General features: G+C 50.4%; 1 protein-coding gene across 1 annotated transcript; it reads right to left on the bottom strand.

Annotated features, from left to right (window-relative positions):
• Positions 1-33,943: 33,943 nt before the first annotated feature.
• Positions 33,944-61,906, bottom strand: LOC120388669. The gene is made up of 12 exons (XM_039510670.1): positions 61,872-61,906; positions 60,412-60,499; positions 50,338-50,452; positions 46,512-46,594; positions 44,679-44,717; positions 43,476-43,576; positions 42,277-42,360; positions 41,531-41,600; positions 40,873-40,938; positions 38,158-38,207; positions 35,125-35,156; positions 33,944-34,072 (listed from the first exon to the last, which is right to left on the bottom strand). The coding sequence occupies exons 2-12, from the start codon at positions 60,480-60,482 to the stop codon at positions 34,001-34,003; spliced, it is 783 nt and encodes a 260-aa protein (XP_039366604.1). The 5' UTR covers positions 60,483-60,499; positions 61,872-61,906; the 3' UTR covers positions 33,944-34,000.
• Positions 61,907-71,287: the final 9,381 nt, after the last annotated feature.

Here is a 71,287-nt window from a genome sequence, read left to right as displayed (position 1 = left end):
AAAGTCTCTGGAAAGTGAATGAGCCTCCATCTCTCTGAGATTGTTTAGGTTCCTGACCCCAAGTTTTCAGGGCAAGATGTCCCTGGTGGTGAGAGGTGGTGTTGAAAATTTCATGTCCATGGGAGAGAACATGTGTGTTAAAATCAGGCTGATATTGAGATGCTAACTTCAACTTTAACTCTCAGGACACCAAGTATCCCCCCATGATAGCAGCGCAGAGCTCTTCCCTTTGGGACACTGATTTAAATGTTCAATAAAATAATACATATTAAAAACAATAATAAAAGGACAGAACTTCAGTGACCCAAACTCCTTCCATGCAGCTTTACAGGAGGAGGAATAAAAATCAAGGGTTATTCATTGCTCATTGCCTATATCAGCTGGAGTATTGACAAATAATTACCATAAGGAAGCAGTTTGTGGAAGGAAGCTCTGTGTTAGCAGCTTTCCCTTCCACTAACATGCACCACCACACAGCCACTGCTAGCAGTAGAGGCCCGTGCACCTCCCTCTGAGACCTACATCACATGGAGACCTGTAGCAGGGTGGTTACCCTGCTCCTGGGATAAAAGAAGTGAGAGCAGCTGAGGGAGGTTGGCTTGGGAGCTGGTTGCTGGGGAGCTGGTCATGGGTATGGCCAGTTCAATCAGGGCACAGCTGGCCCTGATAAGAGGGCTGTGAGTAAGGAGCAGGGATGGAGTGAGAAGGACCTAGCTGCCTGGGAGAGACAGGGTACCTTCTATAGGACAGTGCTGGGGAAGGGTCAGGCTGAGCTGGGAACTCAGGCCTGGCAGGAAGGCCTAAGGAGGTACTGGGGCTGTAGGGAGACAGCTGGGGCTAGAAAGACAGCAGGTCCAACTCCCTTGCCAATGATGAGGGTCCATTACACACTGTAGCTTGCCCCAGAGAAAGGGGGCTAGATGATGACTGGCAATAGCCACTGAGGCAAGGTGGGCATAGGGGAAGGGGTTTCCCTGGGAGGGGAGACCCAGAGTGTGGGGGTGTTGCTGTGGGGCAGCACCCCAGGATGAGGGGCAGGGAGGGATGTGGGGCCTGAAGTACAGTGGTGGAGATTGATGAGGAAGCAGGTACCAGGATGGAGATACCAGCCAGCAGGAGGTGCTCTGAGGCTGAGCTGAGCTAATTCCTGGACTGACCAGCAGGAGACGCCATGGCGGTGAGGGCCTGCCATGCTACAAGACCCATTGGGGGAAATCCTGCCCCCACTGAAGTCAATGGGAAACTCCCAGGATTCCACCCCTTGCCTGTCTTCCTTCCCCTTTGGGAGGCCTGTAGCAGGGAGGGTTACCAAGCACGTAATCTGAAGCCTGGGAATACCAAGTAAATCCATGTTCCAAGCCCAGGGGTCACTGCTGAGCTGGAACAGGCAAACCAATCACTCTTTTCTATCACTTCATTTTGTCGTTATTAAAAGCTGCGACTCACCCTGGAGCTTCTCAACCAATCTACCGAGGCATCTGGGGAGAGAATGACAGTTATGTGTTGTCAATTGGGTGTAAATGCCTTTAATGGAAGGAACCTCACTGAGCACAAACTTATAAGCCCACGGCTCCCACCTCTCCCCCAGCCAGGGCAGGGCTCCCCCATGGGCAGCATTGAGCACAATGGAGCCTGATCCTGAGCAGGGTTACTACGCGATACTGTAGCAGAAGAATTTTTAAATACAGCTGTTGAAGATGTTCAGTGGAAACTGTCTCTCTGGGTTTTCGACACAGCTCTTTTGTCACAAACAGAGGCAGCTTTCATTTTCAAAAAACAAATGCCCCAAAATGGAAATATTGTGATTAAAAATACCACCATGGTACCACAGGGGACTTGAAGTTCAGTTGCATCATGTGGATATTCTCCTCTCTGGAATGGGCTGGCTGAGCTTCATCTCTCATGATGCACCTGAACCAAGGAGTCCCACCATGTACTACTTCCCATCACCAAGAGGGGAGAAAGTGGTGCATCATAGGAGAGCCAGAGAGCCTGTCTCAAAGGCAAAAACAACATTTTTTACTCATGAAAGCTTATGCCCAAATAAATTTGTTAGTCTTTAAGGTGCTACCGAACTCCTTGTTGTTTTTGTGGATACAGACTAACACGGTTACACCCAATACTTGTCTCAAAGGAGACCAGGAGCATGAGGCATCTGAGTTACAGCTCCAAGAAGGAACTCTTGCACTATTATAAATCAAAATATTTTCTTTTTCAGCTCAAAGATTTTGATTTTTGATTCTCACTGAAAAGTCAAAATGTCCCACAGAAAAGTTTGGTGAATGCTAAAAAAAATTAATTGTTGTCCAAAAGTTCCACAGGAAAAATTCCTATTTTTCAACCAGAGCTAGGATTTGCTTTTTAATTTTTATAATAAAAATGTAAAATTAGGGAGCCAGACTGTAAGGTGAGCAGAGTCCAGCAGGTTGTGTGTGACTGTGCTTCTCTGGGGGCCAAATCTCCCTCTGGGACTTGACACCCACTCCTCAGGGCTTCCAAACGCCTTATATATTTAGAGGATTTTAAACAAGAGTTTTTTCTATACCTTGAACCTCACATATCCTGAGATAAGAATATCCCCCAAGTACGTATCTCAACCATCAGCCTTGGCCTCACAATACAGCCAACAGGGGGGCACCAATTGCCAGACAAGGCACAGTCTGTTGGGACTTGTTGCTGTGTTGTCACATCCTGGTCTCTGTTTGCACAGGGTGGGAAGGACTCATCAGCACCAGGCAGAGCCAGCTCCCAGTGAAGGCGACAGAACACTTTCAAATGGGAACTTTCCCCAGGATGTGCCCTTTCCATAAAGGAAGGGAAGTGGTAACAGTTTGGTTCAGTCCCCTAAGCCATGGCAATGCAGGATTACAGGCGAAGGGTGGGACAAAGGAACCTCTGAGACTCAAATGCATGAGCCCTGGTAGCCCGAGAACTCTTTATCCTCATTCACTTTGATCACAGGCAGTTTGTTGTTGTAACTCTTGGCCAGACAGTCTGACCTGGGATCTGTCCATCCCCCACCAATTAACACATTTACCCCAACCCCAGCCTTTCTCCCTCATGTGCAGGTGCCCCACTAACCCCAGTACTCTCCAAAAGTTCTTACAGTGAATATCATCTTCACGAGCATTGCTGGTGTCACGCTGGACTCGTTCCCTGTGGGGAGGAATAAGGACAGTGCATATCAGTGACTCAGTGTGTTCAATCTCTGTTTTCAGTGATCCACCTGTGAGCAGATTTCTTTCCATGATGGCTGGATTTCCTGCTAGGACTTATATCTTGATTCAGTTCACACTCAGTGGAAAGGCAGCAAGCCCTACTTCTGGATAATCAGGAAATGTGGTGGCTTTACCATTTATGCAGGGAATGTCTCATACAGATGAGAATTGAACATCCTGTCCTACGTCAGCAAAATAGCCGATAAAACACCCAGCTGAAACTTCACTCGGTCAGGTTGTAGTTAAAATGGGGGGAGGGACCAAAAATCTCTGACATCTCGGGACAGAAGTTACAGAGAACACCATCATATGTGCTCAGTTAGAACTAGATGAACTGGAGACCCTTGGTTCCCAGCCAGACCTGTCCACTTCCAGCCCTGTCCCAGAAGAACGGACCCGGTTCTAGGGAACTGCTGGGTTGGTCGGTGTCATTTTGTGGCCAACCAGCCCCGACACCCGGAGTGTAAAACAGGGTCACTTTCATTCTTTCACACACCCAAGGGTGATATTCAAATGTGCTCACTCTGCTGCCCGTGAATTTGATGGGAACATGCTGCTTTAGCAAACACCTTCCTTAAAGCATCTCTTCCTAACCACCAGATCCTACTGCAACCAGGGATTTCATCCTCCCCTGGTCTTTTCATAAATTCCTCCACAGCAAACAGGCAAACTCCTCCCCCCATACTCCCAGCAGGTGAGCTGAGCTCTGTGAGGCAGAGAGAAGGGACCCTGAATAGAAACGAGATGGGAGAGGGAATAATCTCCTCCTACCTTTGATCCCTTGGCAGAGATGCAACTGGAAGCAGTGAAAAAATGTCATCAGAGATGTGGACACATTTCCTCATGGGCAGAGAAAAAGAGAGATGGAAAATGAGTGACAGCCTCAATTCCTCATTGTATTAACACATAGACCCGTCCCCCTGGCCCAGCCCAGCGCGCTCTTCCACCAGCCCCACTGACTGCCCCAGGGAGCAGTGTGGCCAAGTTTGATGATTTAACTGCCAGTCTCGCAGCATTTGATGTTCTGCATAAAGCCCCAGGTCTGAGAGTCAGGGGATTCAGTGAGTCTTGGCTTTCATTAAAACAAACAAACAAACAAACAAACAAACAAAGATTATAAACATTTTGTTTAGGTAGAAAAACCTGAAAATATGACCCAAAGACCCACAAAGATCAAATTCCCCAGGCAAATACAAAGCACTCACTCTGATGACTTTTTGGAAATTCATAGAATCATAGAATATCAGGGTTGGAAGGGACCTCAGGAGGTCCAACCTCCTGCTCAAAGCAGGACCAATGCCCAACTAAATCATCCCAACCAGGACTTTGTCAAGCCTGACCTTAAAAACCTCTAAGAAAAGAGATTCCACCACCTCCCTAGGTAATCCATTCCAGTGCTTCACCAACCTCCTAGTGAAAAAGTTTTTTCCTAATGTCCAACCTAAAGCTCCCCCACTGCAACTTGAGACCATTACTCCTTGTTCTGTCATCTGGTACCACTGAGAACAGTCTAGATCCATCCTCTTTGGAACCCCTTTCAGGTAGTTGAAAGCAGCTATCAAATCCCCCACTCATTTTTCTCTTCTGCAGACTAAAGAATCCCAGTTCCCTCAGCCTCTCCTCAGAAGTCATGTGCTCCAGCCTCCTAATCATTTTTGTTGCCCTCCGCTAGACTCTTTACAATTTTTCCACACCGTCTTGTATTGTGGGGCCCAAAGCTGGTCACAGTACTCCAGATGAGGCTTCACCAATGTTGAATAGAGGGGAATGATCACGTCCCTCGATCTGCTGGCAATGCCCCTACTTATACAGACCAAAATGCCATTAGCCTTCTTGGCAACAAAGGCACACTGTTGACTCATATCCAGATTCTCGTCCACTGTAACCCCTAGGTCCTTTTCTGCAGAACTGCTGCCTAGCCACTCGGTCCCTAGTCTGTAGCAGTGCACGGGATTCTTCCATCCTAAGTGCAGGACTCTGCACTTGTCCTTGTTGAACCTCATCAGGTTTCTTTTGGCCCAATCCTCTAATTTGTCTAGGTCCCTCTGTATCCTATCCCTACCCTCCAGCATATCTACCACTCCTCCTAGTTTAGTGTCATCTGCAAACTTGCTGAGAGTGCAGTTCACGCCATCCTCCAGATCATTAATGAAGATATTGAACATAACCAGCCCCAGGACCGACCCTTGGGGCACTCCGCTTGTTACCCGCTACACATGGAGCCATTGATCACTACCCATTGAGCCTTACAATCCATGAGTTTTATGCCAATCTCGAGATTGTTGGGGTGACTCGAGTGCTGTGAAATCTTGGGGCTGGGGATGCTGTGTGAGGAAAGGTTGGCAGGGCAGAGCTGTGTCCAGAGCTCTATTTCCAGAGTTCTTAGGCCCTGATTCAGGAAAGTACTTACACATGGGCACAGGTGTAAGCCCTTCCTGACAAGGGAATACCTTCCTGAACTGCAGCCTTAGTTACCTGCAGGTAGATATTCCATCCAGACACACACCCCTGGCTGAGCCCTAGAGTGTGACCATCTCTGGGGCAGAGACTGTCCCCTTTATTACTGATTTGTGCAGCGCCTGGCACAGCGTGGCCCTAACCCCTGACTGGGGCTCCAGGGCACAACAGTGACATACCTAATAAATAATGTACAGCACCTAGCACAGTGCGGCTCTGATCCCTGACTGGGGCTCCAGGGTGCTACTGTAATACAAATAATAAATCACAATGATAATCCCTTTCATCATCTCTTTGATCTTTCTCCCCAGCCAGCCTCCCAGTAATGAATGATCGATTTCACTGTGTCTTTGATCATCTCTCTCCCCCTCACCCACACACACTGGGTACAGGGAATCTAAGGAGGTGTCTCTGCCATGTCCGTCTGTACATTTGGTAACACGGCTTGACTTCACTCTCATACCCACCTTTCTTTCCCAGCAGATAAAGCACCACAGCTAGAACCACGACAGCAGGGATTGTAATTCCCAGCAAGAGCTTCCGATCCAGCCCTAGGAAAGAACCTCAATGTGAATGGTCTCTCCAACCAGCCATCGGCAAGTCCCCACGGTCTGGAGCTGGCTGAGTCCCATGGTAAGTGACTCCTAATGTCCTCATGAACCTACCCAGGGAGCTCACCCCATGGTTATCTGCAGGGCGTCATTATTGGCTGTTCTTTCTGAGTAAAGTTTTCCACAAATTATTTTGACCCAACAGATTTTATTCCACACACAGTTTAATTGAATCAAATGTTTTGCCCCGAATGTGCACATGCAATGATCTTCTTAGTCTTGCCAGAAAAAATAATTTTGAAATGGAAGAAAACATTTTGTTTTGTTTTGAACTGACAGTTTTGTTTAATTTTGGTTTTCCAATTCCAGAAATGGAAGGAAAACGTCCCTTTAAAAGGAAACAAAACAAAGCTCTCTGTGTTTCCAACTGACGTTTTGTCTCATTTTTGTTCTAAAAACCCAAAACAAAGGAAAATGTCTAGTCAAAATGAGATCAAAGGAAAAATTTTGAGTTTCATGTGTATTTTTTTCATCGAAACATTGACATTTCCCATCACAAATTTTGAATGAAATAGTTTTGTTCATAATTTTTTGTGTCAATAAATCTGGATTCCCCCCCAGATCTCAGGGCGAGCTCCTCAAGGCAGGAAACATCCCTGTGGGAACTGCCCTGCTTCAGGACAGCACCAGGTACAAACTTTACTTCAAACAACCACTTTAGTTCCATCAATGGGACTTTAGCAGGTGCTTAAAGATAAGCACATACATAGAAGGTGTTGTCCTTTGATAGGGTTGGACTTGAACACATGTTCAGAGGTTTCCTGGGTTGGGGCCAGAGATGTGTAGGGCATGTAGCGATATGTGTGGAGCTGGTCAACAAATCTCCAGTGGAACAGTTTTCCACCAGTAAATGCTGTTTCTGGAAAATAAAAACATCTTGACAAGGAGCTTCGATGGTGCTGAATCAAAATGTTGCTGAATTTCTGTTCCATGAAATATATTAAATTTCAACTTTTTGTCTTGATTCCATATGAAAATACAATTTGAAATGTCAGAATTTCCTGCAGGAGAAAAATGCTTTTTTCCTCCCCATTTCCCCCCGTTACTGGCCAGGCCTGAGCTGGGATGCGGTCTCTCTCTGTCTCTCACACACACACGCATCTGACTCACAGGTCATGTTGAGGTGTTTAGCAGAGCTGAGCTGGGATTTGGTCACCCGTTTGTCACTGTCCTTGATCTCGTAGCCACAGGCATAATTCCCGGAGCTGCCACTGGACACCGTATGGTTATAGCTGTAGATGACCTTGTTTTCTGAACCCTTCTGGAATGAAATCTCCTCCCTGTCCTTACAGAAGATGATGCGGGTGGCCGGATCCTGGGAGATCACAGAGCACTGGAGTTGCACAGAGCTCCCCGGTTGGGCAGATGTCTGGCTCAGGTAGAGGTCGGGGGCAGGGAGAGCACCTGGGAAGGGGAATGGGTCAGAGCTGTCAGTGGGACTGTTGGTGGCTCCCATTTTAGGGGGAGCCCAGGGAGCATTTTACTAAAGAAAGTTGGTTGCCATGGAAGCAGCCTGCAGCTTCTAAGGGTCTGTCTACCCTGCAATCAAAAACCTGGAGGCGCAGCTGACCCATGTGAGCTCATTTGGGCTCGTGGGGTTTGAGCTCAGGGCTGTGTACATGGAACGGACCAGTGTCAAACTGCAGAGCAGGAGAAACTCTGCCTGCGGAAGGGCTGGGGGTCTATGCACTGTATCTGGAGCAGGCTCTTATTTCAGCACAGCTGGGTAATGGGGGGATAATGTCAGATCTGAGGCTGGAGGCCAGTCACTGCCCCAGGGAGCTCACTAACAGCCAAGGAGCTGTGTCCAGTCCCTAACCCCTCCGGTGTCTGCTCTAACATCCTCCCTGTCCTTCTGCCTCTCCTGCCCCACAGTCCCCAGCTGGCACAGGGGGCACCAGGAGCAATTCCAGGCCCAGGCTAAGGGAAGGCCCTGGAGCAGCAGCAGGGAGAGGATCCCCCTTTCCCGGGAATCACCAGGGTGATGGGTCCAGCTCTGAACTCGCAGGGGAATTGCTGCTGCCTCTGGGCGGGTCAATATCTACCCACCACCTTCCCCACCCCTGCGGTGCTCCCTGCTGCTTCCTTGGCCGGCAGCATCCCCTGCCACTACTGCCCAGGCAGCCAGCAAAGAAATGCAGCCATGACCAAAAAACCACATCTCTGCTCCACCAGCCCCTGCTGGGCTGGAGAGAGGGTCACTGGGCGCGGCTCCCTGGCCCGGGTCCTACAGGAGCTCAGCCTGGGTGACTTAATTGTCCCTTCTTGAAAGCTCCCTGCCCAGCTGGGGCTCACTATTAATGGTGCTGCTGATATATAAGGAGGAGGCGAAGGCTGCATCCATTGGGTTGGGACAGGAGCTCCTGGGAAAGCCCTGTGGCCATGTGAGGCTGGGAGCCAGTGCCCTGAGAAGGTAAATCCCTTGGGGTCAGAGCCATGGCGTTCTCCACTTCCCAGGGCCAGTGCCCCAGGGATGAGATGGGCTGTGGATGTGACTCTCTCATCCGAATGTCACAGTGGCCCCAGGTCAGCACAGAGCAGAGAGGGAGCAGGACAGAGAGGAATCGGCCAGGAGACACGCGCACCCCACTCGGATCCCACACAGCCCCATCTGCCTTCCTGTGCCATTGCTATGGCCACTGCTCTGAGCAGCACGCAGCCCAAGGGGTGGCGGCTGGATGCCCTGGAGAGGGAGGTGACAGACAGACACATGGACTCACCGGGAGCTGAGCAGATCTCCTGGCTGCTGGGACTCAGCGCTGGGAACAGAAAGGTGACACGTGTTCAGTGCCAGACTAGAATCTCCCCTGCTGTGAGATGCCCTGAATGTCTGAAGGGGTCTCTGCTCCCACCATAAGCCCAAGTCCTGGTTTCTGCCCCATCCATCTCATCAGGGGCACCTCCACCTGCTTCATGAGGCTCTGCCAGGCACAGTGCAGAGCCCTGACCCCCAGGTTCCCTCTGGGACAGAGAGTGGCCTGGAGCGTTCCAATGTCCCCAGGGGACTGAGCGACTCTGTACAGGGCTCTGCTAACAGCCAGGCAGTGCCTACATTCATCTCTAGCCCCATTAACTCAGCTCATCCCCTCACTTCACCAGCAGAGCCGCAGCAGGGAACCTGCAATAGACAGAGAGTCAGGCCCAAAGCAAAGCCCCCTGATCCCAACCCCACCTCCCAAAACACAGATCTGGGGTGAGATCCAGGCTGTGTGACTTGGACCTGGCCCTATAATGAGTCTGACCCTGAGCACCAGACCCAGAACCCCTGAATTCTGGGGGAATCCACAACCAGAGCCCAGCCTGGATCCTAGCTCGGTGTCTCTGGCCTGTCAGTAACACGGAGCCCTGGGGCTGGACCCCGATAATCCCTCATCCTCCAATGACAACAGCCCTCCCTGCTCTCTCTGCCTCCAGGCTGAGCTGAAACCCCATGAGCATCATCCCCCGAGACCAGCCTGTCCTGACTACATGTGCCTGGTGTGGGGCGCTGGACTCAGCGACACAGCAGGTGTCTGCATACAGCCAAATCCCAGGTCACAGCTCCCAACAAGGAACGCCGGCCAGACCTGCAGCCTGGGGCCTGGGTCAGGACAGCAGGGACCAGGGGAAGGATTTAGGGCACCAGGGGAAAAGTAACTTGACATGAGCTCCCAGGGTGCCACGGGGGCAGCAGAGATGATGTGCTGATGTGGAGGTTAGCAGGGAGCAGGAGCAGGGAGGGGATTTTCCCCAGCGTGAAGCCTTGGTGTGGCCAATACTGGATTTTGGACCCAGTTTAAAAGGCTGTTGGAAAAGTGCAGCAGGTGCACGGGCTGGAGAAGAGGGCTGGAGAAGAGGCCTCCCAGGAGAGGCCAGGGGAGCTCCGTGTGTGGAGCTGGTCAGACAGCTGGGCTGGTCACGGTGTCTAAGCTCCTTCCTGGGGAGAAACCCCAGGTGCTGATGGGCTCCTCAGTGCAGCAGAGACAGGCAGAACCAGACCCAAGGGCTGGACACTGAGTCTGGGCAAACTCCAGTGAGAAAGGAGGCAGCAGTTTCTCCCCGTGCTGGGGATTAACCCCTGGCGCCAGCTCCCCAGGGAAGTGGGGGAGTCACAGCTGGGGGCCTTTCTGGGAGACGCTTTAGTCAAACACAAGTGACTGGGCTCAGTGCAGGGGAGCTCGGGGAATTTCTCTGCTCTGGGCTATCGGGGGTCAGACTGCATGGGTGAATGGTCCTTACTGGCCTTAAACTCTGTGAAGCTGTGACTGTAACTCCAGCCTGGGCCGACTGCTAGTCCCGGCCCATCCCCAGCACCAAGCGCTGGCTCTGTGCTGGTTTGGGACACTCACACTCCCTCGAACATCGCAACAGCACAAACCTCTCTGCCACTAAAGGGTATTTGCTGATTCCCTGGGCCAAGGGCTGCTCTTGATTCTGTGTCCTCTCAACCCCCTACAAATTAGCACAGGGTTGCCAGATACTCACCGGGCAGTAAGATGCACAGAAACAGGATCATCGGGGCGGTGGAGGGAACCGAGAGGGATGGAAATGGCCCTGCGATGTCTGCTCCGGACGGGGATAGTATGGGACAATCTGCAGTTGCTCCTTGCTCTGACCTGCCCCACTGGGCTCAGGACAGAAGGACCCGCTCCCTGCTCGGAGTCTCTGCCAGCCCCTCAGGGCTGGACTGTGAACCCAGATGCCGTCACTGCTCTGAGTCCCCGTCAGGGCCGTATGACTGAGGCAGCAGGGACACCGCAGCCCCTCTCTGTTCTGTGCCGTCCTGTCCTCACATCTGATCGTCATTGCTCCCCGTTTCCTGTCCCGTACACCCCCTGGCCACAGCGTCTTTATTTAGCGCCAGAAGCTTGAGACTCAAACACACATCAACTATGTCAATAAAAACCCTCTCCTAATTTAGTAACAGAGGACTCAGCCAAACCTACCCTGTTAAACACAGGTCTGTCCTGGCTGGAGGGTTTAACAATAATTCCTCCTATCTCATCCAAAGATTTCAAAGTGCTTTATGCAGAAGGGGAAAAAATGGGGAAACTGAGGTACAGGAAGGTGAGGACATGAATGGTCCAAGGTCACCCAGCAGGGTAGAGCCAAGAACAGGAGTCAGATCTGATTTCCAAACCATTGCTCTGTCCACTAGGCCACACTGCCTCTCTTTGCACCAAGACCCAGCATGACAAAAGTATTTCGGTACCTAGTGCTGCAGCTAGGCGCATAGTGGGATTAAATAGAGCTCCTGGGCATGCCAGGCACCTGCTTCCAGTTGGCAGCCAATGGTTGTTAGGTGCATCACTCCCCTGGGAACTCCATCAGTTGCACAAAGAGTCTGTCTGCATCGCTGGGCTCCTGAATCTGGCCCGAGGTGATGAAGGAGCAGGTGAGAAAGGGCAGCTCCTTCTCCATGCAGAGCAGGGCCAGGAAGCCCCCAGCCGCCTGCCCACGTATGTGAGCCGTGCTCTGCACGGGCACTGGGAGGTCACTGTTGGGACGGTGGCTGTGCCCATGTGTTGCCTGAGGAGCTCTCAGCCCTCACCTCGGGGCCACACGCTGCTGACTCCAGGGAGGTGGCACCATCCAGTCCCCAGGTGTTAGGGGAGCTGGGCTCCATCCCCCCACTGCTTTCTCGCGATGGCCCTTGGGGCAGCCAATCATAATCTGTCCAGCCCCCCTTGGTGACAGGCTCTGAGCTGTAGGGCTGACAATGCTACATCAGAGCTGAGCCCACAGCCCAGGGCTCCAGTGACTTGGGGCTATTCACTTAAAGCTCCCACCTCCCACGAACCATTACATCCCTTCCCCCTCTAATGCTGGGAACAGGCTGACACCAGAAAAATGCCAATGAGAACTGAGAGGCCAATTTCTGTCCAGGAGGATAATTAACCACTGAGATAAACCACCCAGAGAAAGCGGGATTCTCCATTGTCTGACGGCATCAGAGCCAGGCTGGAGGCCTTCCTGGGAGAGGCTTTGGTCCCACACGAGCTATTGGCTGAATGTAGGGAGCTGGGGGGAGTCTCTGGGCTGTTCAGGTCAGACTGGCTGGGCGAATGTCCCTTCTGGCCCTGGAAGCCAACTCACGGGGCTGTTTGTGTCCCAGTGTGGGGAGAGCCTGGCTGGGATGGGCCCGAAAACACAGAGCAAGTGTCAGAGACAAGCTTGGAAATAGGCTGAGCTGGTTTCATTGATCTCACAGAGTGTCCCCCACCTGCTGGGCCTGGATCCTGGGCTGAATCCTGGCTCCCTCCCCCCACCCAACCTCCTGGGCAGCCAGGGCAGAATTACACCCATCTCCCAGCCCTGCAGGGGATATGGATTGAGCCAGGTGCTGCGGGAGTAGAGAACAACTGGCTGCTGCTCAGTGACTCTCTGCACCCAGTCTGGCTGCTCTGTGCAGTCGTGCAGAGAGCGAACCACAGGACAAGCCCTGAGCATCTGCAGAGTCCCTTGTGCAGACGCCTCTTCCCCTGCCCAGCAGTGAGCTCACCCCAGCCTGACCACGAACACGCAGCCCAGCAGGGCGGGGGGTGTCACAGGCTGTGATATGGGCTTGAGGAACCCGCTCACACTGTGATATTTCTGGCCCAGCTGGTGTCTCTGTGGCTCCTTCTCTCCCTCTCTTACGTTCTCCAGGGGAACCTGGCTCTGAAGCGTAAAAGCTGGGGGTCTGAGCAGTGACAGAGCCGCCCTTAAAGAGTGTGGGAAAGTGAGCGAGTCCCACAGGGCTCAGACCAAAAGCCCCTCGGCATCTCCTGTTATGATGGCACCTGAAAAGGATAAAACCATGAGGTGTTTTGTGGACTTTAGGAAAGTAAACCCGTCCCCCAGCCAGACCCAGACCCCATCCCCCACACAGGGGACCTACTGGATCTGTTGGAGGCAGGGTTGGCAACATTGTATTTGAACAATACAAGCCAAACCTCAGATATCTCCAGTCTTGACTTGAACCTCTGGGGACAAGTCCCTTCCCTCCACCCCACTTCCTAGGGTTTCTCTCTCTCCAGCTCTGGATGCTGCAGAGAGCCCAGGGACCTGCTGTGAGTTGTTCAGGTTCTGCACAGGGGCCAGGAGCCAAGTTGGAGGCTGCAGTGGCTGGTCTTTGCCTGCTGCCAGGCTGTGCACTCTGCTGGGGACGTTGGCAGAGACTGTGCAAGCGGGGAGGCTACATCCCAGGAGTACTGACCCCCTGCCAGACACAGCCCCTTCCTGACCCTGGGCCTTCAGCGCAGCTCCAGGGCACAGAGCCCTGTCCACTCGCCCTGCCAGAGCCTGTGCAGGGAAAGTGAACAGGGCCCTGCTCAAGGACTGGAGTCAGCAGGGGGCCCTGTCCAGCAGGGGGCCAGTAGTCACAGGTGCATCTTTCCACTCACCTCCTGCCCCTGGCCCTTGAGTGTGGCCCCGGCTGCTTTCCCTGCGCAGCACTGAAAGGCCAGGACCGGGAGGGGAGTGGAAAGATGCACCCGTGAGTACCAGCTCCCTGCTGTTGACATACAGGATAAAAGGCACCCGCACTGATTTATCACAGGACAGGCAATTTTCTATTTCAATAAGGGACGTCCTTTGTAATACGGGACTGTTGGCAACCCTGTAATGGGGGGTGCAAAATTCCTAAGCCCTCTGCACTTGACTCATGGGTATTGGCAAATTCCCTAAAATGCTGATGCCCAAGAAAAATCTGTTTTTATAGTGGAACATGCCAGCTCTGGGTCTGTAAAACACCAGCCCCACCGCCATGAGGAGCTGATCCCTAATGATGACTAACAGTGCACTGGCACCCTGGGGAATCTGCCATCCTCCCTCCTGCCCTACAACATGAGGCCCCTGTGACCTTCTAGGGGCTAGTGGGCATTGGTCTGATGGGCTGGGAGAGTTTTTCCCCTCCAGCTGGTAGGATGCTGTGATCCCCAGTGACACCTGGGAGGAGCCTTGAACTGCTGTTCTGGGGGCAGACATGGATCGGGGCAGGTATACATGGGCCTGGCAGGACACGCACTCTCCTTGCTGTGCGCTGGCCAGACCCCAGATTGATGGATACAGAGATCCCAGCACTCCCACTGGCTGAGTCGCAGAGACACGTGAGCTTCTGCAGGGCCTCCTTGGATGGGTCAGATGCTGCATCCCCACTTCCCTACAATGGCCACCTCGAGACATGGAGCAACCCCAGTGGTGACCAGCTGAGGAGCCGGAGGGGGCCTATCACGCAAAGAGAACCCAGCTCCCTCAATGTCTCTCCTGCTGCTGCCTTCAGCACCGAACGTGAGAATAAGGAAGGGCGGGGACACACATTGAAATTTCCAGATGTTTTAGTTTTCAAAACCCAAATCAACACCAGCCATTGTTCTGGGCTGGAATTTCCTGTTAAAATATCAAAAATGTGTTTTCTGAAGGAAATGAAAGCGCCCCCTGTTTCTGATATCCCCCCACTTTTCAGAAGGGACATTCCTGGGACAAAGCCTTTGGAGCAGCTGCCCTGGAGTGACTGGTCCATATACGGGTGACCTTGGATACGGGACATACAGCAATGATGGGACCTGTAGGGATCCCTCCTTGGAGGGTGAATACAGCCTGGCATGGAAGGGGCTGGAGGGAGCTGAGGATAAAGCAGAAATGCAGCCACAAGAGATCTCTGGGGCTCTGGGAATGGCCCTGTCATGCACAGGAGAGGCTGAGGTTTCAGCTGCAGTCCCTGGGAGCTCAGAATAGCCCGGCTTGGGTGATCCCTCTCCAGTGCCTGGCGAAACATCTGCCAGCCTGGGAGTACCCAGAGCAGAGTGTGCTGGGCCTCACAGACAGATGGGGCATATTTCCTGCCCCACCAGCACACAGGCAGCAGCTGGGGACATTTTCCCATCGCTGCTCTCCCCGTTTCAGCTCCTGCACACTAAAACCAAAGCACTGCCCCACTGACAGACCTAACCAAAAAGAAACAGCCAAATGCAGTTCAGTTGACTGAAGAGTGTCAGAAGGCCTTTAACCAGCTTAAAGCGACACTTATGCCTGACCCTGTGCTAAGAGCCCCAGACTTTGACAAACCGTTCCTAGTTACCACAGATGCATCTGGGCATGGAGTGGGAGCAGTTTTAATGCAGGAAGGACCAGATCAAGAATTCGATCCTGTTGTGTTTCTCAGAAAAAAACTGTCTGAGAGGGAAAGCCACTGGTCAACCATCGAAAAGGAATGCTACGCCATTGTGTACGTTCTGGAAAAGCTACGCCCATACATTTGGGAATAGTGTTTCCACCTGCAAACCAACCATGCTGTGCTGAAGTGGCTTCATACCATCATGGGCAATAACAAAAAAAGTCTTCGGTGGAATTTAGCTCTCCAAGATTTTGATTTTGCAAAACTACACATTTCAGGAGCCTCTAACAAAGTGGCTGATGCCCTCTCCCATCAAAGTTTCCCAGAATCAACTGGTTAAAATCATCCTTGAAATGTGGAAAATATTGTTAGTTTTTATATAATCAGTAGTATATCAAGAGGTGCATGTGTCTTATTAATTCTGTTTTCTCCTTGAGCTCCAGGAAGAAATCACAGCCAGTGTGCAGCAGGCTGTCCAGCACCATCTGTGATTTCCGGGGGTGGGGGGTTGTCATAAACCTATAGCTAAGGGTAGCATAAAATCCCTCCTTTGCCTGTAAAGGGTTAAGAAGCTCAAATAACCCGGTTAGCACCTGACCAAAAGGACCAATAAGGGAAGAAGATACTTTCAAATCTGTGGGGGAAGGTTTTTTGTTTGTGCTCCCTTTGTTTTCTCTCCAGTACAGAGAGGGATCAGGACAGGAAAAATACATCTCCTAAAGCCATATCTGAAATAAGCATCACAAATTGTAAGTAATGGCAAGGAAATGCATTAGGTTATCTTTTGTTTATGCTTGTGAATTTTCCCTGTGCTAAGAGAGAGGTTTATCCCTGTTTTTTTGTAACTTTGAAGTTGTGCCCAAAGGGGAATCCTCTGTGTTTTAAATCTTATTACCCTGTAAAGTTACCTTCCATCCTGATCTTACTGAGGTGCTTCTTTTACTTTTTCCTTTATAATAAAGTTCTGTTTTGTTAAGAACCTGATTGGTTTTTAGTATCCTAAAAAGCCAAGGGTCTGGTCTGTGCACACCTTGTTTACCTATTTGGTTGGTAGATTATTCTCAAGCCTCCCTGGGAAAGGGGGTGAAGGAGCTTGGGAGGGGGCAGGGTATTTTGGGGAAACAGGAACTCCAAGTGGTCCTTTTCCTGAATCTTTGTCTTACTCACCTGGTGGTGGCCGCAGTACCAATCCAGGGACAAGGAAGGATTTGTGCCTTGGGGAAGTTTTTGACCTAAGCTGGTAGAAATAAGCTTAGAGGGTCTTTCATGCAGGTCCTCACATCTGGACCCCAGAGTGGGGAGGGAACCCTGACAGACCCAAATACCTTCTTACACAAAGTCTTCTTTGATCTCAACAGCCAGAGACAGGCACAGCCAGAGAACAGGATTTCACACAGTAGAAGGGCTCCCTACAAATCTACCTCATCCCTAGACCTAGGCAGCCTGTCCTACCCCAGGCCCTCACCTCTGGGGGTGGGGCCATCTGGTCCCCGTGTCTCTGCCTGTTCCCTCCCTGTCCTTCAGGGTGTCTCTTAGTGCAGCACAAGGTCTCTGTTCCCTCCTGTATCCCTGAGACTGGTTAATGGGTGAGGTGGCAGGGCCATAGATAGCTCTGCAGTGTCTCTTATCCCTTGCAGTGTTTGCCGGGAGGGGCAGACAACCCCTACTCAATTTAAGGTAAGGTAATAATTGGAGATATACCAATCTTCTAGAACTGGAAGGGACCTCGAAAGGTCATCGAGTCCAGCCCCCTTCCTTCACTAGCAGGACCAATTTTTGCCCCAGATCCCTAAGTGGCCTCCTCAAGAATTGAACTCACAACCCTGGGTTTAGCAGGCCATGCTCAAACCACTGAGCTATCCCTCCCCTTGTGTTCATACAGTGACCTCTGCACAACAGTCAGACAAACAGAGCAAAGTTCCAAGGTTAGTACAGGGCAGCCCCAATCCTGTCACACCCAGTGATTCTCAATTTGTTCCCCTAAGATCCACCTGCCTCCCAACCCATGGCAATCAGTGTCCCACCAGTGCTGGGAATCTGATTGCCAGCTGCTGCCCCTGTAGAAATGGCTGGTTTGGACATGGCCTACACCTGAAGAAAGGTGTTTTCACACAGTAACACCTCCCTGGGGTTCACCTCCACCAGCTACAGGGATGTGAAACACCCATGGCACCGAGGTGGCCTTGTCCCCTCTAGGCTCTGATGAGGAGAACACTGCTTGTCCCGGCCGGCTCATCGCACTCAAACCTTTTACCTAGTGTGGACCCAGCATTTGTGGGTGGTGCTGCCCAAGGCTCCCTGCCCCCCATTCACTGCTGGGTCCCATTGTGACCTGCAATAAACCAAGAGCCAGGCCCTAGGGTTTAAATGCAGCACACCCAGCAGTAAAACCAGACATGGCACACAGGGACATTGGGGTCACACTTTACAGCTCCACTCCACAGCCATTGGCTAGAAACTGACTTTTTATTTGTTTTAAACCAAAGCTGAGATTCTCCCACAATCCCAGGACTCCAGGAGCTGGGGATTTAGGGGAAACAGCAGATACCATGAGACTTGGCAATGCTGCAACTGGCAGCCTGTTCTCCTCTTGCACCCCAGCCACCTTGCTACAATATCCAACAGCATCTGAACTTCCCCATGTCCTTGTTCCATGAGAAGCTTCTGCAGCATCGTCCATCATCTCTGGTGCCCCATGAGACCAGACAGCCCTGCTAGAGCCCAGGGGAGGTTAGGGGGGACGGAGTGCTGATCAATGTGAGGCTATCACAACCCAGTCTGACACACAGAGGGCCCAGTCCTATTACTCACTCGCACAGCTTGAGGCTGGCAGGAACAGCGTGTGTGTGTCTGCAATGGGAGTGAGTCAGTGTCACTAAGAGACCCTTCCCCTCTGCATCCCCCAGCCAGTGTGTATTGTATTTCCTACATTTAAGAAGTATCGGGGGTAGCCGTATTAGTCTGTATCCACAAAAACAACCAGGAGTCCAGTGGCACCTTAAAGACTAACAGATTTATTTGTGCATAAGCTTTCATAGGAAAACACCACTTCTTCAGATGCAAGGAGTGAAAATTACAGATGCAGTCTCACTCAGCACCCCCAGTCCAGGTTGTCCCCCACCTCCACCTCCCAGTATCACCTACAAACCCCGTCCTCCCCACGGTGATCCCTCCTGAACACAAACCCCTCCCTCCCCATGGCGATCAGAGCCCCAGAGGGGGTAGCTAGCCCAGGGGCTGCGGGGTTGTGCCAGACTGTTCTGCCATCTGCAGACACAATGAGTTTGGGGTGTTTGTAACTCGGATCCAGGGTGATGGGAACTGGGGAGAAAGACAAAAAAAAACCCCAACATTAGCCACAGGTCAATCAAAGACCCCACAATCCCGGGATTCCACCTGGGAGATCCGGGGGGAAGGGAGAGCTCAGTTCTGCTCCCTGCCATAAAGATTCCATGACCCACTCAGCACAGGCCCAGAGTCTCTGCCCTGCTGTGTGACATGGGGAGGGTGGAAGGGGCTTCCCTGCCCTGTGTCCTTGGAGTGTCCAGATCCCACTGCAGTGAGAAGGGCAGATAACTGGCCAAATTCAGTCTGTGTGGCTCACTCCAGACACAGCCCCGTGTCCACCTGTTCCCAAGTCACTTGCTCCGCAGGGCAGTGACCCCTCGGGGCTGATTCCCTGGGCGCCAGAGAAGGCAGAAGTGTCATCTCAGGACAGGTGCAGGGAGGTGGCTGCTCAGGCTCTCAGCTTGGCAGGCAGGGGCGGCTCTAGAAATTCCGCCGCCCCAAGCAGGGCGGTGCACCGCGCCACTCGCGCCGCCCTTCCCCGGTCCCGCGGCCGGGGCAGAAGTGCCTGCGGACCGTCCCGTGGTCCCGTGGCTCCGGTGGAGCATCCGCAGTCATGCCTGCGGGAGCTCCGTCTGAGCCGTGGGACCAGCGCACCCGCCGCAGTCATGCCTGCGGGAGCTCAAGCGGAGCCGCGGGAAGAGGGGACCCTCCGCAGGCATGACTGCAGAAGGTCTGCCGGAGCCAAATGCTGCTCTGCCAGGACAATGCCACCCCACGCGCCTGCTTGGCGCGCTGGGGTCTGGAGCCGGCCCTGTTGGCAGGACGGGTCTGTGTATCATAGAATCATAGAATCTCAGGGTTGGAAGGGACCTCAGGAGGTCATCTAGTCCAACCCCCTGCTCAAAGCAGGACCAAACCCAACTAAATCATCCCAGCCAGGGCTTTGTCAAGCCTGACCTTAAAAACCTCTAAGGAAGGAGATTCCACTACCTCGCTAGGTAACCCATTCCAGTTCTTCGCCACCCTACTAGTGAAAAAGTTTTTCCTAATATCCAGCCTAAACCTCCCCCCTGTGTAGCTAGCTCAAGGCTTGGTGGGAGATGCCCAGGACTGTCAGTGAGGGGCGAGGGGCGGAGGGGCACTGAGAAGAGATTGAGTTGGGTGGAGGGGGCAAGGAAAGGTCAGAGAAGGAGTTAAGAGCCAGATCCCGGCATTAGGGTGGCTAGTGGGACTGGCACCGCTTGACTGGATCCAGCCGTGGGTTCTAGGGAGCTCCAGGGCTGTGCTGGGCCTGGCCCTTGAGCTTGTTGGGAGATGAGGTGGAGCCAGAGTGGGGACTGGGCTCCTTGTAGCCTCTCACTCCCCCCTGCACAGGATCTGTCCCTGAGAGCTGTTAGGGCTCTGGGGGTCTATGGAAGGTGTCAAGGAGGTGAAGAATCTGGAGGCTGCGTTGGCAGGGCTGAGTGGGGCTGCAGGCGCAGATGATGGGGTAGGGATGGATCATCACTGAAAGGCCAATGAGAGATGGAGGGGGGGGGTATCAGAACTAAGTGAGGGGGGATTGTGAGGGAGTTGCCATGGGGTGAGACTAACAGCTCAGGGCAGCGTGTTCCATTTGCAGCATCCAACCCCATGGGGGCCCCATACCACAGACAGCTCAGATACGTAACGCTGATACCAATAACCCCAGGGCAGCATCTGCTCAGCCATTTGTAGCTCTGAGCCCTCCTCAACGCTGCAAGGGAAGAGGAACAAACATGGTCAGGGGCAACATGGGGACCTCGCTCCCACTGGAGATGCCAGTCTGGGAGAGGGGTCATTGGCAGATAGCAAAGAAATAAGTGATGTGAAATGTGACATGAAAACACATCCTCTTACCTAGCTCTGTGACCGCCCTGCCTGAAATGGAAAGAGACGGAGTTATTCCCTGTCATTTAGGTAGAGGGCTCAGTTCTAGGAGTTGCTCTGTGACCCTGTGATCACTTTACATGTAATTCATTGGGCCCTCACCGCAGAAGGAGAAATATCCCGGCTGTGTGAAGTGACAGACAGGCCTTTCACTACAGAGATCAGAGATTTCTGGTAATAGCAACAACCAGCTCTCAGGGATGCCTTTATATTGTCTCTTAGTATCGGGGACTGGCGCAATGTTGCTTTCAATGATGCTTCTGTAAATCCACAATAACTCCATCTGCTTCTCTGGAATGAATCTGGATTTACATTGTTGTCATCCAGAGCAGAATTCAGGTCTGTAAGAAGCTGTTTGGCTGTGTGGGTCCCCAGCAGACTGGGGAATTTTAAGTGGACACTGGTAGGATAAAAATCAGGCTGGGATTTGCAAAGCATCTAACCTTGATGGAGCAGGCTTCTCTGGCTCTATACAGTTCTAATATTCTCAACCCTTCCATTTCAGGAGAATTCCTTTTCTGTGGTACTAACAGTTCTTTGGAGCATCAAATCTACACACACCAGGTGTAACTAGGGGATGAACGTGCCGATAATCGGAGCTCACATCTGGGATTTGACCTTGGCAATAAAGCATGGAAATGGGAGCCTGAGTCTGGTTTCTTGCTCATCTCCATGTTTTGGGAAATGGCCCAGAAGAGCCTGCACTCCAGCAGTCATCTATAGAAAACAGATGGCCCCTCCTGCTGCATCAGAACAATGTGATTGGCATTGGCTTGTCAAAGGCAAGGTGACACCTGTCTGTCTATCCAGGCATAAGAGCAGTGTAGACATGCCATGCCATGTGTAACATGGTGTCAGCTGGTCATGGATAACCTAGAGTTCTACCCTGACCATGGTCATCAGGCCATCCATTTCCACACCAAGAGCAAAACCATGTTCAGCACAGTGCTCGTCACACAAGACTAGTTACTGCCAGAGGTATTATCTGGCCAGGATCCAGCACAGGTGTTTGGTTACTTGTGAAGACACTGTGAGCAGTGAGGAGTTTATGTGCTGTCATAAACAGATAGTTAAGAGTTAATGTCTCTTTTACCTGTAAAGGGTTAAGGAGCTCAGTAAACCTGGCTGACACCTGACCAGAGAACCAATGAGGGGACAAGATACTTTCAAATCTTGGTGGAGGGAAGTCTTTGTTTGTGCTCTTTGTTTGGGTGGTTGTTCGCTCTTGGGACTAAGAGGGACCAGATGTACATCCAGGCTCTCCAAATCTTTCTGAATCAGTCTTTCATGTTTCAAAATTGTAAGTAATAGCCAGGCAAGGCGGATTAGTCTTATGTTTGTTTTCTCAGCTTGTAAATGTTTCTTTTGCTGGAAGGATTTTTACCTCTGTTTGCTGTAACTTTGAATCTAAGGCTGAGGGAGTGGGGGTCCCTCTGGTCTCTATGAATCTGAGTACCCCGTAAAGCATTTTCGATCCTGATTTTACAGAGATATTTTTTACCTTTTCTTTCTTTAATTAAAAGCTTTATTTTTAAGAACCTGATTGATTTTTCCTTGTTTTAAGACCCAAGGGGATTGGGTCTGGACTCACCAGGGATTGGTGGGGGAAAAAGGAGGGGGGATGGTTAATTCCTCTTTGTTTTAAGATCCAAGGAGTTGGGATCTGTGTGAAGCCTCTAAAGGCAACCCAGGGAGGGGAAAGTCTGGGGGGAAAGGAGTGGGGATGGTTAATTTCCCCTTGTTTTAAGATCCAAGGAGTTTGAACCTGTGTTCCCCAGGGAAGGTTTTGGGGAAACAGAAAGTGTGCCAGACACTGATCTCTGGCTGGTGGCAGTGTTACCAGATCTAAGCTAGGAATTAAGCTTAGAAGGGTCCATGCAGGTCCCCACATCTGTACCCTAAAGTTCAGAGTGGGGGAGGAAACCTTGACATGTGCCAATGAGTTCCTGTTCATCCTCCCATCACTTGGGAGGCCCATTGCAGGTCTGCACTGAGTGCTGATACTCACCTTCCCTGGATCTGCTCCCCACTCCCAAGCTGCCCCTCCTGTCCCAGGCTGTGCCATGCACAGACAACAGCAGCCCAGAGGTCAAAGGTACAGTGCAAAATAAGGGCCTTGAACACGAGACAGGAGGATGACAGATTCCACTTACTATCACTGAGGACTTAAACATGGTGCACTCTGGAGGCAGGTGAGAGATGGTTTTTTTCCTGGGCAAAACTGAGAGGAATTTCCATTGAAAAACTTTCAACAAGAAATTTTTAAATTTCCATTTAAAAAACTGAAAGCCTGAAAAGCGGGCTGGGGGAGAGATTTTTGGCTGAAAACTTTAAAGAAAAGAAAAGAAAAGAAAAGAAAAGAAAAGAATGAAATGTGGGGGGATGGGAGGGATTTGTTTCCAATGAAAACTTGAAGAAGTCCAAGGAAAGTGGACATTTAGCTCTGTCTAGGCATGACTCCAATCACCCTCAGCCCCTGGAAATGGTTCAGTCAGAAAAATTGGACATTTTGCTCTTCCCATTCCTGGGGCTCCTTGCTGCATGTCTCCCTCTTCCCTGCTGTCATCCGCCATTTTCCTTCCCTGCTAGCAGCTGATCCCAGGGCTGTCCCAGTGTTGCGGGACTGTGAGTCTCCTGCTTGGTGGGGCCCAAGAGAATGCCTGGAATGATGATGCAGGCGCGAGCTCAGTAACAGCAGCACAGGTGTTTCTGGCTGGGAGAGAGGACAGTGGCAGCTCCTATCCTGCTCCTAGTGCAGCTGACTCCAAAAACACTTTCACTTTCCCTAGGAAGCAAAGGAAGCACCCTCACCGCTGCTGTCCTCTCAGGACTACTTCCTCGGTATGGGGGGAAGGGGGCATCCTGGCTGGGAGAAGCAACACCCTTTGGGAACTGACTGTGGATGGGCCCCCCATCACCCAATCCTGCCAGCACAGTAACTCGATTACAGTATTTTGGTGATTCATGCCATAATTTACAGATTAGCATCATTTTTAAGTACAAACCTGTTTTAAAAATTGGCTCTTCACTGTGTGAATCCCATAAAGCCAAACTGCTCTTATTATTTGCATTGTAGTAGCACCTAGAACCCCAGTCACAGACCAGAGCCCCATTGTGCTAGGTGGTGTACAAGCCCTGAACATAAAAACACCCCCCCACCCAAGCAGATCAGCAGGAGGGTCTGAACCCTTAAGTATCAGTTCCCAACTTTAGGCCCATGCTAGCCGAACCACCTGAGTAATTACTAGGCTCTTTTTACACCAGCCAATGGAGAAGGACATGACACATGACTTCTCAATGAGTTACACAAGCATTCACTTGTCAACTGTAGGCTGTTGGTGATTAGCAATCGTGGCTTCTACCCCAGCTCTGGGAGAGGAGTGTGGCTTATAGTGGTTAGAAATGGGTTAACCCAAGCTACATCCGTCACTCTGAAAGGCGCTGTGGTGAACTAGTCAATTTGAGTGGGGTTTGTTGTCTTAACAACCTGGGTCTTGCTCTGGCTCTCATTTTTGCCATGCTACATTTTTTGTCATCATATTAACATTTTGCAGCTTCAGACTGGCACACAAATTTATTGTTATAATTGTAAAGTACTTTTTAGAAACAAAAATGCCAGGCATTGTCCTAAACCTGGTATTCTTAGAATTCCTAGTATAAAAAACTATGATATATACAAGTGTGGACCTTGTCTGTGACTGGATCTTTCCACTACAGGACTATTAAAAAAAGGAAACACTCCACAGGGGAAAATAACACCAACACACCTATTTTTCAACAGCTTATCATAAACTTTCCAGAACTGCACATTGTACAATCAATCCACCAAACATTCCATCACTGGATAAAGACTATAACCCAGGATTTGTTTTATTAAAACTCACTCAAAAATCCCAAGATATTCACCATCCTTTCCACTGTCAAAAACACAAATGTCTAACAGAACCCTAGCTCTGGTGTAACTACCACTGCATCCTTATCCAGACAGATTCCAAACCCCGGTTATGTTTTGCTTCCATGACCAATGGTGTCAATTTAGTCCACTGATAAAACATGAGATTTCCCATTCAGAGTGGGAAGAAATCTCTTGGGCCCAACTCCCACGGCTTGGCAGCTCCGAGGTTCTAGTCCCAGCTGTGCCAGTGACTCACGGAGTGAGCTTTGGTAAGCAGGAGCAGCTCTAGGATTTCCGCCGCCCCAAGCAGGGCGGCACGCTGCGGGGGGCGCTCTGCCGGTCGCCGGTCCCACGGCGCAGGTGGACCTCTCGCAGACGTGCCTGCAGAGGGTCCACTGGTCCCGCGGCTCTGGTGGACCTCCCACAGGCATGCCTGCAGATGCTCCACCGGAGCCGTGGGACCAGCAGCCCCTCCGCAGGCACGTCTGCGGGAAGTCCACCGGCACCGTGGGACCAGCGGACCTTCCGCAGGCATGCCTGCGGGAGGTCTGCCGGAGTCGCCTACTGCCCTCCTGCGGGACGCTGCCCCAAGCGCGCGCTTGGCGCGCTGGGGTCTGAAGCCGGCCCTGTTGGTAAGTCTCCCCTGTCTGGCTGCCTCAGTTTGCCCTTTCCAAAGCCAGAGCAAATAACATTTGTGTGCTTCATATGGGTGTAAACAACCAATAGAAATCTGAAAGCAGACCAGGAAAATGACAACAAATCAGTGTGTGTGCAGTGCCGGTATATTTGAGCCTGCCATAACAGATGGGGGTCGATATGAAAATTGAAAGGTGGATAAGGAACTGGTTAAAGGGGAGACTAAAACGGGTTGTACTGAAAGGTGAACTGTCAGGCTATAGCAAGGTTACTAGTGGAGTTCCTCAGGGATCGGTTTTGGGACCAATCTTTTTATTACTGACTTTGGCACAAAAAGCAGGAATGTGCTAATAAAGTTTGTGGATGACACAAAGCTGGGAGGTATTGCCAATACGGAGAAGTACGGGGATATCATACAGGAAGATCAGGATGACTTTGTAAACTGGAGTAATAGTAATAGGATGAAATTTAATAGTGAAAAGTGCAAGGTCATGCATTTAGGGATTAATAACAAGAATTTTAGTTATAAATTGGGGACACATCAGTTGGAAGTAACAGAGGAGGAGAAGGACCTCGGAGTATTGGTTGATCACAGGATGAGTATGAGCCGCCAATGTGATATGGCCATGAAAAAAGCTAATGCGGTCTTGGGATGCATCAGGCGAAGTATTTCCAGTAGAGATAAAGAGGTGGTAGTACCGTTATACAAGGCATTGGTGAGACCTCATCTGGAATACTGTGTGCAGTTCTGGTCTCCCATGTTTAAGGAGGATGAATTCAAACTGGAACAGGTTCAGAGACGGGCTACTAGGATGATCCGAGGAATGGAAAACCTGCCTTATGAAAGGAGACTCAAAGAGCTTGGCTTTTTTAACCAAAAGAAGGCTGAGGGGAGATATGATGGCTCTTTATAAATATATCAGAGGGATAAGGGAGGGAGAGGAATTATTTAAGCTGAGTACCAATGTGGACACAAGAACAAATGGATATAAACTGGCCATTAGGAAGTTTAGACTTAAAATTAGACAAAGGTTTCTAACCATCAGAGGAGTGAAGTTCTGGAACAGCCTTCCAAGGGGAACAGTGGGGACAAAAGACATATCTGGCTTCAAGACTAAGCTTGATAAGTTTATGGAGGAGATGATGACGGGATAGCCTAATTTTGGCAATTAATTGATCTTCAACCATTAGCGGTAGATGCCCAATTGCCTGATGGGATGTTAGATGGGGTGGGATCTGAGTTACTACAGAGAATTCTTTCCTGGATATCTGCTGGGTGAGTCTTGCCCATCATATTTGAGGCTGGGAAGGAATTTTCCTCCAGGGCAGATTGGCAGAGGCCCTGGGGGGTTTTCACCTTCCTCTGCAGCGTGGGGCACGGGTCACTTGCTGGAGGATTCTCTGCATCTTGAGATCTTTAAACCACGATTTGAGGACTCCAATAGCTCAGACATAGGTCAGGAATTTGTTACAGGATTGGGTGGGTGAGATTCTGTGGCCTGTGTGATGCAGGAGGTCAGACTAGACGGTTATAATGGTCCCTTCTGACCTTAAAGTCTATGAGTCTAATAAAGCCACATGTGCAGCCCCAGAACCCAAAAGAAAACCACAAAACTAAACAAGGCGTTGTACAGAAAAACCAGCATTATTGAAGAAAAAACAAAAAAAGGTAACACAGGGCTGACATTACCAAACACACACGGGATACAAACCAAGCGATAAATTATTGAAAAATCCAGTGTGCTTACCTCTCTGCCTCTGCTCCTGCTCGCTGCCTCCTCAGGGTTCTGGGCTACCACTCCCTGGCATTCCCTGACATCTCAAAAATCCAGTGTGCTTACCTCTCTGCCTCTGCTCCTGTTCCAGGGCACAAACACAGGGATGGATAGTGGCCTCCTTTCCTCCAACAGCACATGTGCATCCATCTCTGTGACTGTCCCCGCACTCCTCAGTCACATGACACAATGTGAGGGGTCCTGACATGAGGGGGCACCCAGTGGGATTGGTGCTCCCCGGCTATGAGTCGCTTCAGTCTCTCATTCATTCTGGTCAAAGGATAACAGGGGGACTCTTTGTGGGACAAGGCCCAAGCCCACAGACTTGCCCTTATCCCAGCAGTGGGGTTTATGAAAGAAATCAACTTCCTAAGAGATGACTTTCAGAGAGACAAGGAGTTTCTGCTCTGTGGCAGAGTTGGGGAAACAGAAATACAGAGAGGTCTCCCCCAGTGAAGTCACCTCCCCTGCACATAGAACAGCCTCACTGCACATGGGCCTTTGACTCTGACAAGGGTGGCAATTTACACATGGATACAACTGGGGATTCTCATTCCACTTCACTTCTGTTATTAACACACACAGCATCCATGAGCAGCCCTACAATAACAAACCAAAGTGACCATAACACCAGCACTCACCAGTAACCCTACAATAACAAGCCAGAAAGAGTAGTCCCCAGAATGCATGAAAAGACCCTGTGATAACAAACCTGTATTCATGCAGCTTCAGCATATGAATAGCCTCGATGCTTATGGACACAATAACAATCCCACATGGAAAATGTCCCAGGGCTCATAGATAAATCAAAAATAAATCAAAAAGTAACCCCAACAGTCACAAACCTTCAAACAAACACTTGTGTGCATTCCTGGCACTCACCAACAACCCCCAACAACAAACCAAACCAGAGCTGGGAGAAAATTACTGGATGAATACTTTCCTCACCGGAAAATGAAGTTTTGGCCAATCCAAATCTATTCATGAATTTGCCATGATTAGTTTTTAGCTGGGCAAAAGTTTTTAGTGTGTTTTTCAGGTCAGCTTCAGAAGTGTGTGTTTGACCCCTAACTATCAGCTAACAATTTGTTATTCCTTGGGCCAAGGAGCACGAGAACAACTCTCCAGCCTGGGGGTTAAGGCACTCAGGCAGTAGGAGACACTGACTCAAATTTTCTCTCTTCCTCATTCCTAGGAGGGATTTGAATCCATAGCTCCTACCACACAGGTGAGCCGCTCAATCCCCAACCTACAGAGTCCTTTTCACTAGCTCACTCTTTGCATAACTACATAAATATTAATTGTGCCAAAGTGGAAAGGCTTCAACAGGAGAGCCGCCCGCCCCAGAATGGCCTGAATGAAAAGTTTTCTATGACCCCAAACAGACTTTCCTGATTTACTGACAAATTCAACAGGCAAAATACCCAAATACGTGCTCTGATTTTCAGTTTGCTGATGGACTGAAACATAAACTATTCGCCCTATTCTACCCATAAAGCAACATTGCAGAAGCCTATAAACCCAGTATGAATGTCTGCAAAACACACCAATCAGAAATAGATGAAATCTAGACAGACCTTAGGGTGGCCCCTCAGCTCTGGGTTGTGCTCTGCAGCCTCGGGCTGGGGGTCAACCCCTTTGCAGACACCTTGGGGCCTGGGGTGGGGGGTTTGCCATCCAGCTCCCACTGGCTTCCCCTGACCTCTGTCACTTGAGGGTCCCAGCATATCCCATGTGACATAAGAGATTATCTGACCTGGTTGTCTCATCCCCATCAGCGGATCCCTGTCCCATGATCAGGGAACTGGAAAAGGCGGGGACTTTAATTATGCGCTAAGGAGCAGGGTTATGTGAGTGTGTGTTGGGGGGGAAGATCCACAGTCATCCAGAGACAAAAAGGGCACCTCTCCTGGGCCTTGTCTGGGCTCTCACTCCCACCCACTGTTTCTATCCTGTTTCTCTCCTCTCCTCTCATCCTGTTTCCATTCCCTGTTCTCCTCCCCTATCTCCATCCCCTTCCCTTTTCCTCCCTTCCCCATTTCTATCCCCCTTCCCTCTGCCCAGCCCCCATCCCCTCCCTCCATCCCACTCTCCCCCTCTTATCTGAAGGCTTTTCCTGACACCCCCAGCCTAGTGACATCCCCCCTCAGGTGACATCCCCCCATCTCCCCAGGTGGCAGTTGGCCATCTCCCCCACCCCCGGATGCCTTCTATGAGGAGATAACTGGGTCTGCGGATGAGGGGAAAGCAGTAGATGTGTTATTCCTTTACTTTAGCAAAGCTTTTGATATGGTCTCCCACAGTATTCTTGCCAGCAAATTAAAGAAGTATGGGCTGGATGATTGGACTATAAGGTGGATAGAAAGCTGGCTAGATCATCGGGCTCAGCGGGTAGTGATCAATGGTTCCATGTCAGTTGGCAGCCAGTATTAATCCGAGTGCCCCAAGGGTCGGTCCTGGGGTCGATTTTGTTCAATATCTTCATTAATGATCTGGAGGATGGTGTGGACTGCACTCTCAGCAAGTTTGCAGATGACACTAAACTAGGAGGAGTGGTAGATACGCTGGAGAGTAGGGATAGAATACAGAGAGACCTAGACAAATTAGAGGATTGGGCCAAAAGAAACCTGATGAGGTTCAACAAGGACAAGTGCAGAGTCCTGCACTTAGGATGGAAGAATCCCATGCACTGCTAGAGACTAGGAACTGAATGGCTGGGCAGCAGTTCTGCAGAAAAGGAGCTAGGGGTTACAGTGAACGGACCTAGGGGTTACAGTGGACAAAAAGCTGGATATGAGTGGACAGTGTGCCCTTGTTGCCAAGAATGCTAACAGCATTTTGGGCTATATAAGTAGGGGCATTGCCAGCAGATCGAGGGACGTAATCATTCCTCTCTATTAGACATTGGTGAGGCCTCATCTGGTGTACTGTGTCCAGTTTTGGGCCCCACACTACAAGAAGGATGTGGAAAAATTGGAAAGAGTCCAGCAGAGGGCAACGAAAATGATTAGGAGGCTGGAGCTCATGACTTATGAGGAGAGGCTGAGGGAACTGGGATTGTTTAGTCTGCAGAAAAGAAGAATGAGGGGGGGGATTTGATAGCTGCTTTCAACTATCTGAAAGGGGGTTGAAAAGAGGATGGATCTAGACTGTTCTCAGTGGTACCTGATGACAGAACAAGGAGTCATGGTCTCAAGTTGCAGTGGGGGAGGTCTAGGTTGGATATTAGGAAAAACGTTTTTACTAGGAGGGTGGTGAAACACTGGAATGGGTTACCTAGGGAGGTGGTGGAATCTCCTTCCTTAGGAGTTTTTAAGATCAGGCTTGAAAAAGCCCTGGCTGGGATGATTGGTTGGGAATTGGTTCTGCTTTGAGCAGGGGGTTGGATTAGATGACCTCCTGAGGTCCCTCCCAACCCTGATATTCTATGATTCAGGACTGGAGGGTTCGGCCCTCCTAGCAGGGCCCCGCCAGGCTCCAGCAAGTCTGCAGCCCACAGAACAAAGGGCCACGTAGCCCCTGACTGTTTGCTCCCCTAGTGACATCACCGCGCCAAGAAATGCAAACACAGGGGTTACGCTGGCATTGCTCAGCCACGGCCAGACGCCCGAGTGAGCCTGGGGAAGAGACGGGCTCTGCCTGCTGAGGTGCCAGCACTGGAGAGGCACCAGACAAAATTCCCACCTTTGTGAGCCTGGAGTCCAGCTGGCCCAGGGACTGTGGGGCCCCTGGTTTGTTGGGTGTGTCTGGTTTTTATTAGCCAGACAATTTGGGTGAGGTCAAACCTTCTATTGGACCAACTTCTGTTGGTGACAGAGATGCTTTCCAGCTACACGGCTCTGCTGTCCTGGGACCTACATGGCTACAAAAACACTGCCAACAATCACTTTTTGTGGTAAAGGATGCTGGGGTAGCGAAGGCCTGAAGAGGAAAGAGCCAGTGGCCACTGCTGCCAAAAGAAAGGCTGGATAGCAACAAAGGTGGGATTCAAACCCACCCATACCAAATACACTGAATCAGCCTTAACTTCTTGGCTACCTCATCACCCAACGGGGCATCTTTTGCTTGAGCTGTAATTTAGTCAGCTAATACCAGGCATCCAAGTGAAAGTAGAGAAGAAAACATAGGGCTGGCCTGCCGGCATGCCAAGCCCATAGCCACACCACATAAGATGGCTGAGTGGTTAAGGTTGTGAATTCTTTGTATGTTGCACACCTGTATTTGACAATTTTGCTATTCTTGGTTTTTGTATCTGTTTGTAACAAGGCTTTTCATTTATATATTTAATACTAATTAATTAGTTAATTAGCTAACTAATGCCACAGTCCAGAAGAGAAATAGTCTGTATGAATTCCAATTAAAATGATCGGTTAGCAAGAGAAAAAAAATTACAGTGCTTTTCACTCAGCAAACTATACAAAGATGATTAACAAAGATGCTAACTAAAACTTGGGTGCATGCAATCAAAGCTTTTCGAACTCTAAGGTACTTCTCACTGCTTGTGTAACTAACCAGTTCAAATTTAATTTTCCCTTTTCTTTATATGTATATGTAGGAAAAGTAATATACACAAATTATAAAATAATCTTGTTATTTAGAAAAAATTAGGCTATTATTTTTATCATTATACAATGTTATGAAGTTAATTCATAAAAAATTAAGTTCATTCCTTTTATTCTGTTTAAATTTAATTGTAAAAGAGTCAACCCTATGCAATCCTTGCTGAAAATCCTCAAATAACTATATTGTGGCTTTCCACCTGCTCTTGTATAAAACTTGTGTTAAAGCACTAGGAGAGGGACTGTACTTTTGCCCACCCAAAAGTTATCTGAGCTCTTGGGGGTAGGGACTGTCATTTGCTCTCTGTTTTTACAGCACTGGCACAACGGGCCCCTGACTAGGTTGGTGTAGCAGAGCAATGACTCACCACGGCAGCGCCTCCCGCTGGTCATCCTGGGAATTAGCTCACCAGCTTCCGGAGCGCCCTCTGCAGGCAGTGTCTCGCCTTGCCACTGGCTCCCCGTGTCCCTCCCGGACCCCAGTGCCCCTTCTCTCGGGGTTCTTCCCCCTGCAGTACCTGACAGTCTCATTGGGTCTCCCCTCCCCGGGGGACCCCCAACCCCCTATCTCCACCTCGCCTCAGTCTTGGGCTACTGCAGTCACCATCTAGCCCCCCCACTCACTGGGGCGGACTGTAGTATAATTGCCACTCATCATTGGCAAGGAGGGTCTGGATCTGCTGCCTCTGCCTACCCTTAGGCTGTCCCTCTGCAACCCCAGTACCTACTCAGCCTTTAACAAGGCCTGCAGTTAGGCAGTTTTCCAGGCCGGAGCTCCCCAGCTCCTCTGGCCTTTCCCCAGCCCTGCTCCACTTTAGGTACCCTGGTCAGCTCCCAGCAGCCAGGTGCATCCCTCTCAACATCCAGAGAGAGACTGTCTCTTGGCTTCTGGCCCCAGCCCTCTTATAAGGACCAGCTGGGCCTTCATTAAGCCAGCCACAGCTGTCGTCAGCTACCCACTCAGCTTCCCCAGCCATTCTTAATCCCTCTTACCCTGCTGCAGCCCTCTCCAGGGCTGCTTTTACCCTTCCAGGGCCGGAGCGGGCTGATCACTACACTACAGTCGGTCTCTAGGTGCTACCACAATAGAAATGGTAAATCATAAAGATGCAGAATGTTTAAGTGTCTACTTAAATCTACTGTTAATTATTTGGGTTTCTGTTGTTAGTTTCCCTGGGTTTTACTTTCTCATCAGAGTAAGACTCCCACCATGTTAGCCATCCGATGACTGACCAGAGAACAGTGACTGAGGCTAATCTGTATGTGGTGCCAGGGCACTTCCCACCACTGGCAGGACATACACCCCCTTGGATGTCTTATGTGTAAACAGAGCCTTCAGCAAGACGCACCTAAGTGCATTTCACATCTGGGAATGTTGATGGTGCCATGGTTCCATTGTGAGGGTTATAGACAACATGTAATTCTTAAAGAAGGGCAGCAGAGATCACAAACCCTTGGAAATATTTCATCTCTGACTCCTGCACCCTTGTCCAGGTGAAGGCACCTTCCCATCCACTAGATGGGGCTTTGCACCAATCTCATTGGGAAACTCCATCTTACCTATTGTTTCCAGTCACTCATTAATGCCGCCATCTACAAAACAAAAATGATGAGGCCAGGCGTGACTCAGCCTTTCAGTAGAAACCTCACATGATGCACTTTGGTGAACTGAAATGTAAATCCCAGATCGCAGGGGGGATTTAACCCTTATGTACCTTTGGGACCTCTGGTAGTTGGTTCCAGAAGTCCTTGGATCACATACACTAAAGTAATGTAATTGCTTCATGCAGTAACTGCTTTCCAGGGAGCTAAATGCTCTCATGATGTTCTCTTGCAACCACATGGCTATAGTATCTGGCTGAGGGGAACAAACACAGTTTCACAAAGCCATAGTTTGTGACAAATTCTTTTTGCTTGATATTTAAATTTCATAACCTCCGTACAAACCAACATGGCGTTTAACAGACGTGGGTCACAGAACCTGCAAATTCAAAGGTGATGCTGACGCTGTTGTAAGTCCTCATGATTTTACGTGTTACTAACTATTTGCTGCTTTTCTTAGAGCCCCAGCTCCTGGGTTGTTCAGATTAGGTGGGGATTTGGGCTTTTGTTTTAAAAACTAAGTTTCCAGCCCTCCTGGTTGTGAAGAAAAACTGGAAAACCAGACCCCTAAAGGCTCAAACACCAGAAGGCAAATAAAAGGATACAAAAATCGTATTTTTTTTAAAAAAATCTTATGAATTGAAACAAAATCTTGGGATTTTGGAGGGCCTTCCTCATGATTTTTGTACACTTTGGGTTGGCAGTGGAATCTCTAAACAGCACTGAGTGGACTTCAGAGCGGAGCTGTCGATATAAAGAGACAAGTCATAGGAATATAGAGTTTGCTTATTTTCCCCAATTTAATTCAGCAGAAACATTTTTTCATGCATCATTTTGGGCACACTGCATTGTCCAGGTGTGGCCCCGGAGAAGGATCCCCACTGCCTAGCTGCACGGCCCCTACAGTTGCCTCTAATTTTGGAAGGTTCTGTGATGTAGCTGCACACTGAGTCCTACATTTCAGCAAGTGGAGCATTAATGACATCTGTCCCGCTGCAGATTGATGTCCGCGTATGTCGGTGTCTCTTCTCTCTGGGGCAGTGGTTGCTTTAAGATAAAACACAGTAATGTTACTTTTCTGCTAAGCCAGCCTAAAGCCAGAAAATGTCTCTCTGACAGCACTGCTGTATGTATATCAGGAGCAGTTCTAATGGGCATCTAGACTGAGAAACACCAACGGCCCCACTTCCTACATCAACCGCTCTGAGGCAGGCAACTCAGAATTCCCCCTCCCCAGCCTTGGTGTGGCCCTTTTCTGCCCCCAGGCAGCCGGGCTTTGCCGTGATACCTGCCAGCTGGGCAGTGGAGCCCTTCTCCCTCTCTTCATGCCAGCTGACACATCCAGGTAGTGCCAGGTTCTCCTGTGGTGGGGTGTTATTATCTGAAATAAGGATTCTTCTGTGCTGCAGGCAGTGTAGTTTTTTCCTGTCCAGTTTCATATTTAAATCACTGATGTTATTAATGGCGACGTTTATAATGATTCTAGGCAATTTTTAAAATATTATTATTATGCTGGAGATTAGTTGCTCCTACCAAGTGCTTCTCTAATCTATGGACAATCATAGCACCTTGCTGGAGCTGGTGGCTGTGACAGAAAGCTTTGATTGAGACTAAATAAGGGCAGCATTAAATGTCCCTTTATTTAGTTTCAGCTGAAGCAATAGGCAACCAGTACCCAAAGACTGGAGCTCAGGCAAGTCTGGGCATGGCAGAGTCATGTGGTTTAAGTGAGTTCCTAAGGATCTGCTAAGAAATTGAGGGGCAGGGGTTGATTTGATTGCAGCTGCATGTCTGTGTGTGAGACACAAGCAGCAGAAACTCCTCAGAAGCACTTTATTTGATCCCCGCTCCAAGTCTTTTTCCAGCCAGCATTCTGCCCAAAAACTCTCTGTCCCTCTCAGCTTTTTCTCAGTGTCCTGCTCCAAGTGCTCTCTGCCTGTGTCTGTCTTTCTTGTTGCTTTCTCTGGTTCCTTCATAACCTGAAGCCTGAGAATCCTGAGTAAATCCAAGTTCCAAGCCAATGAGTCACTGCCGAGCTGGAACAGGCAAACAAGTCACTCTTTTCTATCACTTTATCATTAATAAAAACTACGACTCACCCTGGAGCTTCCCAGCCAATCCACCGAGGCGTCTGGGGACAGAATGACAGTTACACATTGTCACTTGGGAGTAAATGCCCTTAAGGGAAGGCACATCACTGAGCACAAACTATAACCCCATGGCTCCCATCTCCCCCAGCCAGGGCAGGGATCCCCCATGAGCACTGAGCACAATGGAGCCTGATCCTGAGCAGGGTTGCTAGGTGATACCATGGCTGAAGGACTTTTAAATACAATTGTTGAAGATGTTCAGTGGAAACTGTATGTCTGGGTTTCTACAGAGCTCTTTTGTCACAAACAGAGGCAGCTTTTGGCAGAAAATTTCAGCATTTTGTTCAAAACGCAAATGCCCCCAAACTGAAATATTTTGGCCAAAACCGGAAATATTCTGATTCAAAATACCAGCCTGGTGCTGCATGGGACTCACCCACCCTGTCCTCCAAATCCTTCCAGTTCTCCAGCAGAGAAGGATGCATGGCAGAAAGGAAACACCAAGGTAGACCAGCGGACCCGCGCTCCACCAAATGGCTTGAAGCGTGGGTGGGAGGAAGCTCACCTCCCACCTGTCCCCGACCATTAGGCCAGAGCTCTTGACCCAGTTGACCTGGGTGGAGGAGGCCGATGAATAGATAGCCTGGCAGGTCTCCACCCACACCAGGTCACCCAAGTCCTGGAACACGAGGAACATGAGGAACACGTCCTCGGCAGTTGGGCCAACAGGACCAACTGCAACTCTGGCTCTCGAAGCACCAACCCTGTCAACCTCTGGCGGAGGAGACAGAGGAAGGGCTTGATCACCAGTGTATATAGCTGGCCTGACACTGGACACCCTTGATGTATCCCTCACCCAGAGCTGACTAGTTTGGTCAGGGTTCAGTTGAGCCAGTCCAAACACTCCGCAGAGGCGTACAGCACCTGGAGAAAACCCACAAACTGGGACCCAAAGCCAAATGCCCACAGAGTGCCCAGGAGATACCCATGGTTCATCTTGTTGAACACCTTCTCTTGGTCCAGGGACAGGAGGGGGTATGATAGACTATCCCTACATCAAAGCTCCAAGAGATCCTGGACCAAGTATAGATTGTAGAAGATGGAGCAGTCCAGGACGGTGTAGGTCTGGTTGGGGTGGACCACGTCTGCCAGCATAGACCCCAGCTGCAGTGAGATGGCCGTTGCTATGACATTGTAGTCCGTGCTGAGGAGCGAGATGGGACGTCAGTTCCGAAGGGTCAAGGAGGGTCTTCAGTAGCAAGGTGAGCACAGCTCAGCTGCTCAACAGAGGGAGAACCCTGCTCCCAAAAGACTTGGCCCAGACAGTGACTAGGTCTGGGCCAAGGATGTCCCAGAACACACGGTAGATCTCCATGATCAGCCCATCCATGCCCAGGGATTTATTAGTGGTCATGAGACGAAGGGCTTCCCAAAACTTAGCCAGAGTGAGAAGCAGCTCCAGCCAGTCCTGGTCACCCATGCTGACTGTTGAGAGTTCAGTCCAGAGCACTCTGCAAATGTCAGCATTGGTCAGGTCTGGAGAAAAGAGGTGGCATAGAAGGTCATGGTCTTCCATGCATCTCCTCCGGATCCATGAGGGGGGAGCCATCCTCTGCCAAAAGGCAGGTGACATGCTTCTTAGCCCCCTACTCTTTTTCTCCAGGGTGTAGAAGAAACAGAAGCCATGATCCGTCTCCCGAAGAAGACAGATGCAGAATCAAACAAACATGTCCCAGGCCATATGGTCCTCAAGAACCCAGAACTCCTCCCACTTCTCCTGGCATGCTCCACAGAGGGATAGATCCCTGGGGCTGGCGGCCAGATGCCTCTCCAGCTCCAAGACCTCCTGCTCCAACTGCTCTATCACCACATTCCTCCACCAGTTGGTGCCCTGGGTGTAGTCATGGCAGAAAAGCCAGGCACATACCTTCCCCACATCCCGCCACCGCAGAATCAAGGGAAAGACACTCCTCTGCCCTCACCAGGCCAGCCAAAACTCCCAGAAAGATGCCACAAAGCCCTCATCCTCCAGTAAACTATTATTAAAATGCCAGTCGGCTGGCCCTGGCTTCTCTAAGGTGAGAGAGGCTGTCACAGCCACCAGATGAGATGGTGGTCTGAGAACGGGCTGGCCGAATGCTGGAGGAGTGGGCCCGTGAGAGATGATGACGGGATAAATAAATGTAACCCAACTGGGAGTGGTGTAACCAAGCTACCTCCACCCAGACATAAGTAAAAGTGGACTCATTGTCTGGGTGGTAGTCGCACCAGATGTCCACCAGGGCATGATGATCTACAATCTCCTGGAGGACATCCATGGTGGCCGAGCACCTCTCGGTCCACGAGAGGTCCCAATCTTCAAGGGTGTTGTTGAAGTCCCCACCCATGACCAGGCACTCTCAAGGACCAAGGAGCTAAGGAAGGTGGACACCTGCTGAAAAAAATGCCCCTGCTCCAGGCTCGATGTTGGGGCATAGATGTTGACACGGTTCAATGCCAGCCCCCCTACGTGGACCCGGAGGTGCAGCAGACAACCTGGCAAAACCTCGGCAACTCCCAGTACCTCAAGCTGTGAGTCGGGGAAAACACGGTGGCCACTTCAGCCATACTAGCTGTGAGATGGCTACAGGTCCATGTTAGCACAGGGCAGGAAGGACTGGTCATCACCGAGCAGACCCAGCTCCCAGTGAAGGGAGTGGAAGACTTTCCAATGGGAGCTTTCTCTGGATGTGTCCTTTCCATGAGAGACAGGAAGGGGTAACACTTTGGCTCAGTCACCTAAGCCATGGCAATGCAGGACTGGGGATTACAGACAAAAGGTAGGACAAAGGAACCTCAGGAACTCAGATGCACAATCCCTGGGATCCTGCAAACTCTTTCTCCTCACTCACTTTTATCACAGGCAGTTTGTTGGACTAACTCTTGGCCAGACAGTCTGAGCTGGGATCTGTCCATCGCCCACCAATTAACACATTTACCCTCAACCCCCACCTTTCTCCCCATGTGACCCCACTAACCCCAATACTCTCCAAAAGCTCTTACAGTGAATATCCTCTTCATAAGGGTTACTGGTGTCACGCTGGACTCGTTCCCTGTGGGGAGGAATAAGGACAGGGTGTATCAGTCACACTGCATGCTCAGTCTCTGTTTTCAGCAATCCAGCTGTGAGCAGATTTCTTCCTGTGATGACTGGTCCTCCTCGTAGGACCTTGGATCTTGATTCAGCTCACACTCAGTGGAAAGGCAGCAAACCCTACTTCTGGATAATCAAGGAACATGGCGGCTTTACCATTTATGCAGGGAATGTCTAATAAAGATGAGAATTTAACATCCTGTCCTATTTCAGCAAAACAGCCAACAAAACAGCCAGCCAAAGCTCCACTTGGTCAGGTTGTAGTTAAGATTGGGGTGGGTGAGGGAAGGAGGACTAAAAATCCCTGACATCTCAGGACAGAAGTTGTCATTTGTGCTCAGTTAGAATTTGGTAAAATTTTTCAGTGGCTTCCCCCCCACCCCCAACAATAGTTTAAACAAAATGACATGGTTGGCCCAAACGGTTTCATTTTAATTACATTTTCAATGAAAAAAATCTGAAAGAAACAAAATGTTAATTTTGTTTGGCTTTGAATGGACATTTTGGTTCACTTTGATTTTTTCTGTCAAAAAACCCCAATGTGTTCTATGAAACATTATCAATAAAATTGTTTGTTTGCAATTTTTTCACTGAAATAAAACTGCATTTTTGGCTCACAATATGTAGATTCTGAAAACTAAACATATATCTTGTAAGCAGGGTCTGCATGTGCTCTCTCCTGAAATCCAATGATTAGCTGGGGAAGGAGACTTCATGAAGCAATCTTGTTTGCATAGACACACCCACTCGGCCTAGGTGCACAGCCTCATGGAGCTGCTTTGCCAAAATGGTCACTTTGGGCTGTTGTTGTCATCACTTTGTTATTGGGGGCAGGGGTAACAAAGCGTTGTTATCCTTGCTGTGTCAATCAAGGGCAGCAGGATAGTGCTTGGCATACCCTGATTGAGGGACTCACCCTCTACATAACTGTACTCGCTAGGCAGGGGATGGGGACAGTGTCTCTGATACAAGAATCTGCACTAGCAGTGAGGTTCTACCATTAATAGTTGAAATCATTGAGAGCTTGGTACTGTTTGGAATGATAGAACCTCAAAACATTACAGAGGATAGGCTGGCCCGTGGAGTACTGAATGATTAGTGGGGTCACTGCTGCCAGACTGAGTACCCAGACAGCAGAACAAGCAAGGTATTTTCCCCACATGCACCCAGTTTCAGGTGGGGAGGTGAACTCTGCAGATGCACCTTTGGGGTCTGAGGTTTCACTGACCAAGGATAACAACTGTAAGTGGGGTGTGGTGGTGGGAGAAGGGAGGGAAATGTTAAAGACTTAAGAACCTGAGGCAAAAGGACACAGCCCAATGTACTCTGGGTGGGTGTTTTGCTCATAGTTTTACGTTTATGAATCCTGCTTGCGGTGTTTTCCCAAGTTAATGCTGGGTTACTTTCCCTCTTTTCATTAAAAGTTTCTTTTCTACACTCAGACTCTGTGCTTGTGAGTGCGGAAGTTTTGCCTCTCAGAGGCACCCAGGGATGGTGTGTAATTGTCTCAGGTCACTGTGTGGGGCTCGAGCCAGTTCTGGTTGTATTGTTGAAAAGGAACCCCCAGATATTGAACCGGGCCCTCATCCCTGCCAACTCCAGCTGGCAGAAGGGTTACAATAATTAAGGCTCAACTTCAATATCTTTGAACAGAATGGAAATTCAGCTTCAGATCCCCAGCCAGTTTACTGCTGGCCTAATCTGCTAACCAGCTTCCATGTGTCAGGAGGGCAAGTGGGGGTGTTTGTGGGGACAGGCTAGTCACATGGCTAGAGGAAGGAGGGAGGAATGTTTGGAGACAGGCAGCTGTTTAAAGCCCTAAATCGGGGACAGGAGGCAGGTAGAGAACACACACAGCTGGGAGTTTGCGGAGTAGGGGCTCTCAGTACTGATGGTCTTTGTGCCGTGTCCCCCTTGCCCCCACCAGTTTTATTGGCAGAGTTGCTGCACTGGGAACCCAGACTGGGCCGGATACTGGCAGAGCCTGGAATCTGCCTCTAGTCTCCCCAAGCTCCTTTCCCTCTCTGTGTTCAGCTGGTCACCCCAGGGGCTTCCTGAACTCCCACCTGGCTCTTTCTGCCCCACCCACAGACCAGGGCAGCCTGCTCCCCATATCATGCCCCTCTGGGCCATGGCCAGGTAGATTTGCTGGAGTCCCTCTAGGGGCAATGTGCAGCTGATGAATCTGCTTTGATCTTTGGGCTGTGAGGCCAGCATGGGCCAGGCAGGCCTTAGAACAAGCATATGGGTCCCATGGCCCTCAGAAGAAGTGTAGCAGGCCTACTGGGCTGCAAAAAGGGCATCGGGAATCAGAGCAGGAGTTGAGGGGGAGCCCTGAGTGGCAGGGGCTATTTGCAGAGTAATGGGGAGTGATCCTTAGACACTCTCTGGGGGGTCCCTTCAGGGTCTCTGTGTGTGCTGGACACTGGGAGGGGTCCCTCAGAGCCCCCTGGCTGGGTGGGGGGCAGACAGCAAGCCAGCAGCACTTGGCAGCTCCCCTGGAGCTAGGGGAAGCCTGAGGTCCCTATGAGCTGGTCCTCCTGGGCCGTGCTGCAGAGGCGACCAGTTCAAAGCCCCTCAGCACAGCATGTTGCTCACACGTACAGTTCACTCTGAATACTCACGGGCGTCCCTGCTGCCTGGGTCTCCCCAGCAGGCGGGAAAATGCTACGGCTACTCCATGCACAGACCTGCAACGAAATCACAGCCACTGTGAGGGAACCCACTGTGGGTGTTTCGGGGTGAGTCAGTGTGTGGATGCACCGAGCCTGGCACTAAACCAGATGCAGCCGATAGAGCTAACATTGGGTGTTACCCACTGCAGCTGGATGGACTGGAGACCCTTGGTTCCCAGCCAGGCCTGGTCACTCCCAGCCCTGCCCCAGAAGGACAGACCCGGTTCTAAGGAACTTGCTGGGTCAGGCAATGCTACTTTGTGGCCAACCAACTCTGATCTTCCCTGAGTGTAAAACAGGGTCACTTTCATTTCTTCACACACCCAGGGGAGATTTTCAAACACGCTCACTCTGCTGCTGGTGAATTCGATGGGAACACCCCGCTTTGGCAAACCCCTTCCTTAAAGCATTTCCATGGAACCCCAACCAGGGAGTTCATCCTGCCCTCGCTTTCAAAAACTCCTCCAGATAGCAAACAGACTGAAACCCCCCCAGCAGGAGAGCTCAGCTCTGCTGAAAGGCTGGAGTGGCCGCTGACCCTTCTGTGAGGCAGAAGGAAGAGACTCAGAATGGAAATGAGATGGGGAAAAGGAATAATTTCTCCTACCTTTGATTCCTTGGTAGAGACATGGCTGAAAGGCAGTTAGACAATGTGATCAGAGGCGTGGACACATTTCCTTGTGGGCAGAGAGAGAAAGATAGAAACTCAGCAACACGGCCCCAATTAATCGTTGTATTGTGCCGAGCTTGGTCCCCATGGGCCAGCCTTGAGCCCTTCTGCACCAGCCCCACTGACTGCCCCTGGGAGTGGTGTGGCCAAGTCTAACAATTTTAGAGTCAGTCTCACAACATTTTATATTCTCCATAAAGCCCCAGGTCTGAAAATCAGGGGCTTGAGTGAGAATCTCGGCTTTCATTACAAATAAATTTTAACTCTGTTGCGGAGAAAAGCCTGAAAATATGACCCAAAGGCCCCGAAAGATCAAATCCCCCAGGCAAATACAAAGAACCCACACTGGTGACTTGTTGGAAATCCCATGAGTTTTAAGCCAATCTCGAGATTCTTGAGTTGACTCAGGTGCTGTGAAAGCTTGGTGCTGGGGACACCGTGTGAGAAAAGGTTGGCAGGGCAGAGCTGTGTCCAGAGCTCTATTTTCAGAGTTGTCAGGTCCTGATTCAGGAAAGTGCACAGGCGTACAGGCCCTTCCTGACTAGGGGATGCCTTCCTGAACTGCAGCCTCAGTGATCTGTGTCCCATCCCAGACACACTGGGTACAGGGTATCTAAGGGGTTGTCTCTGCCACGTCTGTCTGTACATTTGCTAATACTGCTTGGCCTCACTGTCATACCCACCTTTCTTTCCCAGAAGATAAAGCACCACAGCCAGAACCAGGATTGCAGGGATTATAATTCCCAACAGGAGCTTCAGATCCAGCCCTAGGAAAGAACCTCAATGTGAATGGCCTCTCCAAGCAGCCACCGGCAAGTCCCTACTGGCTGGAGCTGGCTGAGCCCTGTGGTAAGTGACCCCTCATGTCCTCAGGAACATACCTGGGTCACTCACCCCACGATTATCTGCAGGGTGATGTTATTGGCTGTTCTTGGTGAGTAAAGTTTTTCCACAAGCCATTTTGACACAACATTTTTTAATCCAAACACAGTTTGATTGAATCAAAATGTTTCCCCCAAACAGTACACATGCAATGATCTTCTTAGTCATTCCAGAAAAATAATTTTGAAATGAAAGACAACATTTCATTTTGTTTTAAATGAACAGTGTTGTTTCATTTTAGGTTTTCAAATCCAGAAATGGAAGGAAAACATCCATTTGAAAGGGAAAAAAGCAAAACTATTTTTGTTTCCAACTGACATTTTTGTCTATTTTTTGCTCTGAAAACCCAGATCAAAGGAAAATATCTAGTCAAAATGAGATCACAGGAAAACTTTTGTTGAGTTTCATGAATATTTTTTCATCAAAACACTGACATTTCCCATAATGAGTTTTGAATGAAATAATTTTCTTCACAATTTTTTGTGGAAATAAACCTGGATTTCCCCCAGTTCTGTGAGAACTGCCCTGCTTCAAGGAAGCATCACTATTTGGAACAGCACCCAGGTACAAAACTTAACTTTAAACAACCACTTTAGTTCCATCAGTGGGATTTTACCAGTTGCTTAAAAATAAGCCCCTACATAAGTGCTGTCCTGAATAGAGTTGGACTTGAGCACACAGCTGAGAGCTTTCCTAAGTTGGGACCAGAGATCAGTACAGTGTATAGAAATGTGTGAGGAGCTGGTCAACAAATATCCAACAGAACAGTTTTCCATCAGAAAATGCTGCTTTTCCAAAATAAAAACTTTTCAGCAAGAAGCTTCAATGTTTCTGAATCAAAATGTTGCTGAATATCCATGAAATATATGACATTTTGACTTTTTGTCCTGATTCCATATGAAAATAAAATTTTAAATATCAGAATTTCCTACAGGAGATAAATGCCTTTTCCCTCCCTTCCTCACGGTCTGACACACAGACACAGACACACCTGACTCACATGTCACACTGAGGTGCTTAGCAGGGCTGAGCTGGGATTTGCTCACCCGGTTGTTGCTGTCTTTGATCTCGTAGCCACAGGAGTAATTCCCAGAGCTGTCACTGGACACTGTATAGTTATAGTCGTAAGTGGCCTTCTCCTTCGAACCCGTAAGGGACAAAACCTCCTCTCTGTCCTGGCAGAAGATGACGCGAGTGGCAGGGGCCTGGGAGAACACCAAGCACCGGAGCATCACGGAGCCCCCTGATTGGACAGGCGTCTGGCTCAGGTAGAGGATGGGGGCAGGGAGAGCACCTGGGAAGGGGAATGGATCAGAGCTGTCAGTGGGGCATTTTAGGGGGAGCCCATGGACCATTTTGCTAAAGAAATTTGGTTGCTGTGGAAGCATCTCGCAGCTTCTAAGGTTATGTCTATGCTGCAATTAAAAACCTGCATGGCCCATGTCAGCTCATTTGAGCTCAGTGTTAGGCTCACAGCAAAGGAGCTGTGTCCAGTCCCTAACCACTCCAGTGTCTGCTCTAACATCCTCCTTGTTCTAGTGCCCCTCCTGTCCCTCCACCCCTCCCAGCTGGCTAAGGGAATCCAAGGCAATTCCAGGCCCAGGCTAAGGGAAGGTCCTGGAGCAGCAGCAGGGAGAAGATCCCCCTTTCCCAGGAATCGCCAGGGCGATGGGACCCAGCTCTGAACTCACAGGGCAATTGCTGCTGCCTCTGGGTAGGTCAATATCTGCCCACCACCTTCCCCTCCATGGCAGTGTCCCCTGTTCCTGTCCTGGTTGGCAGGCAGCCATCAAAGAAACGCGGCCATGACTGAAAAGCCACGTCCTGGCTCCACCAGCCCCTGCTGGACTGGACACAGGGTCACTGGGCACAGCTCCATGGCCCAGGTCATATGGAAGCTCAGCCTGGGTGATCTAATGGTCCCTTCTGGCCATGCCCGGGGCATGGGATGGGCCATGCATGTGACTCTCTCACCCATGTGTCACACCAGACCGGGGGCAGTGCAGAGCATTGTGGCAGAGAGGGGTCAGCCAGGAGACCTGGTGCCCTGCACAAATCGCACACAGTCCCATCCACCTTCCCATGCCGTTGCCGCTGACACTGTGCTGAGCAGGGAGCGGCCCAATGGGTGGTGGTTGGAGGGAGGGCTGGAGAGGGAGGGGTAAATGCCATAGGTAGATTGGGGACAGACAGATGGACTCACCGGGAGCTGAGCAGATCTCCTGGCTGCTGGGACTCAGCGCTGGGAACAGAAAGGTGACGTGTTCAGTGCTGGCTAGAACCTCCCCTGCTGTGTGATGCCCTGAATAGCTGATGGGGTCTCTGTTCCCCCTAAGTCCTGGTTCCTACCCAATCTATCACACCAGGAGTACCCTCAACTGGTCCACGAGGCTGTGCCATGCACTGTGCAGAGCCCTGACCCCGCCCCCCACAGGTCCCCTCTGGGCTGGTGAGGCCCATGGGGGCGGCCTAGAGGGTTCCCATGCCCCCAGGGGATCAGCACTGAGCGTCTCTGCTAACAGCCTGGCAGCACCTTCGTTCATCCCCAGTCCCGATAACTGAGCTCAGCCCCTCACTTCCCCAGCAGAGCCTGCAGCATGGAACACGCTACGGACAGACAGACAGGGACAGGGCCCAGATCTGATACAGATGTTTGAGAGACAGGCCCAAATCTGATTCCCTGATCCCAACACACTTCCCCCCCCCCACAAAAAAAAAACAAAAAACACAGATCTGGGATTGGACCCAAACTGTGTGACTTGGACCTGGCTTTACGAGTCTGACTCCGACCCCCTGATGAAGAACCCCTGAATTCTGGGGGAATCCAGAACTGGAGTCCAGCCTGGACCCCAGCTCAGTGTCTCTGGCCTGCTGGTAACAGGGAGCCCTGGGGCTGGACCCCGATAATCCCCCACCCTCCAATGACAATAGCCCTCCCTGCTCTCTCTGCCTCCAGGCTGAGCTGAAACCCCATGAGCATCCTGCCCCGAGCTCAGCCCGTCCCGACTCCATGTCCCTGGTGTGGGGAGCTGGGCCCAGGGACACCCAGGGGTTTGAATACAGCCAAATGCCAGGTCACAGCTCCCAAAAAGGAACCCAGCCAGACCTGCAGCCTGAGGCCTGGGCCAGGACAGCAGGGACCAGGGGAAGGATTTAGGGCCCCAGGGGAAAAGTAACTCTACATGAGCTCCCAGGGCGCCATGAGGGCAGCAGAGCTGATGGGCTCCTGGGCTGTGTAACGAGGGGAGCAGGAAGCAGGAGCAGGGAGGGGATTTCCCCCGGCATGCGGCCTTGGAGAGGCCGATACTGGATCCTGCATCCGGTTCTGGGAGTCCCAGTTTAAAAGGCTGTTGGAAAAGTGCACAGGTGCAGAACAGAGCCAGAAAAATGCTGCGAGGGCTGGAGAAGAGGCCTCCCAGGAGAGGCTGGGGGACCTCCGTGTGTGGAGCTGGTCAGACAGCTGAGCTGGTCACAGTGTCCAAGCTCCTTCCTGGGGAGAAACCCCAGGTGCTGACGGGCTCCTCAGTGCAGCAGAGACAGGCAGAACCAGACCCAAGGTCTGGACGCTGAGTCTGGGCAAACTCCAGTGAGAAAGGAGGCAGCAGTTTCTCACCACACTGGGGATTAACCCCCTGAGCCAGCTCCCCAGGGAAGTGGGGGAGTCACAGCCAGGCCTTTCCGGAGGATGCTTTAGTCAAAAACAAGTGACTGGGCTCAGTGCAGGGGAGCTGGGGGAAGTTCTCTGCTCTGGGCTATCAGGGGTCAGACTGGATGGGCTAATGGTGTCTCCCACCCTTAAACTCTGTGAAGCTGTGACTGTAAACCCAGCCTGGGCCGACTGCTAGTCCCGGCCCATCCCCAGCACTGAGCGCTGGCCCTGTGCTGGTTTGGGACAGTCCCACTCCCTCGAACATCGCAACAGCACAACCCCCTCTGCCACTAAAGGGGATTTGCCGACTCCCTGGGCCAAGGGCTGTTCTCGGTTCTGTTTCCTCCCAACCCCCTACAAATTAGCATAGGGTTCCCGGATACTCACCGGGCAGCAAGAGGCACAGAGACAGGATCATCGAGGCAGTGGTGGGAACCGAGAGGGACAGAAACAGCCCAGCGATGTCTGCTCTGGATAGGGATAGGAAGGGACAATCTGCAGTGATTCTTTGCTCCGACCTGCTCCCTTTGCCCCTCAGGGTTGTGATTCCAGACACTGTCGCTGCTCTGAGTCCCCGTCAGGGCCGTATGGCTGAGGCAGCAGGGACACCGCAGCCCCTCTCTGCTCTGCCTGTCCTCACGTCTGATTGTCACTGCTCCCCGTTTCCTGTCCCATACACCCCCCCACAGCCACAGCATCTTTATTTAGCACTGGGAGCCTGAGAATCAAACACACATTAAATACATTAATAAAACCCCTCTCCTGATTTAGTAACAGAGGGCTCAGCCAAACCCACCCTGTTAAACCAAGGCCTGGCTGAAGGATTTAACAATAACCATAACTAGAGCATACATAGATCTCAAAATGTTTTACACAGGAGGGAAACAAATGGGGAAACTGAGACACAGGAAGGTGGGGACACCAGCCCAAGATCACCCAGCGGGGCAGATCCAGGAACAGAAACCAGATTTCCTGATTCCCAGGCCAGTGCTCCGACCAATAGGCCATGCTGCCTCTCTTTGCACCAGGAGTCAGCGTGACAAAGGTATTTAGGCACCTAGTGCTGCAGCCAGGCATATACTGGGATTCACCAAAGCTCCTAGGCAGGCCGGGGACCTGACTCCTGTTGGCAGCCAATGAGAGGTAGGCACATCACTCTCTTGGGCACTCTGTCAGTCGCACAAGGTGCCCATCTGCATTGCTGGGCTCCTGAATCTGGTCTCAGCTACTGAAGGACCTGGAGCAGGTGAGAAAGGGCAGCTCCTTCTCCGTGCAGAGCAGGGCCAGGAAGACCCCAGCCGCCTGCCCTCATGTGTGAGCTGTGCCCTGCACGGGCACTGGGTGGTCACTGCTGGGAAAGCAGCTGTGGCCGTGTGTCACCCGAGAAGCCCTTAGTTATCACCTCGGGGCCACATGCTGCTGACTCCGGGGAGGTGGCGCCATCCAGTCCCCAGTTGTTAGGGGAGTTGGGCTCCGTCCCCTCTGCCGTTCCCTCGCGGGGGCCCGTGGGGCAGCCAGTTCCCACCTGTCCAGCCCCCCTTGGTGACAGGCTCTGAGCTCTAGGGCTGACAATGCTACGTCAGAGCTGAGCCCACAGCCCAGGGCTCCAGTGACTTGGGGCTATTCACCCAAAGCTCCCACCTCCCACAAATCCTCCCCATCACAGCCCTCCCTCCTCTAATGCTGGGAACAGGCTGAGCCTTGGGGATCCTGGGCCCAGCTGATGCCAGACAAGTCCCAGTGAGAAACAGGCTCCAGTTTCTATCCGGGCGGGTGATTAACCCTGGGACAAACCACCCAGGGCAGGGGGGATTCTCCATCCCCTGACGGTGTCAGAGCCAGGCTGGAGGCCTTCCTGGGAGATCCTCTGTCCCACACGAGCTATTGGCTCAGTGCAGGGGGCTGGGGGAGTCTCTGGGCTGTCCAGGTCAGACTGGCTGAGCGAACGTCCCTTCTGGCCCTGGAAGCCAACACACAGGGGCTGTTTGTGTCCCAGTGTGGGGAGAGCCTGGCTGGGATGGGCCTGAAAACACAGGGCAAGTGTCAGAGAGAGGCTGGGAAATAGGTTGCAGGGGCTTCATTGATCTCACAGAGTGTTGTCTCCCCACCACTGCTCCTGACCTTGGGCTGACTCCTCCTTCCCTCCCCCAGCTCAAACCCCGGGGGAAGAATTAGACTCATCTCCTCAGCCCTGCAAGGGATATTAATGGAGCCAGATGCTTCAGAACTAGAGAGCTGCTACTCAGAAGAGGGAAGGGAAAGGACAGGCAGTGCCATGAACAGCAGCTCCAGCTCAGTGATTCTCTGCATGCACAGTCCGGCTGCACCTGACAAGCCAATGGTGCTACAAGTATCTGCAGAGTACACCTCTTCTCCCGCCCAGCAGTGAGCTCACCCTTGCCTGACCTTTGCTAGCTGCCCAGTGGGGTGGGGGTGTATCACATGCTTTGATGTGGGACTGAAGAACCTCACACTGTGATATTTCTGGCCCAGACAATGTCTTTGTGTTTCCTTCTCTCTGTCTCTTATGTTTTCCAAGGGAGCCTGTCTCTCAAGCCCAAGAGCCAGGGGTCTGAGCAGTGACAGAGCCGCCCTCACAGAGCGTGGGAAAGTGAGCGAGTCCCACAGGGCTCAGACCAAAAGCCCCAGGGCATTTCCTGTTGTGATGGCACCTGAAAAGTATAAAACCATGAGGGATTTTGTGGACTTTAGGAAAGTAAACCCATCCCCCAGCCAGACCCAGACCCCATGCCCCAGATAGATGACCTACTTCATCTATTGTGGGATGCAAAATTCTTAAGCGGTCTGGACTTCACTTGTGTGTATTGGCAAATTCCCTGAGCTGCTGATGCTCAAGAAAAATTGGATTTTCTAGTGGAATCTGCCAGCTCTGTTGGGAGGGAGTCTGTAAAGCATCAGGCCCCCATAGGCTATGAGGAGCTGATCCCAAATAACAACAGGCTTGTTGTAATTATCTCTGCCCCAGCCTCCTGGGAATCTGCCATCCTCCCTCCTGCCCTTTGTCCTACAGGACACCCCTGTGACCTCTCACACAGCTCCCGGCACTCTGGGCATAGAAGAAAAGGAGACCATCATGGGTTCAGCGTGGGTCGTTCCAAGCACAGTGATATGGGGCTATTCCAGACTTTGGGTATGTCTACACTGCAGCTGGCAGTGAGCTTCCCAGTTTGAACAGGCAGACAGCAGACTGATAGCTCTGCTTGAGCCAGTGCACCAAAAGCAGCAGGGTAGCCGGAGATAGCAGGAGCAGCGGCCTGGACTAGCCACTCAAGTACAAACCCACTCAGACTGCCTGGATACGTACTCGAGCAGCTACCCTGAGCTGCTGCCTATTCTACCCCCAGCCACACTGCCATGGTTAGCGCGCTATCTCAAGCAGAACCAGCATGTGTCTGGCTACCCGAGTTGTAGAGATGTGGAATCTGGTCCTAACCTGGATCTCATGGGAACAATGTGGGTGGTGGGTCCCATCAGAGTTCACCTCACAGAGCCCCTACAGAATATAGTAGGGTTAGGAGGCTCTGTTCATCTGCGGCCCAGGCCTAGACTGGTGGGGAGGGCAGGGTGTGAGGAAGAGGACAGGACTGAGGAGCTCAGGGCTGGGATAGCAGGGAGGTAGCGGTTGGGTACTGAGGGGCACCTGTGATGGATGAGAAGCCCAGGGCTGGGATATCAGGGGGCTGCAGGTGGGCACTGAGGGGCACTGGCAGAGCTGTGTGCATGCAGGCAGCCCAGCACTGAGACAGCTGGAATTTTGCAGATCAGAATTGTGCACACAGTCCTATAGTTCGGTCTACAGGGGTGTGATCTGCAGCATGCATCAAAGTCCTGTGCTGCAACTGCCCCATGTATATGCTGCTGGTGCACACTAAACGGTATCTATCTTAGGGCTCCGACAACTTTCTGGAGCTCACAGGTACTCAGGCCCTTTTCCCCCAATCCACATCTCTCACTGGGTGTTTGTACCCTTAACAAAAACACATGCAAATGAATGGGGCAAACAGATTAGAGTTCATTAACAAGAATTAAAGCAGTAAAATAAACCAGGACCCCAACTAAAACAAAGTAAACACCAGTGCAAATATCAGGTAAACAAATAACACTTCGGCTGCTAATGTCACCTCGGGGCCTGAAGCCCGGACCCCAAGATGGTATGGCAGGTAAAGTAAAGATGTTAAGATTACAACTGTACCATTCTCATCGGCAGGTATGAGACACCTCTCCGGCACGGCCAAGCGTGGACATGCTCTGCTGGACCGGATTGATGTCCTCTCAGGCAAGACGTTGTGAAAGTAGAATGAATTATACTGTAAAAATAAGAATGGATTAAAGATGGGTAATAGTTAGTAAGGAAATAAGATATGCATGCCTAGCCCAGGTAAACTTATCTGATTCTGCTTCCTTTTTTTATCTTGTTAAGTTCTCACCCTTTTATCTGTATACATAAGATAGTTTGTGTCTTGCATGGTGCTCACATTATCTGGGTGTTATTAGCAGAGCACTGTGCTAATAAAACAGAATGGTCTGACAAACTGTGAGTCCTGAGTCTAACTTTGACACCGTCTTCTTTCTTCCTCTTTTTCCCTGCATCACCCTGGCTGTGGGTCTGAGTGAGGATGGCTGGCCTGTGGTCTGCTATCCTGTGAGTGTGTGTGAGAAACCCCTCCCCAACACAATACAGGTGCTAGATGGCTAGTGCAGCAGGCTGGAGATTACCTCGCCAAGGGTTCAGCTACCCCTGCGTGGGCAATGGCTATCGCTAGAGATCAGTAGTGCTCACTGGTGTCTCCAGGGACACACAGCTCCTACTGCTCCTCCAGGGTGGACAGCCCTGAGTGACAGGAGAGGCGGTCTTAAATAGCCTTCTTGTCACTAGGCAGATTAGCTGGTCACATGTTTAACCTGTTCCCGCGACAAACCAAAAAGGCACCAAATGGGGATAAAGAAGGGGGACCAAGATGGATGCCAAAGGACAACCTGAGGCAATCCAAGATGGTGATATGGCCTGTCAAGGAAATAAACAGCAAACTAACCATTTCCCCTACATTTAGTTCACACTAATGTAGTTCTCTTCAAATATAACTATGTTAAAATGAACTAGGAATCTTTTAATTCACACCCACAGCATCCACATGGGGGGTTACAGCACAGCATTTTGGTGTACACTGCTATTTTCACAGTCACCCCTGTAATCTCGGCCGCTGGGCAGTGCAGACCTTGCTTGAGTCCTGCTATCCCATATGCACTAACTTCATGTTCTGGTGCTAAGGATGATACTGAAATCTGAGCTGCAAATGCTGCAGGGTTTGCTACTTCCCAGGGCAGGGGGGATGATCATGAAGGTGACTGAAGTCCATACAGCGGGTGTGGTGATTTTTCTATCTCGTCATAGTGTGAAAACAGACACACGTGTACTAGGGTTATAGCCAAGTCCCTGATTCCAAGGTCTTCCTCTCAGCATCTGAAATGGGCACGAGAAAAGTTAGACCCAGAGACACACACTGGGTGGTGCTGCACACTCCCTAGTGACTGGGGTCAGTCACAGACATCCCACACCCACACTCCTAAACCCAGTGCAGGAGCCAGCAGGTTTGACAGGAGCAGGGCTGGTGGTTAGTGATATGCGCCAACACACAGGAGACTTGGGGGAGTTTCTCACTCCTTAGCCCTTTTCTACACACACACACTGGAACCAGTTTAACTAATTCGTTTTGAAAACATGCTTTGAGTTAAACGGAGGCAGGGCTAGTAGACCCATGGGGTGGGGCCAGTTACTCCACAGTGACCCCTCTGGCTAGTTACAGAACAGCACTGATTGCTAGGGGAGTCCTGTCCAGCCCTCTCCAGCTGGAGGAATGGTGGCTGCCAGGGGCATGGCAGAGGGCAAAGGAGATGAAAGAGGGGGATCCTCAGGGCTCTTCCTTCCAGGTTGTCCCTGTCATGTGAACCCCAGTCACTGTGCTGGCATGTTGTATCCGTTCTCTCTTCTTTTCATCTGTATTTCCCTGCATGTGTGCACAGTGCCCAGCAGAACAGGTTAGCACCACCACAGTGCAAACCAATATTGTTCTTAAATATTGAACATTTCACAGTGGAATAAATTAGAAATGTAGACTTTAAAAAAATGGTGCGTCCATGGTCTATTAGTGCAGCTCGAGAGTGAATGTCATAGATTCATAGAGTTTCAGGCCAGAAGGGATCATCTGTACAGCACAGGCCAGAGAATCTCATCCAGTTCCCCCAGCACCAAGCCCAATAACTTGGGTTTGGCTACAGCAGCCTGCAGAAAGGTGCCTAGTCTGGATATGAAGCCATCAAGAGATGGAGAATTCTCCACTGTCCTTGGGAGCTTGTGCCAGGGGTTGACAGTCACAGGGATGGAATCATTTCAGACAACATCATTAACCTTGCAGTGTCATTTCCTTTAAGGAGAATAGAACCACCAAGCAATTGTCCAGAGTTAGTAGGAGAGAAACTGACCCAAATTTGTCATGTCAAGCCCATCTCCCTGCCGCACCTATGTGCAGGGAATCTCACAAGCACTGACCCTTGGTTTTCTGTTTCAAAATACAGATTTGCCAACCTGTTATCATCAGAGTGTGTGAGAATGTGGAAGATGAGGAATCACTAGGCTCCATCCCTTTCATTGCACTGAGCCCACAGAAAATACCAACCTGCCACAGAGTGCACACATGATCCATTTCAGATAGAGCAAGAGAGAGAGCAGGAGACCTGCAAAGTTTTAATAGAATCTCTTCTTTGGAGCATTTCTTCTGAGAGGCCTTTTGCTTCACTGTGAGACAGAGAATCAGACATTGCAGTGAGACAGGGAAGGAAGGGGAAACACTGAGCAATACACTAATACAGGTGGGGCCATGGACCCCGGTGTGTTTGTTAGTTTGGTTTATTTCCTAAAACTAACTCAATGTCAATATCTGAACAATAAGACATTCCCATGCCCCAGCCCAGTGCCCTCTAGGGCCGGGCTCTAAACATGCAAATAACACATTCCAATTACCTGCATATTGAAGATATACACAAGCTCCAGCAGCAATGAGAACCAGAGTGAACAATACCCAGAGTGCAGCCAGCCAGGGAGAAACACGGGGGAAGATGTCTCTGGCAAACAGAGAGCACAGTGTGTGAGGAGCATGGTCCCATCCTGGAGCTGGAGAATGGGGTTTGCCACTTGTTTTGACAGATGAGTCCTGGCTCAGGGGTTCCAGAAATTCACAAGAATGAAGGAAACATCCCCCAACCCCATGCTAAAATCACAGCCACAAATGGGAGCCATTGAAACCAGCGCAGCATCAGTTCCAAGAACCAAGAGTCTGCTCTGCCCACATCCCTCCCACTGCGACAAGCCAACAGCCAGCGGCTCTGTGCCCAGCCTGATCAGCCCTGCCTGCACCAGCTGGCTGTTCAGATAGTCACTGTCACGCAGCTCCCAGTACTCAGTCACCACCTCCAGTCCAGATAACTTCAGCAGAGAACAATTTTTTTCCTAATTGGCCGCAGTGTGATAGCTCATGGAAGTGGCATGTGCCACTTCTTTTCCGCTTTGTAATGTATAAAGGAGGCTTAAAAAGTCAATTTTTTTTAAATCTAGAAATAATCAGGCCTGTGCACAAGTCTTGACTGCAGAATTAGCCCGAGGCTTTGTCTACACTACAGAGTTAAGTTGACGCAACTTACACCAACGATCATAAACTGCAATAATTACATCGCTTGTGCATGATCACACAACGCTCCTGTTGGTGGAGTTCATCCACTGCTGGTGCTCTAGCATGGACACTGTGGGTAGCTATTCCACTGTGCAACTCGCCCCCTTCTGCAGCTCAGAGTTGTGGGAAGGTGGAGTAGATTGCAGTGCATCATGGCTGCAGGCTCAGCGTCCCAACATTTAGTTTTTTCTGTTCCATCATTTTATGGGCTTCTGACTGCGTTTTGTGGCATTTTTCAACAGCCCCTGTGTTCTATGCACCTGCCATCTCTGCCTGAAAGGATGGATCCTGCACTGCTCTCTACTATTGTGGTCAGTGTTATGTACACAACGCGGCTGATCATGCAATATATCATGAGCTCTGAATCTGAGCAGGGCTCCATGGCTCCTGCCCTGCTGTGTGCCATGGAAAGAAACACCACCAGATTACTTTTGGCATTCATGGCACAGCTGCACACAGTGGATCATCACTCCCTGGGCTTGGGAAACAAGCACTGAGTGGTGGAATTGCATCATTATCCAGGTCTGGGATGATGAGCAGTGGCTGCTGAACTTTCAGATTGGGAAACCCACCTTCCTGGAACTGTGTGTGAAGTTTGCTCCAGCCGTGAGGCACAAGGACCGCCAGAATGAGAGCTGGCCTCTCAGTGGAGAAGCCCATGGCAATTGCTCTGTGGAAGTTGGCAAGTCCAGGCTATTACTGGTCTGTTGCACAAATCAATTTGGAGTCCGGAAGTCCACTGTTGGGGTTGTGTTCATGCAAATGTGCAGGGCATTAATCGCATCCTGCTAAGAAGGACTGTAGGTCTGGGCAATCTGCAGGAAATAGTGGGTGGCTTTCCAGCAATGGGATTCCGCAACTGCGGCGAGACAATAGATGGCACATATATCCCAATTTTGGCATCTGACTATGTTGCGACAGAGTACATCAACAGAAAGGGGTACTTCTCTATGGTATTGCAGGTGTTTGTGGATCACCAGGGTCATTTCACAGATCTCAATGCAGGATGGTCAGGAAAGGCACATGATACACACACCTTCAGGATGCACACCTTCAGGAACATTGGCCTGTCCAGAAAGTTTCATGCAGAAGGGGTCTGCTCAGTGCCTGTGGGGCTCTCCACAGCTCATCACATGAGGCTCTACAGTGTGAGCTAAAGAGCCAGGCTGTGCAGCTGAGAGTGGGACAGACTCACGTGCTGTGTGGATCAGGCCCAGAGGGGAACCATCTCACACCCTGGTGACATCTGGGCACCTTTCTACAGGGTCAGCTTGTTCGGAAGCCACCCGCCTCTGTAAGTGAGGCTGCCAAGTGACAGGGCCGGGGCTGGCAGTGGCTGTCACAGACGCCAGGGGGCACTGCTAGATACCTGCTCCCCCACCCCTGACATTAATGGGAGAGGGAGACCATCACATTGGTAGATGTTATAGCAAGATACACTGTGGAGATCAGCAGGAGCAGTCTCAGCTCTGCTCAGAGCCTCAGGTGTCCTGTCCCCAATTCCCTGGCCTGTGTACACAGGGTCAGACTGGATGGACACAATGGGCTCTTCTGGCCTTCACATCTGTGGAGCTATTTCTGTTTCACTTCCAGCTCCCTCCAAACCCATCCATCATGTGCATGGTGCATTGAAAACTGTATTGGAATTGTAAGCCATCACTGTAAATGACAGGCAGGGGGTTCTGCAGGGAAGTGTGTGACCTGGGTCTAGCAGCAGGCAGATACGGAAAGCAGCCTAGAACAAGGTGGGGGTCTCCTGGACCTCGCTGCCTTAGGGAGCAGCCTGCTTTGTCTCTTTCTGGTTTGGGTCCTTGTGTGTTATCATTCTGGATTCTAAGCAATAAAGCCATGTTACACTGCAACTTTCCAGCCGAGGGAATTTATGTTTATATCCAACTCCTCTTAGGGGACCCACCAATGTCACTTGGGAATTAAATGAATTGCCAGAGGGCAGGATTAAGGCCTAGACCATATAAGACCATGCCTGGGGCAGAGTTAAAGCCTAGGCACTATAGGCCCATGCCCAAGGCCTGGTTAAAGCCAAGGTGCTATAGGCCTGTGCCCAGTGCCCCAGCTGACTCTTATCTTGCATTTAGAAGAAAACAAGTTTCCAGGTTTCATGTGTGAGGAGAAAAGGTCAGAATCGTGCCCTGGGTTTAACCATCCCAAAAACACCTGCCTGAGTCTGCAGACAGCCGGGGGACAGAGCTCTGAGAGGGGAACTTCCCCATGCAGCACAGTGGGAGGTTTACTGCCAACCCCACTGCTCTGGGGGCCCTGCCAACACCACCCAGCATGGACTGAGTGTGTGAGAGGGTGGAAGAACCCTGGCTACCCAACCCCCCCATCCTCACCAAGCACTGATGTAAAGATCTTGGGCTTCATTAAACAACAAACCAGTGAATGAGAAAGGAATATCACTTTTATTAATAAAACAAACTAGAGCGTGTCTGTGGTGATTTGCTGTGCACTGTTCTGCACCCTGCTTCCAGACACGGCTCAAAATTCCTATATTCATAATACTGACCCTACAGTGTGTTGGCGGTTGTCCCATCCCCTCTGGCTCAGAGGGAGGCCACTCCGCCTCACTGGGTCACGGTGGGGACAGCCCAGTCGTAGAGGGGAGTTAGTGAATGGAGGGCTGCGGTCTAGGAGGCCCTGGCCTTCAAGCAGGGCAAAGCAGCGAACAGTCTAGTGGCTCTGACCCTCAGGCATTGCGGAGCAACAGTCTTTTGCGTAGCCTCCTGGCTCCGGCACATGGCAGAAAAATGCAGGCCTCTTGGCCTAAGGTGGGTAGGCGGCCACCCCAGGGGTGGGATGGCCACAGTGGGTAGGGGAAACCGGTACGCACCCTACTCCTATCTGGCCAGGATCCAGGGCAAGTGTTTGGTTACCTGCAGAGACATGGTGAGCAGTGAGGAGTTTATACGCCAGTGGGGCTCCTGTTAATCTTCTCATCACTCAGGAGGGCCATTGCAGGTCAGCCATGAGTGCTGATACTCCCCTCCCCGGATCTGCTCCCCACTCCCATCCCATCCCCTCACTCCCAACCTGCCCCTCCTGTCCCTGACTGTGCCATACACAAAAAACAGCAGCCCATGTGGTCAAAGGCACAGGGGCTTGAACATGAGACAGGACGATGGCAGATTCCACCTACCGCCAGTGAGGACTTAAACGTGGTGCACTCTGGGGCAGGCAGAAGATTTTTTTCCCTGTGTAAAGCTTAGATGAATTTCCATTGAAGCTTTCAACGAGAAAATTGTAACTTTTCAACACACACACAGAATCATTTTGTCAAATATCTAGTCTTCTGTTTAAAAAGTCTTGATGTAATTTTTTTGTCTGACCCTGATCAGGAGCTGGAAAGCTCTGGAGGTTTAAGTGGATTAGTTAACCCGCATTAGACCCTTGTGTGGATGCTCTTAATCAGAATTAAAGTGGACTTAATTTGATTTAGCTCTATCCAGGCGCTCCAATCACCCTCAGCCCCTGGAGATGGTTCAGGAACAAGAATTGGACATTTTGGTCTTCCCACTCCTGGGGCAGCGGGGCTCTCTGCTGCATGTCTCCCTCTTCCCTGCTGTCATCTGCCATTTTCCTTCCCTGTTAGTGGCTGATCCCAGGGCTGTCCCAGTGTTGCAGGACTGTGGGTCTCCTTCTTGATGGGGTGGCCTGAGCAGGCAGAGTGCCTGGAATGATGATGCAAATATGAGCTCAGTAACAGCAGCACAGATGTTCCTTGCTGGGCCACAGAGGCAGCTCCCCTCCTGCTGCTGACTCCAAAGCCAACCAGGAAAGGAAGCACCCTTGCCCCTACCCATCCTCTCAAGGTTACTTCCTAGATGGGGCGGGGGGGGCCTTCCCCTCTGGGATAAGCAACACCCTTTAGGAACTGTCCCTGGATGTGCCTCCCCATCACCCCATCCTACCAGCACAGTAACTTGGCTTCGGTATTTTGGTGATTCACACCATAATTTACAGATCATCACCATTTTTAAGTACAAACCTGTTTTAAACTGGGCTCTTCACTGTGTGAGTCCCATAAAGCCAGACAGCTATCATTGTTTGTATTGTGGTAGCACCTAGAACCCCAGTCACAGACCAGGACCCCATTGTGCTAGGAGCTGTACAAACCCAGAACATGAAGACACTCGACTCACCCTGTGGATCAGCAGCAGAGTTTGTTCCCTTAAGTGTCGGATCTCCAGTTTAGGCCCGTGTTATCTGAACCACATGAGTAATTACCAGCCTTCTTTTAGACCAGCCAGTGGAGAAGGACATGACAAATGCCTTCTCAGTGGGTTACACACAAGTATTCACTTGTCAACAGTAGGATATTGGTGATTGGCAATTGTGGCTTCTACCCCTAACTCTGGGAGAGGAGTGTAGTGGTTAGAAATAGGCTAATGCAGCGGTTGTCAAACTGTGGGTCAGGACCCACAAGTGGATCATAACCCCATTTTAATGGGGTCGCCAGGACTAGCATTAGGCTTGCTTGGACTCAGGCAGCAGGCTCGGTCCAAGGCAGCAGGCTCGGTCTCCACTAGGGTTGCCAACTTTCGCCAGAAGTCTCCTGGAATCACACCCTATCTCCCGGAGGCTACTGCAGCCAATCCGGGAGATTTTGGGCACTAACAGTCCAGCAGCACAGTGGGGCTAAGGCAGGCTCCCTTACTTGCCTTGGCTCTTCTATGCTCCCAGAAGTGGCTGGCACCATCCCTGGGGCCCCGTGCGAGGGGGAGGGGTGTCTGTGCACTGCCCCAGCCAGAGTGCTGATTCCACAGCTCCCATTGGCGATGCCTGCAGACAGTGGCGCACGGAGACCCCCTGGCCCTCCTGCCTAGAAGCCACTGCCAGAGGGGTGTGCCAGTCGCTTTCAGGAGCTGCCTGAGGTAAGTCCGACCCCCTCAAGTCCTGCATTCCAACCCCTTGCTCCAGCCCAGAGCCCACACCCATTTTTCAACAGCATACCATAAACTTTCCAGGACTACAAATTGTACAATCAATACACCAAAGAGTCCATCACTGGCTAAAGATTTTAACCCAAGTTTTGTTTCATTAAAACTCCTCAAAAGACACAATATTCACCATTCTTTCCACTGTCAAAGCACAAATGTATTTAATACAGCCCTAGTTATGGTGTAACTACCACCGCACCCCAATCCAGACAGAGTCCAACCCCTGGTTATGTTTTGTTTCCATGCCCAGTGGTGTCAGTTCTGTTCACTAACAAGACATGAGACTCCCCATAGCAGAGGGTAGGAAGGAAGCTCTTGGGACTAATGCCCAGGGTTTGGGGGTGTCATAGGTTATTTCCCCACTTTGAACTTTAGCGTCCACAAGATGGGGACCTGCATGGGCTCCTCTAAACTTAAATCCTAGTTTAGATCTGGTAAAGCTGCCACCAGCTAGAAATTCCAGTGTCTAGCACACTCCCTGTTCCCCCAAAACTTTCCCTGGGGAACACAGATCCCAACTTCCTTGGATCTTAACACAAAGGGAAATAAACCATTCCCCCCACCTCCTTCCCCCTCCCCTAGTCGTTGGGAGAGATCACCTTGATTCAAACTCCTTGAATCAAAACAAAGAGGGATTCACTTTTCCCCCCTCCCCTTCCCCTCAAAATCCAAACAAGGGAAGAAATCTATCAGGTTCTAAAAAGAAAAGGTTTTTATTAAAAGAAAGAAAGAAAGTACACTATCTCTGTAACACCAGGATGGAAAAAATTACAGGGTCTATCTTATAAACCTGGAGAGACTTCCCCACCCACCCCTTCCTTTCTCAGAATAATCAAAGTAACAGCAAACAGAAATAAAGATATTTCTCCAGCAAACACACAATTGCAAATGCAGAAATTAATTATAAGACTAATCCGCCTTTCTAATACTCACTATACTGAATAGTAGAAAATACTTCAGGGAACTTGGAGAGCTTGGAAATAGGTCTGGCCCCTCTTAGATCCAAAGAGAGAACAAAGACCCAAACAAAGAACACAGACAAAGACTTCCCTCCACAGAGATTTGAAATTATCTTGTCCCTTGATTGGTCCTCTGGTCAGGTGTTTGTCAGGTTACTGAGCTTGTTAACCCTTTCCAGGGAAAAGAGACCTTAACCCTTACTATCTGTTTATGACAGGGGGATTCCTGGGTTCCATTCCCAGCTGATGCACTGACTCACTATGTGAGCTTTGGTAAGTCTCCTTTGTCTGAGTGCCTCAGGTTTTCCCTTTCTAAAGCCAGGGTAAGTAACATTTGTGTGCTTCATACAGGTGTTAACAACCAGCACAATTCTGAAAGCAGACATGGAAATGACAACAAAGCAGTGTGTGAGCAGAGCCAGTGTCTGACCCTACAACAATGAAGCAGCATGTGCGGCCACAGCATCCATAAGACAACTGCAAAACAAACAAGTCTGTGTACAGAATAAACAGCATTATTGCGAAAAAAAACAAAACCAAAACATTGTAAACCAGCACTGACATTGCCAGACACACATCGGGTAAAAATCAATAGAAAAATTATTTAAAAATCCAGTGCGCTCACCTCGCTGCCTCTGCTCCTGCTCGCTGCGTCCTCCAGGGTCTGAGCCACTGCTTTCTGGCATCCCCTGACATCTCGGGTTCAAGGGCCTCTGCTCCAGCGCACAGACACAGGGATGGTGTTGGTGTCATTAGACATAACCCTAGGTAACTCGGGAGGGTGGAAGACCACAAGTGTCGATGAAGCCTCCCTGTACTAGGCCTAAATGAACCAAAGCCCTTCCATGTTTGAACTTTAATCGACCTAACAAACCAGCAACAGAGAATGGAAGGTGTAACAGCTAGTTATCAGGTGCAACCCCACTCACACCGGTACTAGGAAATAATAATGAGGCCTGTATGCCTCTGGCTAAGGGGCAAGATAACAGATCAAAGGGAATAAGACAGGATAACAGTTCAAAAAGAGTCACTAACGAACTAGACTGTTAGATGCCAAGCATGACTTAACCACTTAATGTAATTGCTACTGCTCAGTGTAATTGCTACAGGAGGGGTGGGAGGGGGAAAAAGGGGAGGGGGGGAAGAAAAAGCTTAGCTAAAGTTATGTATAAAAAGGGAAAAGCTGCTTGTAGCTGTGTGCTTGATTTGAGACGTGTCTGTCTCCTGACATCGCTTTGAGATCTCAAATAAACTTTGTCTGCTTCTCCACCTTGGTGTGTTCATTGGCGCGAAGCACACCGGGCAATGAACCCCTGTTGCTGTCCTCGGGCCTCTGTGCCGGCAACAATGGGGTGTTGCCTCCTTTCCTCCAGCAGCAGGTATGTCTGCTGCTGTGACTGCCCCCACCCCCCTCATCACATGATACAATGTGGGGGGTCCTGACATGAAGGGGCACCCAGTGAGATTACCCCCCACCCGGCTATGGGTGGGTTCAGCAGCTCACTAAGTCTGGTCTAAGGGAAACAGGGAGCCTTTGGGGGGCAGAGACCAGACCTGCCCTTATCCCAGCAGTGGGGTTTATAAAAGAAACCAGTCCCCCGAGGGATGAATTTTGGGGAGACAAGAAGTTTCGGCTCTGGGGCACAGTTGGGACACGTGATGGATCGCCTGCCACAACCGTCCCTCCCCATCAGCAGATCCCTGCCCCACAGTGGGGGGAGCTGGGAAAGATGAGGGCATTAATTATGCTCTAAGAAGCAGGGTTATGTGCATGTACAGGAATCACACGAGCGGCCGGGGACAAAAAGGGCAGCTCCCCTGGGCCCTGTCTGGGATCTCATGCGCCTCCTCCACCTCCCACCCTGTTTCTATCCTGCTCCTCTCCCCTCCCCTCATCCTGTTTCCATCCCCGGTTCTCCTCCCCCATCTCCACCCCCTTCCCTTCTCCTGGCCCTCCCCATTTCTACCCTCCCTTCCCTCTGCCCAACCCCCATCCCCTCCCTCCTCACACTGTCCACTTTTCCTGACCCCCACTCTCCAGCCTAGTGACATCCTCCCTCAGGTGACAGTTGGGCTCCCCCCCACCTCTCAGCTTGACAGTTGTCCGTTTCCCCCATTGATGGTCCCATCGCTGACTCTGCTCGCCAGGCCCCTCCCCCCACAGGACCAACCAACAATATGCAGGTTCCAGCCAATTCCCCCCAGTTCCCCACCTTGCACCCCAGACCTGTCCCATCTTGCCCTGGTCCGAAGCCTGGCCAGTGTAAGTTCATTAGTCAGAACCTCATATATGGTGAACTAGATTCTCAATGACCCCTCACCATATTAGACCTGTTTTTCTGGATGGGAGCCAAGGGCTGGAATGCCTAAAGGAGATGGTCTGTGGCTTCTGGTTAACCAGCGTGGTACTGCAGAAGCTATTTTGTTACTCGCTTGGTGAATTGAATTATAGAATAAACCACCAGTTTGGGGAATTGTCTGCCCTATTTCTTGCAATCTGCCCTGAGTACGGCATTTTCAGTGTGACCCCTCCCACATAGCAGGGGGTTGGACTAGATGACCTCCTGAGGTCTCTTCCAACGGTAATATTCTATGATTCTATAGCCCCTCTGCCCAGGGCGGGTCACCTCCATGGTGATCTGCCAGCTACACTGGAGAGGGGTGACAGGGTCTGGGCTGCTGTGTCTATCACTGGTGTTTGTGGGGCCTTTGCATAGAGTCCTGGTACAGTCTGAGCAAACCTGGGCTGTTCCCTGCTCCTCCGACCCCTCAGCGCTGTGCTGGGCAAAGGGAGGAGCCTCCCCAACAGCCTCCATCACTTAGGCCTCCTGCGAGGGGAACGTGTCCCCTTGCAGCATGATTCCCCCTTCGATATAGGCCTCTGGGAGGTCAGACAGGACCCTTGCTACACAGCAGCTGCTCCGTGTTTAGTGCTGGCACTGTAGTCCCACACGCTGCTTTGCAGATAGTCGTCACCGTATCCCTTTCCGTGTTGCAGGGCCGGCCTTTCACCTCCCCCACCCCCAATCTCGGCTTCCCGCTGCACCCTGGTCCTGCTTCTCCTGGTGTCTCAGGGGGTCCTATTATAAATAATAATGGGAAAATATAGTCAGGGCTCAGTGGCAAGGTGATAAATGAGGAGCCAGGGAACAAGCTCTCTGTTCCTCTGTCAATATTCCGTACCCTGGCTGGGTAATCTTCTGTCTCCAGTGGAGCCTTGGGGTTCAGATGTCAGACCGTGAGTATAACCCACATGCCTAATAGGGAGATATCTCTGTAAAAGATCTAAAGCAAAGCAGGGAGAGAAATAAATTGTGTCTGGGGCATTATTGCTAGGCAGATGCGCAGTTAGCATCACACACCCACAAGTTTTGAAATTGGGGGTAGTAGTTTTGGGCAGGCTCCATAGGCTCTCTATAGCTGGACACATAAACTCCATTGAAAGCTGGTAGTCAGGGCAGCTGCTTTACTAAAAAACATGTGACCTGCATGGGCTGGGAGAAGCTCAGCCACAGGAGCAAAAAGCAAGTTGTTTTCCTGCAGCTCTGAATGATTTTGCAGCAGGTTAGTGCTATTAACTTTCCAACAGAGAAATGTGAGCAGTGTTAGTTAGTTTTCCCTCACATTTTTTTTTTAAATAACTTCTTTCATTTTAATTGTAGACCTTAAATGTTATTCATTATTAGTAAAATTCTCTTAACCAGTCTGGTTCACCAACTGTCATCTCATTTAAATGTAAAAATAAAGAAAAAGTCATCTATATTTTGCTATTCTTGGTTTTTGTGTTTGTTTGTAACAGCGGTTCTCATTTTTATACTTAATACTAGCTGATTAATTAATTAGCTATTAAGTAATTCCACAGTCCAGCAGAAGAGAAGCAGTCTCCATGAATTCCTCTTATAAACTTCTATAACCAAGAGAAGAAAATATTTTACAGTACTTTTCACTCAGCAAACCATATAAAGTTAATTAACAAAGACTCTACTAAAACTCAGCTGAATGCACTCTAAGATAGTTTTCATAATGAAAACTATCTGGTTTAAATTTAATTTTTCTTTTATTTATATTTATGTAACTAAAGTAATATAAGTAAATTATAAAAGTCTTGTAATTTAGTAAAAATTAGGCTATTATTTTAGATTTATAAAATTTTATAAAGTTAATTCCTAAAAAAATGTTAATTCCTTTTATTCTTTTTAAATTTAATTGTAAAAAGGTCGACCATACGCAACCCTTGCTGAAAGAACCTCAGATAACTATATTGTGGCTCTCCACATGTTCTTGTATAATATTTGTGTTAAAGCACTAGGAGAGGGGTGGTGGTTTTGCCCACCCAAAAGTTACACAAGCTTTTTGGGGTAAGGGCTGTCATTTGCTTTCTGTTTGCACAGCTCCTGGCACAACGGGACCCTGTCCCTGTGATCTCTAGGTGCTACCACAATAGAAATGGTAAATCACACTAATGCAGAGGGTTTAAGTGAAAGGTCCCGTCTACTGTTAATTATTTGGGTTTCTGTTGTTAGTTTCCTTGTTTCACTCTCCCATTAGTGTAAGGCTCCAGTCAGCTGTGTCATAGGATGACTGGCCAGAGAACAGCGACTGGGACTAATCTGTGTGGGGTGCTGGGGTGTTTCCCAGCACTGGAAGGACACGCACCCCCATGGATGTCTCACGTACACACAGGGACTTCAGCAGTACTCACTTTTGGGACTTTAGGGGGCCTTGCCTTCCTCGTGATTTTTGTAAACTTTGAGTTGGCAATAGCACTGAGTGGACTCAGGAGTTGAGCTATCGATACAAAGTCAGAGGGTAGGAATACCGAGTTTGGCTATTTTCCCCAATTTTATTTTTTCCTGCACTACTTTGGGCACTGTGCATTGTCCAGCTTTGGCCTCAGAGATGGTCCCCAATTTCCTTGCAGCAAAGCCCCTATGGTTGTCTCTGGTTTTGGGAGGATCTGCGATGTAACTGAGCACTGATGAGTCCTGCATTTCAGCAAGTGGAGCATTAATGACATCTGTCCCGCTGCTGACCGATGGTCGCGTATGTCGGCGTCTCTTCTCTCTGGGGCCGGGGATGCTTTAAAGTAAATCACAGTAATGTTACTTTTCTGCTAAGCCAGCCTGAAGCCAGAGAAATGAAGCCAGAAAATGCCTCTCTGACATCACTCCTGTACATACATCAGGAGCAGTTCTAATGGGAATCTAGGCGGGGAAACACCAACGACCCCACTTCCTATGTAAACCCCTCTGAGGCAGGCAGCTCAGATTACCCCCTCCCCAGCCTTGGTTTGGCCCTTTTCTGTACCCTGGTTAGGACAGCTGGGCTTTGCCCTGACACCTGCCAGTTGGGCAGTGGAACCCTTCTCCCTCGCTCCATGCAGGCTGTCCCATCGAGGCAGTGCCGGGTTCTCCCTGCAATGGGGTGTTGTTATCTGAAATAAGAATTCTTCTTTGCTGCAGGCAGTGCAGTTTTTTTCCCTGTCTAGTTTCATGTTTTAATCACTGATGTTATTAATGGTGATATTTATAATGTATATAATGTATATTTATTTGTACTAGTTATTATATTGTTATGCTGGCGATTCGGTGGCTCCCAACAAGCATGTCTCTGATCTATGGGCAATCACAGCACATTCAGGCTAAATAAGGGAACCATTAAATATCCCTTTGTTTAGTTTCTGCTGAAGCAATGGGCAGCCACCACCCAAGGGCTGGACCACAGTAAGCCTGGGCATGGCAGGGCCATTTTCCTCGGGGTCTGCAAACAAATGCAGGGGCAGGGGTTGATTTGATTGCAGCTGTATATCTGTATGTGTGTGTTTGACACAATCAACAGAAACACCTCAGAAGGAACCAGAGAAAGCCAGACACAGCCAGAGGGGGACTTGGAGGAGGACCCTGAGAAAAAGCTGAGAGGGAGAGAGAGTTTTTGGGCAGAGTGCTGGCTGGAAAGAGACTTCAAGCTAAAATCATAGGAAGTGCCTCCTGTTGTTTGGTTGTTCTTGTGTTCAGGGATACAGGACTTTGTAGATTCATTGTAAATAAATGGGGTTGCATTCACACCCATACCTGACTCTGTCATCACTTTCTCTTCTCTACAGAACAGCCCACAAAACTCCAAATATTGGCTAACTGCTTGGATCAAAAGGGAGACCAATATGTATAATTTTAATAGCATTTAACCAACTTGTGAATTCATATGAGTCATAAATATCTCTGTAACTAGTACCCTGTCCTAGAGCAATTTATTAAAAGCTCTAAGGGATCAATCAGTTTTTGATCATATAAGAGCAGCCACAGCAATACTAGGAGAATCTCTGGAAAGTGAATGAGACTCCAGCTCTCTGAGATCATTTCTGTTCTTTGCCCCAGGCTTTTAGGACAAAATCATCCCAGTGATGAGACATGGCAATGAAACTTTCATATTCACTGGATTGGTTTTGTAGATGGTGAGGGAGGGTCTGAAAAGCAGGCTGATAACGGGATGCTAACTGTAACTTTAACTCTGAGGAGATTCGATACCCCTCCATGATAGCAGTGCACAGCTTTTCCCTTTGTGATACTGCGTTAAACGCTCAATCAGATGGTATATATTAAAAGTAATAATAAAAAATAAGACTTGCGTGACCCAAACTCCTCCCATGCAGCATAATAAGAGGAGGAATAAAAATCCAGAGTAATTGTTCAATGCCAATATCAGCTGGAGTGTGGACAAATTATCATAAGGAAGCAGTTGGGGGAAGGAAGCTCTGTGTTAGTAGCTTTCCCTGTCACTAACGTGATACCCTGGCTCTGTGCACCACCGCAAAGCCGCTGCTAGCAGTGTGAGACCGTGCACACCCCACTGACATCTACATTGCATGGAGACCAATTGAGGGAAATCCTGCCCCCACTGACATCAATGGGAACCTCCCGGGATTTCACCCCTTGCCTGTCTTCCTTCCCCTGTGGGAGGCCCATAGTGGGGAGGGTTACCAGCGAGTGGTGCTGGGGATTCTCACTTGTGCCGATTCCCAGATGGGTAATATTGTGGAGGAGGTTTTCAAACCTGCCTGGGGGATTTGAATGTCCAGTTCCCAGGAGTTTTAATGGGAACTTTGAAACTTTGAACATCTCTGCCTTGGTTGTTTGTCTGACTGCAGAGGCTGGTGGGGGAAAACCTATCTGTAGCTGAACAGACTTTCAGGCCACGGGGGATTCTTCCCTATCGCTGTGGTGTGTTGTCCAGGAAGTATGTTTTCCTCTTGCCTGCATATGTGTCTGTGTGTCCATGGGGGCAGGGCCTGACTGGCCAGGGTAACAGCAGATGTGGGAGGCAGCTACCTGCTCCTGGGACCTGGGGGGAGATCTGTGACCCCAGCAGTGAGACCAGGATATCAGACACAACCTGAATCCTGGGTCTCCTGAGTAAATCCATGTCCCAAGCCCAGGGGTCACTGCTGAGCTGGAACAGGCAAACAAATTGCTCTTTTCTATCACTTCATTCTGTCATTAATAAAAGCTGTGACTCACCTTGGAGCTTCTCAGCCAATTCACGGAGGCATCTGAGGAGAGAAGGACAGTTACACATTGTCACTCGGATGTAAATGCCTTTAAGGGAAGGTACCTCGTTGAGCACAAATTATAACCACCCCCACACACACACACACAGCTCCCACCTCTCCCCCAACCAGGGCAGGGCTCCCCCGTGGGCAGCACTGAGCACAATGGAGCCTGATCCTGAGCAGGGTCAGTAGGGGATACCGAAGGAGAAGGATTTAATACGGCTGTTGAGGATGTTCTGTGGAAACTGTCTGGGTTTTTGAGAAAGTCGGCTTTTGGCAGAAAATTTCAAGATTTTGTTAAGAAAATGAGTGCCCCCAAACTGAAATATTTTGGCTAGAACTAGAAATATTCTGATTGAAAATACCACCATGCTACTGCTGCATGTAGTTCGGTTGCATCGTGCTCATATTGTCCTCTACAGGCTGGGCTGCCTGGCTGGGCTTCATCTCCCATGATGCACTGCAACCAGGGATTCCCATGATGCATTACTTCCTGTCACCAAGAGGGGAGAAAGTGGTGCATCATGAGAGAGCCAGAGAGCTCAGCTCAAAGAGGAGACCAGGATCAGGTGGCACCTGAACTACAGCTCCCATGAGGCACTCTTGCACCCGGCTCCCAGGGAAGGCAGTGGAACACTTTCCAATGGGAGCTTTCCCCAGGATGTGTCCTTTCCATGAAGGACGGAAAGCGATAACATTTTGACTCAGTCCCCTAAGCCATGGCAATGCAGGACTGGGTATTACGGGCTAAGGGTGGGACAAAGGAACTTCAGGGACTCAGATGCATGAGCCCGAGAACTCTTTCTCCTCATTCACTTTGATCACAGGCAGTTTGTTGTTGTAACTCTTGGCCAGACAGTCTGATCTGGGATCTGTCCATCCCCCACCAATTAACACATTTACCCCCAACCCCAGCCTTTCTCCCTCATGTTCAAGTAACCCCAGTAACCACAATACTCTCCAAAAGCTCTTACATTCAATATGATCTTCAGGAGTGTTGCTGATGTCACGCTGGACTCGTTCCCTGTGGGGAGTAATAGGGACGGGGATATCAGTGACACCATGTGCTCTCTGTGTGTCACCTTGGTGACACTGAATCTGTTTTCAGAGGTTTAGCTGTGAGTAGGTTTCTTCCCATGGCTGGTTCTCCTGCTAGGACCTTACATCTCAATTCAGCTCACACTCAGTGGAAAGGCAGCAGACCCTACTACTGGATAAACAAGGAACACGGCAGCTTCATCATTTATGGAGGGAAAGTCTAATAAAGATAAGCTCCGGTGCTGTGAGGCCGGCATGGGCCAGGCAGAGCTCAGAACAAGTGTATGGGGCCCGTAGCCCTCAGAAGGGCAGCAGTGAGCCCAGTGGGCTGAAGGTGACTGGGAAGTCATAGCGGGAGGGGAACAGGGGTCTGGGGGAGCCCTGAGTGGCAGATGCTGGCTGCAGAGCAATGGGGAGCAACCCTTAGACACTGTCTGAGGGGTCCCACAGGGTCTCTGTGTGTGGTGGGCACTGGCAGGGGTCCCTCAGAGCCCCCTGACAGGGTGATGGGCAGACAGCGAGCCAGCAGCACTAAGCAGCTCCCCCGGCACTGGGGGCAGCCTGGTGCCCAATGAGCTGGTTCCCTGGCCGTGCTGCAGAGGCGACCATCTCAGAGCCCCCTCTGTACAGTGAGTTGTTCACATATACGGCACACTTAGAATCCCCACGGGCGTCCCTGCTGCCCGGCTCTCCCCAGCAGGCAGGGAAGCACTATGACTAACCCATGCAAAGACCTGCACTGAAATCACAGCCACTGTGAGTGAATCTACTGTGGGTATTTCAGGGCGAGTCTGTGCGTGGATACGCCAAGCCTGGCACTAAACCAGCTGCAGCCGAGGAAGCTAACATTGGGTGTTACCCACTGCAGCTGGATGGACTGGAGACCCTTGGTTCCCAGCCAGGCCTGGCCATTCCCAGCCCCACTCCAGAAGAACAGACCAGGTTCTAGGGAACTGGCTGGGTTGGTCGGTGTCACTTTGTGGCCAACCAGCCCCAACAACCCCTGATTGTAAAACAGGGTTTTCAAACGCCTCGGGGCGATTTTCAAACACACACACTCTGCTGCTGGTGAATTCAATGGAAACATGCCACTTTGTCAAACCCCTTCATTAAAGTGTCTCCTCATAACCCCCCAGATCCCGTCCCCACCAGGGAGTTCATTCTGCCCTGGCCTTTCAAAAACTCCTCCAGAACAAACAGACTGAAACCCCACTCACAGCAGGAGAGCTGAGTTCTGTGGTGAGGCTGAAGCAGCTGCCAGCTCTTCCATGAGGCAGAGAGAAGAGACCCAGAATGGAAATGAGACGGGACAGGGTATAATCTCCTCTTACCTTTGATCCCTTGCCAGAGATGCAACTGGAAGCAGTGAGACAATGTAATCAGAGATGTGGGCACAATTTCTCATGTGCAGAGATTGAGAGAGAGAGAGAGAGAGAGAGAGAGAGAGAGAGAGAAACTGAGTAACAAGGCCCCAATTCCTCATCGTGTTGACACAGAACCTCATCCCCACAGCCCAGCCCAGCGCTCTCCTCCACCAGCCCCACTGACTGCCTCTGGGAAGGGTGTGGCCAAGTCTGATGATTTAACTGCCAGTCTCATAGCATTTCATGTTCTATGTAAAGCCCCAGGTCTGAGAGTCAGGGGATTCAGTGCGAATCTTGGCTTTTGTTAAAAAATAAAATAAATGTATAACCCTCATTTTGGGGGGAGAAAAGCTGGAAAATGTGACCTAAAGGACCCCTCCAAGATCAAATCCCCCAAGCACATTCAAAGACCCCACATTTATGACTTCTTGGAAATCCCATGAGTTTTAAGCCAATCTCGAGATTGTTGGGGTGACTCGAGTGCTGTGAAAGCTTGGGACTGGGGACACTGTGTGAGGAAAGGTTGGCAGGGCAGAGCCGTGTCCAGAGCTCTATTTCCAGAGCTGTTAGGCCCTGATTCAGGAAATCACTTACACACGGGCACAGGCATAAGGGCCCTTCCTGATGAGGGGATGCCTTCCTGAACTGCAGCAATAGTGATCCGTGTGTCGATGTTCCATCCAGACACATGCCCCTGGCTGAGCCCTAGATTGTGGCCATCTGTGGGGCAGGGACTGTCCCCTTCATTACTGATCTATCCAGTACTGGATGCAGTGGGGTCCTGATCCCTGACTATGGCTCCAGGGCACTAGAATAACACACCTAATGCACAGCACCTAGCACAGTGGGGCTCTGATCCCTGACTGGGGCTCCAAGGTGCTACTGCAATACAAAATAATCACTATGATAATCCATTTCATCATCTCTGATCTTTGCCCCCAACCAGCCTCCCAAAAACACAATTTCACTGTGTCTTTGATCATCTCTCTCCCCCCATCCCAGACACACGGGGTACAGAGGATCTAAGGGGTTGTCTCTGACACATTTGCTTGTACATCTGATAATGAGGCTTGGCCTCACTCTCATACCCACCTTTCTTTCCCAGCAGATAAAGCACCACAGCCAGAACCATGACAGCAGGGATTGTAATTCCCAACAGGAGCTTTAGATCCAGCCCTAGGAAAGAACTTCAGTGTGAATGGCCTCCCCAAGCAGCCACCGGCAAGTCCCTACTGGCTGGAATAGGCTGAGCCCTGTGGTAAGTGACCCCTCTGGCCTCATGAATATTCCCAGGTCGCTCACCCCACGGTTAACTGCAAAGCGACATTACAACCAACATTACAAGTAAATTTGTTTTGACCCAACATTTTTTTTAATCCCAAACCAGTTTAATTTAAATAAACCCCCTGCAAACAATTCTTTCTTTTTTTTTAAATAATTGGAGATATACCAATCTCCTAGAACTGGAAGGAACCTTGAAAGGTCATTGAGTCCATCCCCCTGCCTTCACTAGCAGGACCAATTTTTGCCCCAGATCCCTAAGTAGCCCCCTC

Source organism: Mauremys reevesii, linkage group 22 (assembly GCF_016161935.1).
Source record: "Mauremys reevesii isolate NIE-2019 linkage group 22, ASM1616193v1, whole genome shotgun sequence".
Lineage (NCBI taxonomy): Eukaryota > Metazoa > Chordata > Testudines > Geoemydidae > Mauremys > Mauremys reevesii.
Note: the sequence above shows the minus strand (reverse complement) of the source record. Positions and strands in the feature narration are given on the sequence as shown.

What these genes read in the sequence shown, in the direction of transcription:
- LOC120388669 (XM_039510670.1), bottom strand. Translation starts at nt 60,482, where the DNA reads ATGTCAGGGGATGCCAGAAAGCAGTGGCTCAGACCCTGGAGGACGCAG. An exon ending in TCTCTACCAAGGAATCAAAG is followed by an intron (nt 40,939 to 41,530) that starts GTAGGAGAAATT and finishes ATTTCGTTGCAG; the next exon opens with GTCTGTGCATGGAGTAGCCG. An exon ending in TTATGAAGAGGATATTCACT is followed by an intron (nt 35,157 to 38,157) that starts GTAAGAGCTTTT and finishes TTCTGTCCCCAG; the next exon opens with ACGCCTCGGTGGATTGGCTG.